The sequence below is a fragment of the Sylvia atricapilla genome, chromosome 12 (assembly GCF_009819655.1).
Source record: "Sylvia atricapilla isolate bSylAtr1 chromosome 12, bSylAtr1.pri, whole genome shotgun sequence".
NCBI classification, from domain to species: domain Eukaryota; kingdom Metazoa; phylum Chordata; class Aves; order Passeriformes; family Sylviidae; genus Sylvia; species Sylvia atricapilla.
The window spans coordinates 9,761,451-9,825,736 of record NC_089151.1 but is presented as its reverse complement, the minus strand read 5'-3'; the positions used below and the strand labels follow the sequence as shown (position 1 = coordinate 9,825,736).

Here is a 64,286-nt window from a genome sequence, read left to right as displayed (position 1 = left end):
TTCTGTCCCTCGCACAACTTCCTGTCCCCTCTTCCTCACAGCACAGCCAGCAGACTCCAGCTCACTCTCTACCAGCTAACTCACTCTTTATGACACTCAGAACTGTGAGGGCAAGGCTGTTCCACTCTTTGGTAATTAACAGAGCTGCAAATATCAGGGGCAAGGCTGCATTCAGCACTACCTCTATCTGTCTTCCCACATTCTGACTTTGTGCAAAATTGTGTTTCAGGAAAACAAAGGCCACTCTTAGTGGAGTGCAGGTATTAGTGGAAATATTGGATATATTAGAGGAAAGATAAAGGGGAGGGAAAATGTGAGGACATAAATACAATGCTTTAGAGTGCATATGGTCTAGAACTTATGACTTGGTATTCTTATATCACGTACCTGTCATTCCTCCGCTTTCTTTCCATAACTACTCATCTTCACAGACACATTTCAGGTAACTAGATCTGTCTGACAGTTTTCAACTGCAATGAAATTTATTTATGCACAATTAGAAGCTGACATGTGCTTTAGATCACAGTCTGTATTTGGAATTAATCACCCTGAATTGGCCTTAGTCACTTCAGGCTGTACTGAGCTCCGAGACAATGTTATCCACTCTCAGTGTGCTTTCTTAGGATGTATGGCCTAACTGCACAGACACTGAAGTAAAATGCTTCTAGTTTGTCCAATGATGTGGGGCTTATGCCAGTTTTCATCAATTACTGACACAACAGGTGGCAAAAAGAATAAAGTAGATGAAGGGTGGGTTCTGTCTCCAAACACAAGAAGCAAATCAGGCCAATTTGAAGTAGCTGATTTTAAAGTCTGAAAACAAAACAAAAGAAACGAACAAACAAAACAAACAAACAAAAACCAAAACAAAAAAAAAAACCCTACCACCAGTTTTACAGAAATGATGCAGTAGTCTGGTACTAACATACCTGCTAAGCTTTGCTCACAGCAGAGTCTTACACAGCTTTAACTTTAGTGTGGTAAAAACTGGGCATGAGGGTTGAACTGAATCACCTAAGAGACAGGCTGGAGGAAAGCCGGTCTCCCTCTCTATCTCTCTTTCTCTCCGCTTTTTATTTTCAGTATGTTCATTTTAGTTCACTGGCCTGGCTGACACTTCAATAGGCTCTTATGAGGAGAGAAATATCACCATAAATGCAAGCAATTTGTTGAAAATGGTAATGAGTAGAGCCCAACTAAACACACTGTTATGAAAAACAGAGCTGAAGCCACTCTGACAAGAGTTGTGCTAGTTTAAAGTCCATAAACAATAAGCAGGACCATGCTTCACCCCTGGAACAGCTGGCCTCTGAGGCTGATTGTACTTGTCCTTGAAAGAGAAAAAAGCAGATAAGCCACAAACAGTTATATTGTGGGGACAGATTGTGTGGACCCTGGTGAAGGACATGAAAGGAGCTAAATAAAAATATATTCAGTCCTGATTACAGCCAGCTTATTTTGATGGGAATTATTTACATATTCAACTTAGATCTATAATGCTCCTGTAGTGAATGTGCTTTTTTTTTTTTTTTTTTTTTTTTAAGCCTCAGCAATTAATTCCTTATTAAGCAGTTTGAGGAGAGGGGAGTGTTTGTCTAAGAGAAAGCAAATCAAAATTTTAGTCCTAACTGTAAATTTACACAACAGCTCCTGTTGCCACTCAGCCCTACCCAGGGATGCCTTTACTTTTGAGACTCTCCCATTTTTAGGCTTTCACCCAAGTCTCATCTGAGCTGCAGCCCATCACACACAGTGACTGCTCTGGCTGGTACTTCTTGAAGCACTCAGGAGAGGAAAGAACGTGAGGCCTGCCAGGAGTAAGCAGCGTCTGCCCAGCTGGCAGGCACCTTCCCTGGCTAGAGGAGGAGATGTACCCCTAATGATGCTGTTCCCAACAGCAAGAGCCCTACCTGCATTATTTCAAGAATGGAGACAGGATTTTGTACAGATGCTGTCGACCACAGACTCCGTTTTAGTCAACTGTCCACTAGCAGGGTGTGTTCTGCTCAGGGAGCTTGGAATAAACTGTGACTCCGATGGGAATGTTCTTCCACAAGCCTCCACCTGCTGTGGGTCTGACTACGCTGTCTGACACGGCAAACCCAGAGCAATGGGGAGCCATTCCTCAGGGAAAAGCAGCACTTCGGATTGGCAGCATCTGCCTATAGCTGCCTTGTTCGCCAGCGTCTGTGCCGAGGGATAATTACTCCAGAACGGAATGAGAACGGCCTCCCGAGCACAGCATGAAGCAGTTCCTCCCTTCCCAGGGGAACTACTGAAGAAGCAAGCATTATTACGGATGACGCAGATGAGAAAACGAGAAACGGGGACGGGGTGGCAGGGAAGTGGAAGAGGAAACCTTTTAATTCAGCGCGTGTTGGGCTGTGGGCCCGGCCGAGCGCGGGGCAGCGCTCCCGGGGCGGCGGCACGATGGCGGCCGGATGGCGGCCGGCGCCCCCTGCTGGTGAGCGGCGGGCAGGGCGGCGCGGGGGAGCCGTGCGCAGGGAGCCGGGAGCTGAGGGAGCTCCTTGGTGTTATAGGAGTGTTTACCGGGCACTGAGGGCTCCGTGATCCCACCGGAGTGTTTACCGGGCACTGAGGGCTCCCCCTGCTCCCACCGGAGTGTTTACCGGGCACTGAGGGCTCCCCGCTCCCACCGGAGTGTTTACCGGGCACTGAGGGCTCCCCGCTCCCACCGGAGTGTTTACCGGGCACTGAGGGATCCCCCTGCTCCCACCGGAGTGTTTACCGGGCACTGAGGGCTCCCCCCGCTCCCACCGGAGTGTTTACCGGGCACTGAGGGCTCCCCGCTCCCACCGGAGTGTTTACCGGGCACTGAGGGAGCCCCGCTCCCACCGGAGTGTTTACCGGGCACTGAGGGATCCCCGCTCCCACCGGAGTGTTTACCGGGCACTGAGGGCTCCCCGCTCCCACCGGAGTGTTTACCGGGCACTGAGGGATCCCCGCTCCCACCGGAGTGTTTACCGGGCACTGAGGGATCCCCGCTCCCACCGGAGTGTTTACCGGGCACTGAGGGCTCCCCGCTCCCACCGGAGTGTTTACCGGGCCCTGAGGGCTCCCCCTGCTCCCACCGGAGTGTTTACCGGGCACTGAGGGCTCCCCCCGCTCCCACCGGAGTGTTTACCGGGCACTGAGGGCTCCCCGCTCCCACCGGAGTGTTTACCGGGCACTGAGGGAGCCCCGCTCCCACCGGAGTGTTTACCGGGCACTGAGGGATCCCCGCTCCCACCGGAGTGTTTACCGGGCACTGAGGGATCCTGCTCCCACCGGAGTGTTTACCGGGCACTGAGGGAGCCCTGCTCCCACAGGAATGGTTAACTTACACCAAAGTGAGCTCCCTGCTTCCACAGGAATAGTTAACGTACAGCAAAGTGAGCTTCCTGCTCCCATAGGAACGTTTTTAAAGAACTAACTGTTAAAAGTGGACCGTTGATGTTTTAAGTGTCATTCCCCATACCAATGGGTGAAGCGTTTAAATGAACACTGTCACACTGTTTTAGTTGCTGTGCTCTCGTCTCCTTACCAAAAAAGGTGCTAGCTTAGGAACAAGAGTGGAAGATGACCATTCAGGTACCCTCACAGAAGATGACTCGGAGAGAAGATAGAAATTACCTTTTTTTCTTCAGTGATCTTTTCTTACACCACCTTTTCCAAGCTGTGAACAAAGTCTCAGAGGAACTTATTATAAACCTTCTTCTGGATGTAATGAAGTCTCATATAATTGGAATCTATAAAATCCTCAGGGTCCCCACAATGCTGAACTAATGTGGAGGTTTTTAGTCTCCACGGTCTATAATCACGTCTGAAAACCCAATCTACTGTATTTGTAAAGACAGTCATTTGGTTGCTTTGATGTTAAAACACAATAAGCCACAAACAGGTTACTTGGGTCAGATAACAGCACTGAAATCCTTTTGTGAGGTGGAGTCAGGTGTATGTATTTCTCAGAATGCTTGAATGAGATCACATTTGGTAAAAGTCTGAGGAACAAAGGATTCCATAGTATTACTCCTATAAAAGAATGTTTGCAAATAAGTATTAACTATCAAAATTGCTGTACACTTGCACTCCATTACTCAGTGCTCTGAAGATGTAAAAATAATCTGTGTAAATAGCACAGTATTTGCAAATAAGAAAACTTTGTTCTTTCCAGTGGTTTGAAAGCATGACATTAATTTTGGCTTTCAAAATCAAAGCAGCAAAGTCTTGTTAAAATAAAAAAATACCCAATAGAGAGCACACCCCAGAGGTATTTCCTGGCTGTTGTCTCAAAGGGATCTTGACACAGATGAATACCATCCTGTTCCCATCAGGTATGTCCTCTACGGAGAGAACAAACAGGCTTTAACTATAGAACTCCCACGAAAAGCCTTTTTAAGTTATTCAAGATAGAAGCCCAGATAGTTTCTCAGATTTGCATCTTTCAGACAAATTGGTCATGCTGTGATCAATGAAACACCCCAGAGTACCACCAGAGCAGAACTAGCACATGAGCTAGCAAGAGCCCATGAGACAGAAATGTGTCAATGTCCACCTTTCTTCCAGTTCCCTGGGATGTTAGTTCACACCTGTCCCTGGCATGGGATCACCACTCTCCAGACAGAGAGAAATCTTGAGGGGGTACCAGCCTGTGTGTGTTCAGTAGTCCACAGGTGCAGAGTTCTGTGTGGCTGTGGGTTCTGGCAGTGCCCCCAGAGGTTTTACCCCTCAGCACACACCCAGCTGCTCTCAAGTCTAAGCTGGCAGCTCCCCTGTGCAGGACTTGTGCCATGTGGGTGAGCACCCAGCCCCTTGGCCCTCACCTGGTGGCTCCAGCAGTGCCAATGTTGGAGCAGGGCAGGGAGAGGCCCCTCCTGCACAATCCACCCTCACACACAGAGCAGAGAGCAGGTTCAAAGTGTATGCAACATTTTATTGAAAAAATACGAATGTTCTGTACATAAAGTACAACTTAATGGGCTTGATAAAATCTCCAGAGACTTATTGGTTAATATAGGTCTTCTTTTCTTCTTGTCCCTCTAAGGGCATAAAGCACACAATGAAGCAGCAGGTCCCCTGTACTTGTGCAAGTGCAATCCCATCGCTGTGCGTGCAGCTTAGCACCTGGCTCTACATGGGACTCCAGCATGCTCAATGTACTTCTGATGGATGGTCTGCAAATTTAAAGCATGGAAGAACTGCACAGGACTTGTCCTTCAGTCCACTGGTGATTCAGAATTTATTGTGAGATCTCTGTTCTGCTAAACAGTCTGCATCTGCATATCCAATATTTCTGACAAATAAATACAAAAATAAATAGGGATCTGGCCTCACAGAACCTGAAGTCTCAGAAGCAACAAAACTTATAGCAAGCTACATACATAATTTCAACTATATCAACATAATTTATTTAAATCTCTATCAATAAATGTATTAAAAGTATAAATTCTTACCCAATACTGAGAGTTTAATTCTGGAAATAAACCCAGAAAAGGAAAGCTTTTTCAGTCCTCTCTTACAATTTAGTGTGCTCTTAGAAAATGCTTTATAGCTGAACTTCAGCAGAAACTAGCTGCTATATAATGCACTTCTATCCCCCAAACCTAATATAAAAAGCTTTTTAAATCTTTTTACAGTAACTGGCTTTCATGTCCTAACTTTACATACAGTTACTAAAAATACTGCCCGTAGCAGTGCTGACTAAAAATAGGTTTAGTGTTAAAACTACATGCACAAAGGCCGGGGTACCAAAGCAGAAACTGAATAATGTGGCAGCTTCACAATTCATGTTGCTAATTGGATGGTGTAACAAATACTGCAATCCCAAAAGATATGTATGTTGCAAATGGAAAAACAATGAACAGGACTGGATGAGGAGGAAAGTTAGGCAAAAAACCTTTTTTTTCTTCTCCATTTAAAACTGGAATGTCCATAATAGCCAAGAAGATAAATGTAGACCAGGGTTAGAAGCTTCTAAATCAGGAGTAAATGGTGATGACTTCTCTGCCGCCACCTCTAACAAGTAATACCCTCTCCAGACCCTCAGTCAAGACTTCCAGAAACTCCATGTCTGTGTCAGTGAAGTTAAGGACAATAAGTATCAAAACCAAAATACAAAGACATTAGACCAGGCCTGCTCACAGCCCTCAGCTCTGGTCTCACTTAGTGCAAGTACTCCTCTAAGTATCAAAATAATGTGAGTTTAAATAAAGTTATATTGAACTTACAGCCACAAGCCAGTACCCTCCACTCAGGGGACACTTTATCACATATTACAGCTCAACAGCACTGGTGACCAAACCAATTCAAGAGAACGGATTAAAGAAAAACCTTCAGTGTGGCCCAGGCCTTGCCTGAAAGGATACAGTTTTCATCTCCATCAGTATTCTTTGGAGGACCAGGCATGTTGAGGAGCACAAGTCTGGCATCATGGGATCTATTTACAATGACTTCATTTAGCTTCACTGCTGTGTGCATCCTTCGGACATTAGACTGGTTCCTGCAGAAGAAGCACATTCAGACCTACTGTTAGAAACACACCTCTGAACACTGAATTATTAAAAAGGTCCTGTAAAGGCATACTAAAATCTCCTAAATACTCTTAAATGTCAAGTCAACACAGTGATTTTCTTCACTGATGAAGATACAAAAGCCTTTTCCCAGACTTACTCAGGTACAGTTAGTCCACTGGCTTTAAGATCTCTGGAGTCAAGTCTCCAGCTTAGAAAGTTACACTGCTCTTCAAAAAGCATACTTGATAAAGATGATTTAGTGTTGCATAAGTAATTATAACACAGCTGGCACGAGGGTATGTGCTCTTCCAGCAGGCACAGTGGTGACTGCAGGGCCTTTCCCCAGGGCAGCCCTGCCCTGGCACCTCTCCAGACTCAGCACCACCCAACTCCCCGGTGGCCTGGGAGCCACACAGAGCCTGGCACCATCGTGCTCAGCCCAGCCTCCCAGGAGCACATTTCCCTCTTGGTGTTCAACAGCAGTTGGCATCTCCAGAGAAAGGCTGGGCTGCTTCAGAGTGCAGTCACACAATGGGGAAATGCAGGACGGCAGCCTAGAACAGGCTGGATGGAAGGGGCTGCTCTGCAGTGTTAAAAGGATGTTAAGCTCTCCTTCAGGACACTAATCAACCTCTCTGCCTGGCTGTTTACAAGAAACACTTTTACCCAGGTGTCTTTAAAATCTCAATCACGCTTTCAAACTTGAGTAGCCACTTAGTTCAAAAGTAAGGGGAGAAAAGGGAAAGAGGTGCAGCATAATCTCATATGCCTCTGCTCCATAAGAATCCGGGCTAAGAGAGGTAAAAGCATTAATTATTTGGGATATATTAACACAAAATAACATCAATTCATGCAGGAACAAAACTCAAAAGTAACCTTTTGGGGATTTCAAGCCAGGAAATATTTTCTTCTTAAAGGAAATCATCCATTATTTTGGTAACAAAAAAGGAAATACAATACAGAAATAAACTTATCAAAAGAAGAAAGACTATATTTATACTTCTGAGGCTTTTTCACTTGAGTTTTTGTCTTCATTTTAATATAGTAAAAATAAGTATTAGTAGAAACAAATGAAATGTGAATCTGTGGTTTCATTGACTCAACTTTGCATGATGAGTGAAACTCTTTAGTAACCTTGCTGCTCTTCTGAATATTCACATTTGCAAAGAAATAACTTATATACCCAGAAAGAAGAAGATGGAGTGGGAAGAACCGTGTTTATTATGCTAACAGAATATTTTACCCAATGTGAATTACCTCTTTATTACTTCATGTTCTATTTAATTTGGAGCAAGGACACCCTTTGTCTTCACCACATCAGCTTCAGAAAGCCAGGAACAACACTGAGGCCAGATTATGTTTACAGGAAGTGAGGAAAAAGCCAGCAGCAGGAACATGACAGTTGTTAGTGATGCATAGTTTTGGAAAGGGAGTTGAAAACTAAAGGTTTGGTTTTCCCTGAAGTGATATTTAAAACTGGCCTCTCTCCAGTGAGTTGAAGGTGTAGGCTACAAGAAAGGGGTTGTTTAGTGCCCAGAAACTGCCAGAAGTAACATCCTAGCAGTGTTGTGGAATGAGAGCTCCTCTAAATGAGTAATGTCTCCTCCTGCTTGTGTCATACTCTGCTTAGGAAAATAGGTTCAGACTGGAATTGTTTTCTATCCTTAGTTCTCCTCAGCACAACTCTTACAGTTTGTTAGATCCTATTTATAATGATACTTAGCTTAAGCAGCTAATCCTGCTCCCTTTAAAACATTGTTAAGACTGCTCAACTCTAGTGCCTTTTCTTTTATCAGTACACATAATTTTCCTGCTTTTAGCTGAGAAAATTAAGTCTTTCCTCTCAATCATCTTAATGTACTTCTAATTTAAATAACAAACTTACAAGTTTTCCCACCCTCTGAAAGCATGGAAGAGGAAAAAGTACAGGCAGTTAACACCAAATTCAGCAGAATTTCTACAGTATGATTCAGCCTAAAACAGATTTGAATTCTGATCTATGAGGAAGAAAAATCTGGAACTTTGCCAAGTATGCAAAACTGACTGAACTCTTCATGTGAGATGTAGGACATCAAAGTCGTCACAGGAGATTCACACAGCTTTACATAAAGCCAAAACAGACCTTTACTTCTCACTCTTCAGGGGGCACACACAGTACCACAGCTGTTGTTACATGTCAGTGATCCTGCAGCAGCAAGTCTCAGAGGGTTTACCAAACACAGATGCTATTCTAAGTCATTCATCACCATCTCCACAGCTTCTTCCTTTATGCATTAAACATCCACACTACACACTAGACAGTAAAATTATCATCTTTTTTAAAAAATTCTGATTAGAGCAGTGAAATTATCAACATGTTTTATTGAGCTATTTGGGAGATAGGAGAGAAGCTGTAACAGGATTTAACAGTTCCAATTCAGAATTTGGCTATATCGAGTGAAATATTGAGGGATATGTGCACATTTGATTGGTTAGAGATTTCTGGGGAGTCTTTTCATAGCCAGGTCTCAATGTTTATAGCACAAGTCCAAACCAAGGATTAGGAAACAGAAGATAATTAAAGGACAGCACATGTAGAGATTCAAGAGATGCCAAGTGTAGACTTAGACAAGACTCACGGCTTTATGGTGATGAGATCTCTAAAGCTTCCCACAGCACTGCCTCGGTTCCGCTTCTCAGCATCACATTTCTCTTTTGTCCAGGTCATCTGGATATTCTCAGGAACAGGGTCTCCCTCATCTTCCTCATCTGAGTAGAGGCTCTCCAGACGTGCTATTGAATGTCTGTCCTTTACAAGCTGAGCCTGGAGGGCACATGAGTGACAAGGTGAACTGAAGAGACTTTATTTTATGCTCCCTTCAAATAATTATAGACTTTTTGTTCCATTGTATCTTTTATTTTGCTCACTCAATTTGGCCTTCAGGAGAGTTCTGATACCAGGCATCTGCCCTAACTGAAAGTCTTACATACCAAACTGACTGTTAACAGTTTTGAAGGGTGTAAGCCAAGCAGAATTTGGACTGACAGAAGCCTGTATCTGTACAAGAAAAAATATCTAGCTCACATCACGACATAGTCAGAACAGACAAGACCAAAATTGACAACTAAAAAAAAAAAAAAGCTTAAACACATGCAGAAAAGATGGTTCATCTCCCATAGCTACATGTCATAGACATCACAGTCACGTGTCCTGTAAGTCCAAACTGGAAAGACATCTTCAGCAGGAAAACAGGATATGATATAAATTGAGACAAATACCGGATATCCCATATAAAGAAGAAAACAACAACTACATGCAATTTTGGGAAACAAAAAAAGCTACACTAAAAGCATTTCCTTACATCTTTAGAGCACAGGAGTTAATTTTAAGCAGCAGTTACGTAACACACTACTAGGAAGGCACTTTGTGTCATCCCCCTCAGCAGCCCATAGAGAACAAGCAAAATGACATACCTCCCTTTCTCTCTCAGTTTTTGTCAGCCTCATTTGCCTCAGCATCTGAGATCTCTGCTCCATCATAAGAGTTCTCTCATAAGTATATGCTGAGATATCGCTATTATGCTGCAGGAATAAGGACAAATATTTTGCTTGTAATCAAGTCATAACCAATCATCACCATGTGCATAATAAAGTGAAAAATGGATTCAATTCCCTTACCATTTCTACGACTTCTACCTCTGCCTCTATTCGGAGTTGATAGAGGAAAGTAGCCAGATCCTTCTTCATCTGGATGCTGTTATCATCCATCTGAGCAACAGTAAAAATTCTCATTTTGCATTTTCTCCAAACCTGATGAGGGAACACACACTCTCGGTTATTTGAACCAATATTTTCCTCTACAAAACAGAAACTTAGCAACACTTCCACTCTCATTTATCAAAACAGGCCCTACAACTGGACCACATTTCTTTAAACTAAAGAATGCAGAAATAGTTGGGGGACATTCTCTGTGTAGCTGCTTACTTTGTGCTGTTTGAGAAGGAAAGGAAGCAACATCAACATGCCTCCATCATGCACAATCCACCACACATCAATGTTGCCTTCGTTGTAACGCTCATGGTTACTGGGGTAGAAAGACACATTTTTGGGAACCAGCAGAGCCAGATGAGCTGCAGTTGTGCAGCGAACAGTACCTGCCCAGGAGGGGAAGAGCACAGTTACTTCCAATTCTGCAAGAGTCATTTGTGGTTAGAGAAACACTACTCACTGTCAGCAAACTGTAAAAGTCATCACTTAAATAAAGAAAAGTATGTACAGCAAAGCTTGAACAGACAGGTCAGTCCAAGTGACAAATAAAGCAGACTCACAGGAACACAAGCCTTACTTCACAGTCCAAAGAAAAACCTTCAAAGCTAAGTATGAGGAGACAGCATCTGCTCTGTTCTGATTTGATTAAGTAACTGAACCACAGTAGAAGGAGAGAAAGGCAAGGGGAGTGTTATCCAATAGTGAAGGATAGGATAGTGAAGTGAACCAGTGACCAGAGATTAGCTAAGAAACAAATTATAGTTTGCCCCAAAACCAGCATGTCTCAGGTCCATAATTTTTTAACCATTCACTAGATACATGAATTTCAGCTGCTAGAATAATCTTTGAAGATCTTTCTTAGGTCTTTTACCTACAGGAACTGGTATTTCAAACAGAGCAGTTTTGCAAGAAAATACCTGCTTCTCCATCAATTAAAAAAAAGACAAACTCAAACCCAATCTTACCAGGATTCTGTTAAAATCCCTTGTGCGTAATAAACATCTCTGTTCACACCAAACCTTTAAAGCTCACCTATAAATGTCTTCCAAGACCTTGGATCCTCACTCTGTCTCCAGCCATAGGGCCACCCCAAAACCACCGTGTTGTGCTTCATGCCACCAAGGCCACAGGACTGGATCAAGTGAGCAATTCCTTCTCGAACTTTATTGGCTACAACTACTTGACAAAATCCTTTAACCTTCTCAATTTCCATCATGTTCTTAATAGTCTGCAAGACAGAAAAGGAAAAATCTCAGTTTTCCTTTACAAAAGGAACTCCCAATATTTCTCTGTCACGAGATTACAATGTAAATTCTTGGTTCACATGTCCATAGGTAAAACATATTACAATGCAAAGTTCTGCTCATCAGGTTTCCTTAATAAAACAAAAGAGAAAATACTCAGTTGTTTGAAACACAGTTTCTTTCCAAACATAATCATTTCTAACAGATCAACCTAAGGATTTTTTGGTTTGTGTCATCATCTCTTATTCATATTAGTAGATAGTGATATTTGTGTTACTATTTCGCTTTCCATTTTCAGTTACCCTTTTAAACCCAAGGCTAATTGACTTCATTTGAATTTCCAGTTTCAGATTCCCATGTAACATACTGTGTTATATTACATTTACAAATATAAGCACCAAATCCCACACACTAACAAGTGTATCTTTTATTTGTTTAAAAACTAAATAAACTTGATAAACAAATAGCCCATTATTTAATTTTCCTTTTGTAACAATTTTCCTACAGAAAAAGCCTCTGGGGAAGAAAACAAATATGCTGATGCTATGCAGATGTAAACAGGGCTATGATGTCATGTTTACACAATGAGAAAGATGAAGTAATTTCTTAAAAAATTTTGAGGCCCCTCCTTCAATGCCTTTTATAATAAATTTATCAACACACAAAAAGAACACATTTGCTAAGTTTAACAGTTAGTGAAATCACAGAATCACCAGGCTGACCTTTGAGATCATTGAGTCCAGCCCAGCCTTAACACCTCAACTAAACCACAGCACTAAGTGTCACATCCAATCTTTTTTTAAACACATCCAGGGATGGTGACTCCACCACCTCCCCACGCAGACCATTCCAGTACTTTATCACTCTTTTAGTAAAAAAGTTTTATTTGGAGTACTCAGAAAACTAAATAGTCCTCTTCCCTCCATTAACCAGCATTCAGAAACTTCTACAGTAATTATTTCCTATAAATGAAGACAGTTTTATGCAGTAAGGCTGTTTACAAACATTGTGAGCAGTGATCTTACACTCCCAAAGGCACAACTGGCAGCTGAAAGATGTATGCAAGTCCTTTACTGAATAGCTGTAATACTGCTCAACTTGTTCTGTGTTTCATGGAAGCCTGATTAAAATCCTTTATTCCATGTATAATTAGGAAACAAAATTTTGCATGCCCACTCACCCCTTTCTACCTCAGGATTTAGGACACTGACCTGCTCAGCAGCCTGGGCTTCTCCATAAGTTTCCAAGAAATTCCCTTGGATGACTGATCCTATGATAGTCAAACCTTTACCAGCCTTCAGCTGGGATGCAAATGTTAACAGTCTAGGGTATTTCACATGCAAATCTTCATCAAGTTTTAGAAGCACCAGTAACTGAGGCCTGGAGAAAAAAAAAAAAAGACAACATATTTTTAAATGAAAGCTTTAACAATAACACACATAAAAAACTGCCTCTCATCACTTACGTTGTGCTTGAATATTAACTCTGAAACATTCTTTCTGTATCTCACACATTTGAGAGGTTTTACAAATATTTTGTTTCTCAGGGGTAAAAGCAGATGTGAAACTGGGAATTCTGCTGCTGCATTGTGCTGACAGCAATAAAACCTGCTGATATACTCAGCTTTAGAAGCTTGCATTGGTGTTTTATTTACAGGCATGTTTTTCAAGACTCTTTTAAGTACTATTGGAGTACACATAGTGTTCATGTAGGGCTGTTTGCCCAGATTTATCTGGATACTTGTGCCAAGAAAATATCTGTATTCTGTATTCAGAAACCTGGCACATTGAAAACACAAATATTTTCACCTAAACAGAGATCCCACCTGCCTTCTGTTCCTTAAGGTATTGCTACACAATCAAGCGGCTTTCTGTCTGGGTGAGCAAGCATTAAAAGATTTATAAAACTCTGTCTTCAATAGATTCCTATTGCTCTTCTTCAGAGCCCAAGGCTGTGCAATGCCCAACCAAGAGGAGAGTTCTTGCCCACTTAATCTGCTTTCAACACCAAGGAGGGGTGACATCAGAAGGAATAATGTTGGCCCCTGTTCATTTCCTGGCATCTACATCTGTACTCACAGACCTCCAGTTTCCCCTGGTTCCACTTCTGAATTCATCAATTTGGAGTTAAAGATCCAAAGGGCACTAAAGGTCTGTCCATACAGAGTCTAAACAACAAGGCTTGGCAGCGACAGGACAGCTTACAGCAGACTCAACACTTTTTTTTATATTCTGGGCATCTAAATTCATTCACACATCTTGTTAAGAGTCCAGTTTAATTCCTTTAGTGCAAGTGGACCCCCATGACAGCCATTTCATCAGCCCAAGGTGAGTACCTCCAGTTCTTGGTGTGTGGAGGGCCCTCCTCCAGCCTGAGCAAGGCGTATCTCGCTGCACTGAGCGACAGCCCCCGGATGCCATCACCCCACTCCTTCTCTGCTCTGTGAAGGACAAACACATGGCTCCACTCAACTGAACGCTTACAGCCAGGATATAGAGATCTGAGCACCCTACAGCGAGTTTAATAATGTGACACAGCATGTATTGCATCTACATTTATCATTTGTACGTGAATGTCTGCTATATCACATATCACATGAGGAAAGTGAGAATGTTTCAGTAAAATATATATGATGAACCACCATTCTGGGCTTGATTTGTAATCAACACAACAGAGAAGGCTCCCCAAGCATATACAAACATCTGGCATTTCAACACCCAATTAAGTTATTAGGGCAAATTAAGTTATAGATCCACATTACAGCCTGACTCCATCCAATGCTCCTCTCTAGCAACCCAAGCAGCAGATTCAACTTTTCAAGGACTGTTCTAGACAGACCTTTGGACCAGATAAATTGGAATATAATGGTTGGCATCAGCTGTTCTGGGCCTGAAGTAATCACATGCAGTACACAGCTGATAGATCCCAACCAGTTTTCTGCTTCCTGGGATTCATGTTTCACCTAACACCTTCAGAGGCTTAACAACAAAGTACTTCAAGGGCTTTTGCTTAGCAATGACATTAGTAAAATAATGAAAACAAAAATTAACTAATAAGGAAAGCTCTGCACAGTTCCTTTTCCAAATGTGAAGACTAGAGATAATTCATTAAAGAAATCCAGCCTCCTTCTTACCCTTTCTTATCCAGTTAATACTTACCCCTGGTATTCAATGTACTTGTAAATCATGCCTGCAATAAGCATAGCTACCAAAGCATAATACCAAGATGAAATGAACATCAGTGCCAGGCAAATACTCATGCCTAAAAATGAGAGGGCCCTAAAACAAAAAGAAAAGATATTAATAAGTAGTGGAGCAGAAAAACTTAAAAAATAAGTCAATTACATTCTTGCTCTTTTTTTCTTTAAACTGCCTATGCTGAACTGGCAGTGAAAGTAAAGCCTCCAGTGGATCTCCCCAGTCCCACCAGTTTCAGTATCCTGTTGTTAAAATGAAACTCTCGTGCCATGACATATCTGAGTCTGGCTCTAGTGTACAACTGATAACCAGAGAAATAAAAGATGCTCCCTGCCCTCCTGAGAAGGTTCTCAGGTGCAGACTGCAGGCTCAGTGAGGTGCCAGCCCCGCACTCACCAGTGGTAGTACTTAAAGCGGGGCCGCCAGTTCGGGGTTCGCAGAAGGGTCTGGACTGCACATGCAAGATTAACAAAGAGGTAACACATCAGGAAGAACCTGCAAAACCAAAGTGCAAAACCTTTTAGCATGCACATTTACAGATCCTGGCATATATTATAACTACATGATTGATTTCAAGTCAAAATCCTGCTGCTCGCTCACATGCCCTGCCACCCCCTACCCCTCTGATTTTTATTAGCCTGAACTATCAGTATAAAGTAGCTAGAACAAGTTTTTAATTGGAACAAGTTAGATCTGTTCACAACATAATGCTGTCTTTGTTCTGTGATTAAAATGTTTTTCCAAACCAAATAAATATATAATAAAAACTTGCTTATTCACAGAATACTCCAGAGCAGAAATAAATAGATTTATATGTAGAGCCTGAAGTCAGAGGATTCGTTGAAATTACAGAAGTGGAACTCAGCTAATTTGCTTTACTGGTTTAAGACACAGTTCTGAAAGACAATCAAACTAGCAAAACTCAAGTGTATTTCTATTCCCCCACCCCCAAGATAGAAACCAGGCTGTTCCTTACATTGATAGAATTGGAGCCACCATGTCAAGTGAGGCAATAAGGATTCCCAACTCAGCAATTAATGCTGTTAACAGAAGAGCCCACGTTGGTTCACCATTCGCTTTTCCATGACCAAAGATCTGAAGAAACAGAAACATTAAGCATATCTTCCAGGTATTTCATAAGGTTGTAGTGGGAAAAAAGCCAATTACATTTTTTAAAATCAACAGTAACTCTCCTACATAGTTCCTTCTCTAGAGCAAGGAGTTCAAATTATCCTAATGGCTTGCCATGCTTCACAGAATTAGATGTATGACTTCTTGATAAAATTATCCCCTAAGTATTAAAAGTATATATAATTAGAAGTATTTAGTATTCAAGGAAAAGGAAAAAAAAACCATCAAAATGAAGAATATTGCCCCTCACTTCAGCGCTGGGCAAACTGGGGAGGACAAATCTGATTTTAAGAGCATGAAGTCAGAGAGCGGGTGAGGCAGGACGAGCAGAAAGCACTTTAAGGCGTACAAACCCAGAGGAAGGGGATGATGTTGTCCTTGGCTATGGCCTGCAGCAGGCGGGGGGCCCCGGTGAGGCTCTGCAGCCCTGCCCCACAGGTGGAGAAGAAGGAGCCGATGACGATGACCCAGGGCGAGGGCCACGACAGGGTGCCCACCACCAGGTTCTTGTTCACCGCGTCCCCGAACCTGCAGGCAGGAAACACTCAGCACCCGAGTCCTAAGGACTGTTTGTGACTCATGTTTGTGGGGGTTTGGGTCAATTTTAACATGTCATTTAAACACTATTATTAATAATACCATGTTTTAATGTGCTATACTGTATTATTAATTATAATCACAGAAAGTAGCAAATAATCTGAGTTACTTCTGATACACAGATTGCAAAGTGTCTGCAGCTTGATTTCAGCAATTCATTATGCATATTTTGAAATCCTTGTATTATTATCACAACATTATTTTTTTACTATCATCAAAAAAATGCTAAGACACAGGATGGAAAATCTGAGGGTGCCAGGCCAGAAAATACCAAATGGTATACAAGAAGATTCCAAAAGCAGTGTTTACAATTTACATACAAATACGGTTTAAAAGGCACCCAGAAGCAAAAAATTAAAAAGGAGAGGAATGGGGTATATAGGCAAGAACAGACATTGCAAAAAGGGAGAAAAACAAAGAGCATTAAAGCAGTAACACTTACTTATCTCTCAGGACAACACCTTCTATGCAGGCTCCAAATAATAAGACACAACTGAAGTCTGGAGGACAGTGTGCTAAGGAAATAGAATTTATTTAGACAGGGCAGATGAAAGTATTGTGGAAAGGACAGTAAGTGCCTCCATCCTGTGGCATTTGCACTCCAGCTTCTCCACAGGTATGTGGTAAAGCTGGCAAGGAAATAAGTGTCTCACTGCTCACATATACCTTCTAATGTTACAGAGAAAGGTTTTTCAAAGTTTCAGCTTTTAAAAAGGACAGGTTTAAATGTTATGATAAAGGAGACAAAATCAAATGAAGCATTTTTATTTTTAAAATGTCAATTTAATCTTCTGCTAGTACAGAAGCTGATATTAAAAATCTCTCCTCTCTCCTTCTCCTGTGTCTGAAGATATTTTGAACATAGAGCAAACCACTACCTTGCAAATTCTTTTTTTGTATCTCTGCTGGCATTCACATCACCAATAAGTCTTTGACTATCAGGTTTGTCATTAACTGTACTGCTGCATTGGGGATGCAGCCTTTTTGGATCTGGCATTCCAGTAAAGTTTTTGATCTTGTGAATTAAGTTCACAAAAATGATTAAATCTTGAATTCTACCCCTGAAATGCAATTTTAAGTTACAAACTGCACTAAAAGGAGAAACGTTGCTCCTGAAAGTGACAGCATCAGTGTCCCCCAGGGTGGCACAAGAACGTGGACACATCCAGTTACCCACTGGGAGACGCCTGAACTGCCAGCAGAGCTGGGGGTGAAGGCTGTGACCTGCTTTAATATTCATTATGTCCACAGCAAATGCTGACTTCTTGGTACAGGGTCAGTTCCCAAAGTGACAGCAGGAAAAGGCTGTGCTCCTAAAGAGCTGGGACAAGCAAGCTGGATCCTTATTTACAGCTTGGCAAGTTTTGGCAAAAAAACAGGAATGAAACAGCAGAATTTCCAGGAGAGTCACCATCTTGGCCAGCTGCCCTTTGGGTGAGACTGGAAAGCTCTTCTGACTATTTTTTTTTTTCTTTTTTTCTTTTTTTTCCTGTGTTTATAAATTGTCCTTTAGGACACCAAGAGCTAGATAAAGCTGAAAGATCTTGGCTCATCTCTTCTTAAGCAGGAGAGCAGAGATGAAGACAGTTTGTCCTAAGCAAATCTCCTGAAGACCTGAAAAGACACTTGGGAACATTTAATCCACTTTCTAACTAATTTATCTTGTTCTAAAATGTTCAAGAAAACCTAAACTCCTTAAAGTCACTCCAAAGTAAAGGCTTTTTTTTTTAAAAAAAAGGAACTTAAATTTATGAACTCTCCTGTTAAAGCCTCCCCTCATCCTAATGTTTCACAAAAGTAAAAAAAATCTGCAAGTACACCAGCAGCCTGAAAAGCTACAGATGACTGTGTAGCAAAGAACAGCCAGAAGAATGCAAAAGAAAAGAACTCCCCACAAAAAGGGGGATGGAAAGTTACAGGATAATAACTATAATTTTTTCAGCTTAAGGATTAATATTCTGTTGTTGTTTTGGGGCTTTTTCCCTCTGGGCAATCATACTTGCACTGACAATTTGGTGAGCTGAAAGCAGTTCCAGAAATCAGACACAACACACCAGCCCTCTGGCAATTTTAAAAGGATACAGACTAGTGATGTGGTGACAATGGCAAGAATTGTTCCAACAGGGATGGATTTCTGTGCATCTTTGAGGTCCCCTGATCTGTTTGAACCAGCCATGATACCTGAAAGTACATTTTGATAAGGTCACAGGGTGGGAGGGATCTCAGAGCCCCAGGAAGGCCCCTCAGGGCAGCATTCTCACCTGTTACTGAAGGGAAGAAGATGCCAACCAGCACCATGAAAGACGTGGTGATATCCGAAAGCACGTACAGGTGCAGGTTGTTCTTCTGGCCTGCTACATCCACAGAGGGCTGATGTGCTCTCTCCAGGATCTCCCCTTTCTCCAAATAATTGCTCCATAAGTTGTCTTCAAGGTTATCATCGCACCACAGAAAAGAAAAGCATGTTTCAGTTCAAACCTGTTCTCATTATCATGGGTTTACAACTGAGGATTACAAATGCCACTCAGTGATCAACACGGGAAACCACAAACACGTATCAATAGTCTATGGAAGCCTAAGCAGTTTAAACTTTATTATTACCAAATGTAACATTCTTTTAATCCCATACCTATTTCAACCCAAGGAAATACACTGAATATTTTTATGAGCCATCACACCACAGATTAGCTCAGAGAATGCAAAGCAGTAATATCAACCAGTTTTCTAGACAGAAATGGGTTTGTTCTTCAGCCACTGGAAGAATTACAGAATTATATGTTTAGCATTTGAAATTTCCCTAACAAATGCTGAGTCTTCTTGTAATCTTAGAAACTACACTGCTGGTTTCTGTGAAAATGGGAGCCTCCAGCACTCAGCACCTGCACAAAGCAGCTGCTCTCTGGTGTTCAATAATGAACACTTTTCAATTACACTTCATTCAGAAGTGGGCAAAGGAGACACACTATTTCTATACAAGTACTCTTATCTTTCAGGGCACAATCTTAACCAGTATAAAGTAGAGAGCTGCCACTACAGAGTTCTGAAAAATTTTAATAGCTTATTCATGTTAGTATAACTTAAAATTACAGCTGACTTCATGCTGATATTATGAGATGAACAAGGGAAATCTAATCAATTTTACAGGAGACAAGTACTGTATCAGGACAAAAGTTTCATCTACTCTTTTTAAAGGTAATAAGACTGGACTTTCTTTATTGAAGATAACTTTCTTCACTGTAATTACATTTCTTCTTTCCTTTTTTCTTAACCAGCAGGGAAGAGTTTGACCCATTTCAGCTGCACAGCATGCCTCCTTTTAAGGGAAAAAAAATGTTCTACCATACCTATTAAAATGCCACTAGCAGCTCCTGGAATTCCTGCTATCTCTGAGACATTGTTCATTAGGAAATATTCATCACAGTGCTCGGTGGTTAAGTTTGTGCTGTGGCAGAAGAGCTCCCAAAGCTTAGAGGCCACAGTTATGTTATCCTTAACTACAGTTTTGGCACAAACATCAAAATGATCTCTTGACAGAGTCCTGTTGCCCAACATGCAAATCCTGGAAGGGAAACATGAACACCAGAGTTATTGGACGGGAAAATGAAATCCACACTTGCCCATATTTATTCTTTTATATCATGTGGAAACTTCAAGCTGCTCTATTGTGCTACATGATTTCTCTCCTTCAAAAGGATGGCTGTAGCATGACAAAGACTATCTGTTCCCAATAAGGGCCAGAAGTATAAATCTTTTTGATTTATAGAATTTGATTGATTTATCTTAAACAATAAAAGAGAAAAATCAGCACAGTTTTGGAGGGGTTTTTTGTTGTTGTTTGGGGTTGGTTCCTTCTTTTTTATTAAACAGAACTACTGGAGTGGAAGAAACGTGAAGAGTACTAGAATTCAAATTACCAGATATTTAGAGCATCTAAAGATATTTGGATCTCTTTAACCCAGTTTCTATATTGCAACACTTGAATTGCAATATAGACATTTTTGATTCAGAATTAGGAACATATATTAAAATCATAATAAGCAAAGGTTCTTCTTGTCAGCAGATATTGTGCTTAATTGCTAAAATCCTCCACTGCCTGTTGTGTTTCATCTAACCACAAACATTTATTTCAGCACTGAAAAATTTTTAATCCACTTGTCCAAAGACAATTCCACAAGACAGTGATGTAATGTAACAGATTCCTGCTACTAAAAGCTCATTCAGCTTTTCTTCCCCCTGTCAGGAAACACCCATAGGAAAATAAAGTTTCTTCCATTTTAATTTTAATTCCATTTTAATTGTTTCACAGGTCATTGATCACTGAAGACAGGAAAATGGAAAACACAGGGTTGTTTTTGCATGATTTGCAAGCCTGAGAACTGTAACCTCCAAGAAGCCTTCCCCTACAAAATTAAAAATAAATACACTGTCTTGCTACTTAAGAAAAAAAAAAAAAAAAAAAAAAAAAAAAAAAAAAAAAAAAAAAAAAAGAGGAATACAGTCCAGGAAGAGAGGGAAAACATTCAAAAACAATCTAAGAGATAATGAGGGGGATGTAGAGCCATTGTTTTACTTTTACTGCTGTAAACCTTTCATGTTGTAAAACACTATAATCACTGGGCCTTAAATACCCAAAGGGAACACTTGAGGGCTGCAAGTACTCAGTTATGGTCAAAGAATTTCAAGATGTGAATAATTATGCAGATCCAACTCCTCTATTTCCATTCCATTCATCTCTTGTCAGCAGGATCAGCAAATACAGTTTGCATTCCTGGTAAAACATACATCCACATTATTGCTGCTCCAGCTGCAAGTTCAAGGAGCTGATTCCACGTTTATCTGCCAACATGCCAAGGAGCTCACGCTGGGGCCAGGGCAGGCTCCTCACAGAGCAGGGATGGTTTTTCTGGAGCCTCACACAGCCCCACACCACACTCCCAAGGGATGCCCAGTTTCTCAGCAAGGAGTTGACCACACCAGAATTTCCAGCCACAAAGGCAGCGTGCGGTGTCTGACTGGCCTGGGGAAAAGGGACCTGCCAAACTTCTCCCTAAGGACTACACAAATCACCCAGCAACACCATCACTCAAAGCCCAACAGCTGCAGGCCAAGAGGCTGGATTGGCTTTGCAGGAAGCAGAGCACTGTCAGCCTCCATCAGCCTCACCACAGGACTTCCTTCTACCAAAATAGTTTTTAAAGTGCATTAATATGTTCATTTTAGCCTAAGAAACTTCAGTTCCAACAGCTCTACACACTGTCATTATACACAGCTAAGAATATTGGTAGAAATTCCCAAAAAAAGGTATTTTCAGTAACCTATCAGGCACAAGCTTTAAGTAACCTACATTAAAGCCCAACTTCCAGACCCACAGGCAAAGCTGCCAGCCCCATCCAGAAACGTTACTCACGGAAATTCAGGTGGCTCAAAGATGGACTTGATGGCTCCAGCATAAATGGACAGGATGGATATTACTACACAGGCCAAGAAGAGGGAAGCAAATTTGTTCACATACTTCACACCCACGAACACCACCACTGCCATCAGGATGAGGAAGACTGTGCCATACACCCTCATGTTGTTCAGCATGGCACTGGATGCATCGTGGGCACCAGATGGATGAAAAATCGCTGCTTGTGGCACAATATATGTCTGAAACAAGAAAGCAAAAGTGAGCTGGAGGAACACCAGCACAGAACTCTGTTTGGGATTGTGTACCTGTACTAGAAATGTAAATCTGCAGACTCTGCACTGGGAATCTTTTACAGGAGAAGTCAAGAGGTAACAGCCCTTTCTGTGTCAGCAGCACAACTGAGCCAACTTTATCAAAGATGAGCACAAGTCTTGGATTAAGTCACACTTTCATCTGTTGTCAGAAGAGCTCCCAGGCTGCATACTCAGAGTGTGCAGCTTGCAGAGGGAAGTACTAAAGGCAAAGAACTGGACACCAAAGAACTGGAGACCTTCCAGTCTTTTCCTGTAAATGTGTATGCAAATATGGGACAAGAATACTGGGGCACTTTCTATATTTTATTTGTCTTTAAAGCAGGATCATTCTGGTACTACTCACCAATAGAATCTCAATGGCACCGAGGATATACATGGCTCCTGCAAATGTTGTTCCCAAATAAAAACACAACCCTACAGCTCCACCAAACTCCGGGCCCAATGACCTGGATATCATGAAATAGGAGCCACCAGCTGTGAAACAAGAATAGTGAGAGTCAAATTATAACTTATAGCAAGAAATGTTTAAATATTCACAAAAAGAATGTAACAGAATTATACAGTGTATCTGCTAATTTGAGGTTCAACTGAAGTATCATTTTGCTAGCACGTGGGTAGAAACCAAATAAATTGATCTTTAGCCTGACTGATAATAAGAAGAGATACTAGATTTGAATTCAGGATTTGTATTCTGGATTAAGCAAATTTCTCTACTACTCTTACCTGGAACAACACCGTTTGTGGCAATTGCACTCATTGATATGGTTGTCAACATAGTCTGGGGAAAACAAGGAAAAGGAAGCAATTGTGTCAATGACGTTTTTTAAAACATAACTTATTTCTTGATAAAATAAAGCTGCCACTGCATGTACAATACAGCATTTCTATTTATTCTGCCCATCATTATCTAAAAGAAAACAAGGGCAGCAGGAATTTAATCACTGAGCTGTTGAGACTTCTGTTTGAGAGATGGCCCCTGCTTTATCAGGTCAAACAGTGGGTGTCTGCAGACAAAGCAAGATAAGAGAATGCAGGTGTTCCTCCATCTGCAGAGCTGTGATTCCAACCAAGGCTGGTCCAGCAAGGCAGGCAAGCCCTCACCTGGGCCAGGCATGGAAAACAGCTATTTGCTGAACAAACACTATTTATAAGACTGTATTTACACTGCAGTTTGCCAGTTTAGAAGTAACAGTAAAAAAAAAAATTAAAAAACCCTGCAGCTATGAATATGGCAAAAGTGCCTGGTTTAAATCTGACTTGTCTTTACACAAGCACCTACAATGCTGCCTCCCCAAGTCTCAGTTGTTTCAATGGGGTTATGTCACATGCATTACTGTACCTAAGTACTTACACAACAGCAGCAAAGCAATACAATCAGGAAGGACTGAAGAACTCCAGCCATTCCCACCATCCAAGTCAGCCGGAGGAAGAGAATTACCCCGAAGATATTCTGCATGCATGGCAAATACACCCCCATCAGGGTGCCCATGCTGGGTGACTGTGGAAAAAAAGAGTTGATATTCATTAGCTGAAATTATTCAAGGATAACCAAATAGTTTCTTTGAAGTTCAGTTTTCCGAAGGGTAGAAACCCAGGAAACTTAAGGTAGACACACTCAAATATTGTTGTGCAAGACTCCCACAAAACGCAACATAAACTCCAAAATCATGAATTTCTGAACAAAATGCTGACCCTGTCACATACTGAAGTAACTATCCCCACTATTTAATGCTGACTAGTAACAACAGGAGATATATTTATTTGGTTTTTTGTAGATCCATAGAATTCTTTAGTATGAAACATGTCGAGTGCTGCAGACCCTGAGTAAGACAGAGCCTTACCCTACTGCCCAGAGTTCACAGATTAGTTTCAAGGAAAATATACTTTTGTCATGTTACAACTAGGAAAGATTTAGAAGCAATCTGGAGACATGGATAATGTATTTTCTTCCATTTTAAATGTTCCATAAAAAAAACTAATGGTTCTACCCTTTCTTAAGTTCAATGTCAGCATCAGACTCTGAAATACTTTTCACAGTGACTGAGAAAACACAAGCTCCTGACTTCACAGGAACTGCAGATGACTGGCCCACCACAAAGCATCCTGCAGAATAGGCATCCAAAAAAATGGCATCAAAGTGCCACTGGTAGGGGCTTTATTCCAAGGAATATAAAAATGTTTGTTGCATTTGCACACCTGGCACCAGCAGCATTTCAGAGTCCTAAATCTCTGTGGTTTCCTGCCAAGACATTTCATTGCTTCTGCTTTTTAAGGTTTCTTTTTGCATTTAAAATGATACTGAATTCTAAAACACAGGGGAAATAGAGCGTCAGTTCTGAAAGGTTCATCCCTTTTCATACTCCCTTCCATAAATAAACATGAATTCCAAAAGACATTAGATAGACAGCATTTAAAGAAGCCCTTGAACGATCATTCAAATGAGAAAGATATTAAAGGGAGATGACAAAACTTGCTCAAATTTGATTTCACACAGCATTAACTAGATGCAAAAATAAATAGCACCTTTATAGACAAAGTCATGAACCCACAACAACAGTATATAAGACAGGCAATAAAACGTGTGCCAAAAACTTTACATAAAGTAATTCAAGAGTATATTTCACCACACAAAGCAAAACCCTTAAAGAATGACATGCTCATAAGATCACCAGGTCAAAAGCAATAAGGAATCTTGTGCTTCAACCTGCAATTACATGTTACAATCCAGAATTTCCTCCTCTGCACTAGAAACCTGCCCTGCCAGACATGAAACAAAACTGTGCCCAAGAACATGATCTGAGCCATTCTTCGTTAGGAGTGCCAGGAGCTGCTGACTGAATTTTTGGAAGTCAGCTTTGAATTCCTTGTGTGACTAAAGCTAAAACAGATCACCCAGACTTTTCTCATGCACACTACGGCTCAGGTGAACTTCCTGAAGGAAAGTGGGCACAGAATGACGTGCTGAGGGTTTGCAGTGGAGTTACCCTATGAGACCTGCAAGCGTGGGGTCAGAGCTGCTCCTCAGCTGTTCTAGTACCACAGTACCAGAAAAGAAAAAAAATTCCCAACACCATCACCTGCCATTTTATAAAAATTACCATCCTAAACATCTAACCTGATCAGCTTCGCCAGGATTATGCATGAGAACAAAATGAATTGTTGTCTGATAGTAACAAAAATGACACTCGTTACATAAGTGTCCTGATCAGGGCAAGGTAAGGATTTTTACTGAGTTATTCCAGTGCTATACTTGAGGAGAATCTTCATGGAGTACTATTTACAGTGTACTTGTTTCCTCAAGGAAGGGAAAGTGTAGATAGTTTTGATTCCAACACTTTTATCCAATTCACACCGTGTCTTTAACACCTTAAACGTAAACTGAGAAAGGTCTAAATATTGTTGGCAGGCACTGGGCAGATATTGCCCAGCACAGGGGCTTCCCATTGTCACATTAATGCACTTTACCTCTCAAGTGTTCCACATAGATGATGATAAAATTATCTGACAATTCATCCATCAGTCCCTCCCTCCCAAGATCTCTGAACCCATCAAGTGAATTTATCAGATATTTGGGTATCTCAGGATAAAAGAGTTGGAAAGTTTGTCAAAACTGGCACCTGGGAAAAGGAAAGAAGCCCACCCTCTTGCTCCTACACAGGAGAAGTAAATGGAGCATGGGTATTGTGTTTTCTGTGTGACAGTCCTCCACACACTGTGAAAGCAGGTGAGATTTCAGCCTGCCCTTTACACGCCTCCCATTCCCTGCTTCCTTTCTAAGAATCCACTTCAGCTCAGCTCTTTCCTATCTTCTGCCCTGTGTGGTCCCTGCAGCTTTGCTCCACTGTTCCATCATCTTCTCCCCCTCCCTGCCAAGTGACCTCCTAAGCCTATCGAGTTACAAGCTCACTTCCACCACAGAGAAAGGGAACTTGTGCATTAGTTGGACACTTGTGAGACCACTATGGAGCAGAGCAACCTAGGAAATGCCCAAGTGTCTGCCCAAGCAAGAATTACTAAGATTATCTCAGGCATAAGAGTTTAGCCTGGATTATCTTACCATGCGGAAAAAAATACTAATAAGAAAGAACGATTTACAAATATTACTTGAACCAACTTGTTCACAGAAATATTTAACACCAGTAATCTGCAGTGACTTGATCCTTTTTTATAGCATCTAATCATCACTAAGTGATACTAAACCAGTGCTGAACTTTCAACAGAATGTGACCTGAAACAAGGGTATTATTATGTTCAACCTCAACATCAACCACATGAAAAAATGTAACATCCCGTGCTGCGTAAAGGAAATAGAAGAGAGACATTTTGAAGAACTCAGTTTTAGAACAACCAAGAAGGGACAGAAAAATCTCGAAAACAGTCTCAATTTCAGTGATGCAGATCATGTTTCTGTTCACTCTCATCAGCTGCAGACACATAATTTATGTAAATATTGATCTGAGTCTGAAGGACACTATTTCCATTGTGCCAGTGTGATGGGTTATTAAAGCACTTGGCTGCAGGGCTGAGGGACATTGATCAGCAGTGACAGCTCTCACAGTTGCTGTGTAGCATGAGGACAGACAGCAGCACAGAAATGAACTGCACTGTTGAAGACACATGAACTAAAACAGTTTATCTAATTTTTTCCATCATGAGAAGGGAATATTTCTATAGCCCTGTGACTGTTAAGTGTTTTATTGCAAGACTGTATTCAGAAAAGAAAAAGCAACTCAATTTCCACCTTATTACATCAGAGTTGTGCCAATGTTACCTGATGTGTACCTAACAGAAAATGCTACTACCAAAAGTATTTAGTGGGGTTGCTGAAACAAGATAGTATGTTCATATTAAGATGTCTTGCACTGAAATGAAATTTATCTGAAAGGATATGATTTGGCAGACAGGACTGTGCTACATCCAAAAAGGTCCTCACTGAGAGACCTGTATTACCTGCTCAGAGGATTACAGTCACTTACTGAAAGGATTGCTTTCCTCAGTTCATTTTCAAATATCAGATCTAGAGCCTGCTCATCTGCCTTGCTCCAGCTCTTGCCTATGAGATGCCAATTCCAGCAAGTGACAGGCAGGTCACTCTGTCACACCAGCTGAGCACACCCAGTGCAGCACTCACCAATGGGTGGGTTAACAGTGTTTTATCCACTTAAAACAGACCTGCTGCTGCCAGAATGGACTGCCAGGCTTCTGTTCTCATGCTCAAATGGGAAGGATAAGATAATAGCAGCACAGTGATTTATACTTCGAAGATGATCAAAAAGAAGTATGTAGAAGAACCCCATTTGCACAGTTTATGAATACCTTCAATCCATACCCTTGTCCAGTTACTGCTTTTAAATTTCCTGGGTTTAATGGTGATAATTACTGGCCAAGGTTTTCAGTCGTCTTATATTCTGCATGATGTTTAAAATTTTATATTGCTCATGGCAAGAGAGGGAGAAGAAATTCAACCTGCAGTTATGATATTGCAGCTGATGTAATTTATCCCAGAGACAGACATGCAGACAAAGGTTTGCCTAAGGAAACTGCAGTGTTTACACAGAAAACACTGAGATATTAATACAGCATGATACTGTCACTTTTGGAAAGGTCACCAAACCCTTTCTACAAAAAACATCTGAGAAGTCTGTGAACACACATTTTTGGGACATGGGAAAGTATAATTCAGGAAATTATACAGTTATTAAACCTGAACTCCATTTTGCCATAGAAGCAAAGCTTTAATAAAGATAATAGTCCTTTTTAATGGCAGTAAACAGCTTGAAAATATACAAGCATGAATCACATCTAAATGTAGAAATATTAACATTACACCATGTACGGTACTCTATCAGGGATTGAAAACAAGTTTTCAGCTTTCTGGTATTTGCCCCTTTTTACCTTGTGAAGTTTTATATACATTAGCTTTAACCAACTGTATACTACAGTCCCATTGCCAAATTCTCCCAATTCTTTTTACATCAGAGAAGCAAGGGAGTAGCTTCCAGATTACTCTGCATCTTACCCTGGTATTCTGGTCAGGCAATTAAAAAGGAAATAAGGACCTAAAGTGATCAAAACTTCCTCAAAATCACAAGAACTCTATCTATTGTATCCTCCACTGTTCAACTTTTGTAAGGGAAATAATCAATCTGCTTCTGATAGCAAGGGGATGAAAATTATTTTACATTATGCAATAATACCATATTAGATCTGATGCCTGACATTATTCCCAGTAAAAGCAAGCTAAAACAGAGATGCAGCTGACATTCCTTATTAGTAATGTGAATGTAAAAGCTTTGGACAAGACTCAGCCATTAGTATAATGCCAAATACCACACAGAAGAAAATCATAATTAAAATGTTTAAATTACTTTTTTAATGTCAGCTTATAGGACCAGAATGCAGCTACTGCACCCAGATGACCTTAGCTCAGTCCTGTCATGATGTCAAATTAACCACAATATTGCAGCACTTTTAGTGCATGTGGTCTCAAATAAAATTGAATTTTAAGCTTCACAGTGACCAAACAACTTTGTTATGCCCAGTGTAAAACTGCAGAGTAAGGAACTGGAGTGTGAGTAAGGGCACTCAGCATGGGGTAACATGCGTGCTCCTTGAGAGCACTATTGGTTTGCAACATTATCACTGCCATTCACTCTTTCTGAAATGGCTCAAACTTTGCAGGGCAGTGCTATAAAACCTGCAGAATTCAAGTGCTATATCAGCTTTTTTTGAAACCTTTCTTTTGACAGAACTTGCAAACAAACTGACAGGCCTGCAAGCCATAAAATGCGACCGCAGCATTTGCAGGTGCAGCAGTAACCAAAGCACCTGCGGCTCTGCCAGAGGAGAGAGGAGCAGTTAAACACTGCCCTCCTGATAGAAATCAACGACCAGTGCTCAAACCTCACCTGCCACAGTCATTCCAGGGACAGCCATCTGAATGCAGATGCTTGGGGGCAGAATTCAGTGGCCTAAGTGCCTGACACCAGAATGACTCCTGAGCTGCCCCAGGGTGTCCAATCTGACCTCCACCCAGCGCTCTAGACGGGTGCTGTCTCCTGCAAACCCTGTGTCATTACCTACCAGGCTGGTAGAGGTGTGTCAGACACCACTGGGCAGCTAAAACAGCGCTGGGGAAAAGCTGGGGGGTGGTTTGGTTGTTATTGGTATCCCACTAAAAGCCTCTCCCCTTCTTACCTAAATCAACACCAAGCATAAGGAACTGCACTGCAGTGCACATCTGCCCCAATTCTCTGGTAACAGCTGGTTCCCTACAGCTTCCATGCCATTGCTTTGTAACATTGTCATGGCTCCTGAGGGAGGGTAAGGAAAAGCAGAAGAGAAGCCAGCTCCCCAGAAATCACACAGGGAATCAACCTATTGATCAGTTTTGGCCATGGAGAGAATCTTTACGTACTTTTGATACTTTCTTCTTCGATCCATCGGTACTTTCTGCTTCTTCATGTTCCTTGACACCTTGAGTAAGATTTGTGTAGTTGACCAACTTGCCAAGCAGAGATGACACTTTTGGTCGTATGTCAAGTTCTTCCTGAGGAAGAAGACAACAAGTCAACTTCTGCAGTTCACAGCATTTGTGAAGAGAGGCTGGATCACGCCTTCCTGGGCGTGCCTGAGGCTACCAGGGAACACACCAGGAAAATTATCCAGAGAATGACAGAGTATTTCAGTATGGTTTAACCATTGATGAGATGTCTTAATTTTCTGAAAGGAGGGCAACTCTGATAGGAAAAGGCCATGCCAAAAAGTCTGCACCATGTGAAACATTCTCCTTAGGTGCTGAAAAGCATAACTACAGCAATGAAGAAATCTGAGCCTTAGAACTGAGAGAAAATGAATGTGTACCTTGCATGCATCTCTAATGTCAACTCACATCAACAGATACACATTTAAAAAGGTCAAGCTGCCAAACAAATCAGAGATTTAGTGATTAAACTCTGCTCATTGTAGACATGTACACACACTGATGATTTTATTACATTTTCCAAACTATGTTTTCTAATTCATGTGGATCTGGACAAAATTCCCAAAAGCCACATGCATGGAGGGCCTCCTACCTTTATACTCATCCCATTCAATTCCTGTTTCTGGTTTGGGGGCAGAGGGGACAAAAAAGTCCCAGAACAAGATCATTCCCTTTCTCTTTGAAATTAAAGTCTTGCATGTCTGATAGCATAATAAGAAATGCATAAGAAATATAAGAAATATAAGAAATAACTTTTCACACAGGAAATAAAAACCAATTGAGAAAGATTTCACTGCCTGCAGTTTTATCATGGCTTTAGGTATAACCTTGAACAGTTTCTGGTGGGATCAGTAGCATTACATGCTCTGTACATGATGCAGAAACTAACCCCAAATGGGGTCATCCCTAAATGGATGACATGAGCCAAGCACCCTTTTCTTATTGCTTCCTGTGATCTGACCTGCAGCTCACATGTTTAAAAACCTGATTACAATTCCTTCCAGAAAGGGGTTGAGACAACACATACCTCCTGCTCAGCAGAGGAGCATGGCCTTTGGGATCCTGATGGATCCTTCCTGTACTTAGTCCCACAGAGGAGCCTGCACACCTGGTGTGCTCCTGTGCTTGTGGAAAAGGCCTCCTGCAGGTGTCTGCCCCTCCTCACTCCCAGATGGATGCAGTTATACAGAGTTATAACTGTGCCTCACAGACCCAGCTGGCACCACACCTGAGCTCTGTCACCACACAGCAGCTCTCTGCCTACTGGTACCCCTGACAACAGATGGACACCCACAAAAAGGCAGGTGGGGGAGAAAGATGTGCTCAATCCCTCCCACCGTGGAAGATCATAAATCACATTAGAAGCACAAAAAGCAGCTAGAAATTACCTCAAACAAGGCCAGATTTCTGTCATAGTAATCACCTCCCTTGCCAGCCTCTGAACTGTTTAGGAAAGGACTGTTTTCTTTATGGTTGCCATGACCTGTGAAGAAAAAAATAAGCAGTTTTTGATAAGCAGAGAATGAGACTGTAACCTTGACAAATCCATAGGGAACAAACTCATTTTGTTAATTGATTATGTTTCTTTTTAGTATCTCAACTCATACAATGTTAGCAATTATCAAAGGTGTTACTCTCAAGGTAGAGTCATTTCTATTTCTACTCCTCTGTTTCATTCTCTAGTGCTCACTTCTGTAACTGTTTCTTATTTAGAACAGTGACAAGCACTAGGACAGCTCCTGTGCTTTTAGAAATCACTGCTAATGATAACAGCAGCCTTTGAGATGGATGTCCAACCCAGTTAGATAGAGTTGGTAAGACTGAACCAACCTTTTCAGTTCTTAAATGCTGTTTGTTATTCACTATGCCCATTAATCCCACGGTTTTACTCTCACTGTGTTTTGAACATTTAAGCTGTGCATTCTTCAGGCTCCTCTTATACTTCTAAATTAAAACCTAATATCAGGTACATTAAAACCAAAGCATTCCCATGTGCAATGGACAATGTTTTTAAAAAAAGAGCATGGAAGATCAGCAGAGCTTTCTGTAACAAGCAGTTGGGGGGAGAAAAAAAAAAAAAAAAAAAGGGCACTATAGTTTAAAACAACCTCTGAGGGGAAAAAAATTTATATTGATTTCCATTTTCAAAAGAAGTTCTTGGACCTATGTCTCCCATCACCCTCTGCTCAACAAACAAAAATTCTTTTCTTTTGTCTGTACCTCTTCACTCCCTGCTCTTTGAGCCAATACAAATGAATGATTTCCAAGAGCATCTCCTTTAGAAAAGACTAATCCAAGGAATACCTTTTTCTATTTACAAAAGATGTAACCACTACAGAAATTAAAAACTAAAGAAAAAGACATTCTTATCTCAAATGAAAATAATGCAAATTAAAATACTGTACACTGAATAAACCAAAAGCAAGAGAATAAACAGCTGGATTTTTGTGTGCATCTTTTCAATGAGTACTCTAATCAATTCAACAAGGTTACACCGAATTATTTTAATATAATTCAAGTGAAAATCTCTCTGCATTTCAAAATTTGAATCAACTTACAAAATTAAGCTAACAGGCAAAGAGAAGAGTCCTCCTCTACTCACAGTGATCAGCACAAACTGCAGTGTTACAAAAGTAATTGTTATAAGCCAAAAAATTAGAACATTCAGTCCTACCCTTACTGAGGGGAAAGCATGCACGGAAAGCAACTCAATTTTCTGGAAATTGCTGACAGGTGCTTTGAACAAAACTGTTGGGAAAACAATATTCACAAAGAATAGAGGAATTTTTAACCGTCTGTAAGTAAATACTTAGCTGACCAAAAATACATGAGAAGAGCAGCCTGTTGTGTTTATGTGCCTACTGCCTTCCTCACAGCTCTGACAACTAACCCCAAAATGTTAAGGAGCAGCTGCCCTGAACAAGGGGGTCAGCAGATTTGCTGACCCCACCTACATATAAGAGATGCTCACTTTGCTGCAATTGTAGAATTTCTTACACTACTAGAAAAACATCAGTAAGCTTAACAACACAGCATCAAAATCAAACGGTCATCAACTTTAGCAAAGGTAAAAATCTGCAAAAACTGCTTGCTTGCTGTATTTGTTATGCCTATACTGGAATGTACCAGATCAATTTTGCTGCAGTGTGTGCTGCAGTTCCCCCATCCTGTTGTGGTTAAAGTACATTTCTAGTTTTTGCTGAGGAAATGGGGTCATCTGCCATATACCTTTTACTCATTAAATTTGACACAAATGATGGTGCAAATTATGAGATCAACAGAAATACTGTCTGCCTGATTCTTCAAGACTCTGGTCTCTGCAGTACCTTCTCCATTACACTTATCAAACACAGCAAGGTCATGAGCAACTTTGGTTTGTTTCCTCCATTGCTATATACACTGTACAGGAAATCCTATATACTGGCTCTGGTGACTGAATGTTTGAAATATCAGCCTAGGTTTTGTTTTTTTTAATCACAGAGTGATTGTTAAAGCAATTCTTTGCTGCCTTAGCTTTCCTTCTTCCATCAGGAACCCTACCTTATCATCGTCTCAAGTCAGTATTATGGGTGTTCTTTTATTTGTAACACTTAAGAGAAACTCTCAACCTTTTTATGTTCAAAATCCTGCTGTTGCCAAGATACATTCATACATTCAATCTCAGTTTTTCAAACAGGATGGTAATTCTTTCACTCTTTCAAAATTCCCTCATTACCATGATCCACATAACCTCTCCTTAGTTCAGAAAGATTACTTCATACTATCTCCCTGAGCCTGAGAAAGATCAGTGATTTAAGATGAATCTTCAACTTAATTGATAGTAATTTTTTAGATGCATCTACATTTTACCACCAGTAATTTTTTCTTAATTGATCTGTTCAGAGGACCTCTCTCTCTATAAAAAGCTTCCATCTTCTCTCTTATTCTCCATTTATATGTTCAAGCATCACTCAGACCCTTCCTATTAGACTTTCATTCCAAATTTGACCCCTTGGCATGCTGGCTTTATACACCATCCTGTACACAGGAAGCCCTGAATAGAAAATTCAGTAGAACTAGTGACTGGAAATATAGTATTGATTTTGCAATTGCTGGGGCACATTTTCTTCTTGATGGTTCAGATGATAGAGAGGTACAACTGGCTTTTTACCACATTTACAGCACTAGCTCCATTGTCCTGAAATAACATACATATGAATCACGGCAGACAATGCAAAACTAGAAGTGAACTTTCCTGCTGATCTAATGATGTGCCACTTTAAAGTCCCTCTCAAGCACTGTACATTTTCAACAGGAAGTGAAGGAGTGTAGGTTTACATGCAAGTTCTTTACAATGACATCCTAGTTCCACATCACCCCTAAGAAGAACTGGTGCTGCAGAGATGTGTGCTAATTCAAGACCACGACATTGCTAACTTAAATACAGCTAATCAAATGACAGCCAAAAATCATCACAGCTGCATGTTCAATGCAATCTCTTCTTTAAAGACATGTCCTAAATCAAATCCTCTCACTGCCTCTCTTTTCACGTTGTGTTTCCATTTCAGAGAAAAACCTCCAGCAAACGACCATTTCCTGACAACAATCACAACTGCACTTTGACGAGACAGACCGGGCTGCAGCACAGGCCAGAAACCAGACTGCAAGAAAAAAACAACTTGTGCAGTAAATTCTCTCTGCCAATGAGCAGCAGCAGCAGCTTCAAAGAGACTTACTTGCATGGGAAGAGCGGGTCGGGTCCATCAGCTTGGGAAGGGAGCGGATGTGACCCCGGAAAGCGACTCTGGGGAATTCTTGCCCCAGCTTCACCCGAGGAGGGTTTACATCCTGGAGCACGAAGTCTCCTGGGCAAGCACCATCCCGTGACATGCGCACACATTTCCACATTCTTAGTTATTATCAAGTCTTTGGTCCCGGCCAGTAGCTATGTGGTGTTAGTTCTCATCATGCAAGATTGATTCGCAAGGAACATTTCTCAAAGAGGGAGCTAAATACTCTGCAACAGAGAATAATTTATTTGCCTTAGTCCCTAATTAATCTCAAATTTTGAGGTATTCAAGCTGTATTCCAAGTAGGCTAATGTTTCCTCTTCACTTGTTTCATTGCTTCTCAGTCTTCATTATCTTTCAATAACTAAGGCATTTTATTTCTGAAGGCTACCAGTTCTCTCCCAAACCAGGTAATTCTATTTGCAGCTATCACTTCAACTATACAGATTATCTAAACATCTCCAGCACAGTTCCCTGAACATTCTACTCCCCTACTCAGATATGGGCACACATCCAGAGAACAAGTTCCTCATCGTGTGGATCACCTGAGTTCCTTAAAACATCAGATTGATTCATGGAACAAAACCTAAAACGCTCAAGTGTGCATGCTCCCACACATACAAACACACAAGCTCAGGAAACAGAACAAAAGCAATAAATGGATGTCCAAACTTTTGCATCGCAGCCAAGAAAAAACACTGTGAGTAAACTGCAGCAGATATTCTATTGACTGGTTTTATTTTGTTCTTCTCCAAAAGGTTAATGTTGTCTTTACTAAAAAAAAAAAAAAAAATTAAAAAAATTAACAAGCATTAAGGACACGGAGGACACTATTCATGTTACTGCTTTCCTTCTGGAAGAGGATTAGGCCAGACACAGTTTCACTGCTTGAGCATGCTGAATGCAAGTCTTTTGTTCAAGTCATTGTGTTTTCTTAAGTAACTTAGGGATGAAAACCAGAATTTAGAGAGAATTACAAACTAAAGACATATATGAAAGTAACTAAAAGACAGGTTAGTGAGGATAAATGAAAGCTGAACAATTAGGCACAGTGAGACTATTGCAAAGAAAAGACCAGGAAGCTTCACAACAATCAGGTCTACTCTGCCACACTAAAATAACAAGGTGGCAAGAGCAGTAGCAAGACTTAACTTGTCAAGGTTTTACTTTTCTCTACTGTCAGTTTCTAAACTCCCTTACAAAAAAACACCACTCCCCTACTTGATTCAGGTAAAGAAGCGGAAATTAGTACATCTTAAAAAGGCTACAGATTGTTTCACCAGGACATGACTAACCCAGAGAAGCTCTACCTGGCAAGTTAAGATGTGCTGAAGACAGACTGACAGAGCCTGACCAGCTTTAGTCTGGCCCACACAGATAACAAAGTGAACACAGCAATGCCAATTAAACTACAGTAAGGTTAAAACACTGAAGAAAAGGCAAATTCTGAAGAGGGCTGAACTTCGATAAGAAACTTCTGCCACTTTGCTCGTACAGGCACATCATAGCTGAGCTAATGCCAGCTGGCAGAGGCACACACCCTGCTCACAGATCTCAGGAGAACACAGCCTCCAACACGCTCTGCAGGCAGGAAAGCTGGACAAAGCCCCAGACACTGCTGTGACCCATGAGGATGGCGTGTAGGGCTGCCAGAATCCTCCCTGCCTGAAGTACCAAGTCTTAAGTGAGGGAGTAAATGTCTTCAAATAACTTCAGTGCAAATCAGAGTTCGAGTCGGAGTTGGAACTGAAAGGCTCAGCTTTGACCAAGAAACACATTGGTTTATTTACCTCTTGATAACTAACAAACAGCAGGTATTTCCTAGAAAACCAGCTCAAAGGACAGCCCAACACTCCTCCCCTCAATGTAATTAAATTATTGGAGCAGTGCAAGAGTTAGTATCTCAATGGTACTGTGCATGTACAGACTCCTTTGTGTGCACCCCAGTAACAAACACTGTGATGACACAGCCTGTCTAGCAGCTAACACCACATCTTGCTGTTATCCAGACACTATTTCACAAGTATCACTGGCCACAACACCCGTGATAGTTAAAGGCACAAACTGAGCCATTTTCATGCACAGGGAACACTACTTGATCTGACTTTTTTTTATTACAATAAAAAAATATTCATACTTATAATATTTTATTTACCAGTAACACTAGAATCTAAGATTAGAAATCAGAGTTGATACCCAAGTAGTTGCTGTGGGTTTCCCTTAATATCAGCAATCTAAACAGCAGGCTGTTACAGCCAACTAATCACACAGGCTCACTTCTCACTCAGAAAGAGATGGTTTAATTAGCTGACCCCTGGAGTGTCTCTCCTGTGCATGCACCTTGACATGCTGCAAATACCTCTAAAGAGAGCCTAACCTAAATAAAACACTAATTTATAGATGTTTTAAGGAAGGCAAAATTTATCCCACTTTGGAAAGCAAGTTAGTTCTGTTCTGAGTTATTTGTGCTTTCTTAGATTTTTTGATGTCAGTATGTTCTGCAAATTTCTACACAAGTGGTAATTAAGGCGCAATTTACTTTGATTTTTGTCCACAAAATCAAAATATATTTGCTACACTTAACTGTTGTCGCAAGACCTAGAAGCAAATGAATATGCCCAAGGTGGGTATTCTACTGGGAAAAAAAAAAAAAAAAAAGAGAGAGAGAGAAACAATGGGATTGCTGCTAACAGAAATTATTGCACAATCAGGTTTTATTAGCCAGATTATTTTGAGGACATTTGTTCACAGCCTTACGGATAAAATTTTAATATAAAAAGCTGTCCACGTCCATTTTTATCACACTTTGGGGGTTTGGTTTGTTTTTACCAGTTCTTGAGACACTGTTTCCCAGATGTCAATAAGGATAATGCTCATTCTGTTCCTCCCAAAGGCTGTGTGATGTTCAGAGTGTTCTGCTCATCACTCACACCCCATTAAGACCTGCAGGTCTGAGTATTGCTGAGAAACAGAAAAACCTCAACAGACTTCCCAGACTTTGCCAGCAGTCCTGGGATCTCCACATTTCAGCAGTCAAGTACTCAAGAAATAAATCTGAAGTAATTCAAGTACTGCTCAAGTAAATCAAGACACTGTCATTTTTAGGATAACCTAAGAAACATGCAGACAACAATTTGATTTCAAATACATTCCAAGTCTGCTTCTATTCATGTGGTTCCTCACATGTGGCTGGACTAAACAAAACTCTTATTCATTCTCAGAACTGTTATGGAACATTTTTCTTGGTTCATTCATAGGACTATACCAAATAACTCAGTGCACAATTATGCTTTTGGAGCTATCACTACCTTGACATTTCATTAACGGAAATCAGACATTGCTTCTTTTCTTAAATTGCTCACTTCCAACAATTCAGCAAAAATCCTAATCCAATATCAGCAGCAGTCCAAAATAAAGATAACTTGGAGCAAAAACAAAAAAAGACGGCCTATTAGAAATACTTGTTTCTCCATGGACAACATACAACCAGCCAGAAACACAAAGCATAAATGTACCCAAAAATAAAACAAAAAGCTGTATTATTGATAATATAGCCATTCCTCTGAACCAGTTCAGAGTTCAAAAGATGTTTAAAAGACACAGCCAAAACTTTCCCAGACAACACCCTATGCAACAGACAGGCTGGAGCAGTGTACAAAATTAAGTATAGAATTGGGCACAGATCTTGGATTTATCCCCAAATAAACATGTGTGAAGACTTCCACCATACTTTGCAAAACGAGATTAGAGAGCAGCCCTACCCATCAAGCTGTCTACCCCTACACAACTTGAAGGATTTAACAATTTAATAATCCTGTGTTTCAGAAAGCACCATGACTATTTTTCAGTTAAGATACACTGATAGTTTCAGAACACTACAGTTCTTTGTAGGTGCTAATATCAACATAAAGTACTTACCCTTTAGCAATAGCTCTTTGACATTTTCAGTAACTTGGTTTACCATTATTCCTCTTCCAGCTCTTAGCACATGCTTTAGTAAATGCTTCCTCTGGGATGTCCTGAGGATTGCACAATTTTAGTACTATTGTATTTCCAGAAGAACTTTTTCTACCTGCTCTGACAAAGTGCTGGCTGCAGTGTTGAATTAGACTGATCTCTCCCAGGAAGCAAGAATTCCTTACAGATATTTAAGCCAACACTGATATAATCCCGGCATTATAATCCCTTCAACACGGAGAAAATACACAAATATCAGGATCTCACAGAAAATGCTACTTGTCGAATCCAAGCCCAGCCACATTTAAGAGGCACTGCAGTTGTTTGCACACTTACTCAGAAAAGGGTGCCACAAATCTGCCGCTTGCTGGGAGTGGGATCAGAGAGGGTTTTAAACCTGCGAGTGCCAGCGCAGCTCTGTGGCATTAGCCCTGCAGGCATTTCAGCTCTCAAGTGAAAACAGTGATCTGTTTCTTTCCATCTTCAATACATTAGAATATGATGACCCATTAACGGATGAACCACATGCAAGATCACAAAAAAGACCTAGCAAAAGCAGGATGAAATGGGAGGTTTATGTAAGAGACATAAGAAATGCTAACTTAAAGATTCTAAGCACTTCATAATTACCAGAGCCCCCACTATCCTGCCCATTCACAAGGAGTCCTCTGGATACCAGCACACACCTCACCAGGACTTATCTACATGATGAGGTAGGTGCAGTCACCAGGAATACCTGTGTAATTAAAGATGCCAAGTCACTTTGAGAAATTGGATTTAGGAACTCACATCACTTGGGAGCTTTAATAATATAACCTGTCACTGCCAGATGAAAAAAAAAATCACTATAAAAACAACCTTTATTTCACTGTAATCCACTTCAGCGGTTCTTTCATGTGGAACAACTCCAAAACTATTTCTCACGATTATCCTCCCTGAAACTCCATCCCTTCACAGGCATGAGGGCACCTCAGATACAGCACACCTTCTATCAAAATATAGGGAGCAGCATTCTGGTATTTTCCCTGTCTCAGGAAAAGCCTCTTTCGTTGCTATAAAATGTTCCCACTTTCTCTGAAAGATTGTAACATACATCTATGAGACCAGTATGCAGATTCCATGCAACATTCAATTCAAATTCACCTTTCTTTCTGATACCAAATACAGAAAATAATTTTCAGCCCTATACCTGTTCAACTGACCATGGCTTCACAGTACAGAAGAGAGAACAACAACAAAAAAAGTCCAAAAAACACACACCACAATTATGGACATACCTATTCTCTCCTCCACCTCAACACAGGCCAAAGAAACAATTATAAAACAGGCACAAACCTTGGAGTGAGAGAAAACACATGAGAACAGGGACCATTAAAAACCAGTCTGCCACCAGCTCAAAAACTTCCTACAGGGAGCAAGTGCAAAGAAATAAGAGCCAGGACACTAAATATGCTCCACACATGCAGAAAATAACAGCAGAAGAGAAATTAAATTACTCTGAACATTTCAATGTATGTACATTTCAATGTATGTAGCATTGCATACTACACAATGTACATTTACAGACATCTGTCTACTATCCATTCCTGGAAGACTGCAGAAAGACATTGGAAACCACTTACAAGCTGATTGTGAAAGCCCGAATTGTCATTAGTTAACTCATACAGAAAGTGCTGAACATCAGAATATTTCTTACATTTGAGAAGTACTGAGTTCCATGTAAAAACAAAGTTCATGAGAGATTTTTTTTTTTTTAAGCCAAGGAGAAAGGAAAGCTGGGAGGGCGTTTTGAGGAGAAACAAAATAAAAACAAAATAAAATAAAATTAAAAAAAAAAAAAAAAAAAAAAAAAAAAAAAAAAAAAAAAAAAAAAAAAAAAGTTAAGCCTCTGTAGAGTTCAAGGCTGAAATCCAAGGATGACCTTTCAGTGTGAAGTGCTACAAACAGCCAAAACTCACTCTAACTCTGGTCATAATACTTACAGAAAGTACAAGTCAGCATGAGACTTCTCCAAGCAAAGGGAGTCGCTCCTTCCTCCTTCCCACTGAACATTTTAGAGGGTGGAGAGAGCTCTGACATTGCAGATGATAAAAAGCCAACCACCCTTCTTCTAAAACACAAATATTTTGACACACATTTACAAAGAGCCCACAAGTCTCCCAAAACAGCACAACACAGTTCACACAGTGCTACACAGCACAGACCAAGACAAAGTCAGATATCTGGAGAAGCCAGTGGCTTTTACCATGATTTTGCAAGAAGTTCATCTGTTTGCAAGAGCATTAGAGAAACTTTTCAAGGAGCAATTGGTAACATTAGATCACTTTTCTGCTTCACCAGTCAGGAGTTCGGCAGCTGGAGCACAATGTAAGTCAGAAAACACTCCAAGATGTATCATAGTGAGTTTGCACCTACTAAATATATCCTTCTACCACAAAGTCTACAATACAGTGTCTTCAAAGGGAAACGGCAAAATACTGCAATTAAAAAATTCTCTCTGTATTGCCTTGAGTTACAGCTTTAAAGCTCCTTGCATGTGTGCTAAAAGGCATCTTAGCACAAGGCAGATAATCATCCCACTGTCTGGTTACACAGAACTGGGATTTACCAACAAGGCTCAACTATACCTGACTGATACAGCTGATGGTATACCTGATTGGTACACATGATACCACGATTGGCAGAAATGACATTGTCACCACATTTCCTGGAACACAGAAACATGTCAAGAGTGAGTGGTTTGTGTTGGCCTAAACAAAGAAGTCAAGATAAAAGCTCCATGAAGGAGCTGAAGCAAGGGTCGGGCTTGTGGCGCTCCCATGCCCCAGCACAGGGTGCAGAACACTAACAGAAATCAAGGGAAAGGAAGGGATGCTCTTGAGGTGGCATGATGGGATGGGAGGTGGTCAAGAGGTATTACTGCCAAACACTTCACATTGGGAAATCACAAACTGGACAGTTAAAACTTTAGCAGAACAAAGCCAAAAATACACGGATATAGTAGGTTCTAAAATCAGACCTGCCAGACAATTAACCAACTTCTACCTTTGTGTCAGCTCTGGACACAAATATATGGGCAAGTAGTAGAAAAAGATCAATTATACTACTTAGAAGAGGATCAGCAAGACAAAGCTCCTGAATGCAAAGGTAGAAAGCAGAGGGGAAACAGTAATGTGCTGTCCTCCATCAGAAACAGCAGCAGCTATGCCATCCTCTTGAATTACTCCTAGTCCTACTCAGATCTGACTTCCTTCATGAAAATCCAGAGGTGGACTTTGCACACAGTAACTAAGCTCAGGGCTACCTAGCTTGCAAGCAGAGACTGGGCCATAAAACAAAACAGCATTGCTATAGATAATTTTATGGAAAATATTTATACTCCAGGGCATAAAAACAGTGTTTACTGCAGCAATCAGCAATTTAAAGTACACAAGAGCAGGTCTCAACAAGTTTGCCCTTCTTAACTCAGCAAATGAGCAGCTTCTAATGGCATACCATAAAAACCCTTTTCTCCCTTTGACATGGAAGTGAAAGTGCGTATGGTCTGCTCCAAGATAAGAATGCAGTGACTGAATGATGCTCTAAATCCCTCAGCTAAACAGAAGAAATTTCTGGGTACTGGTAGGAGATGAAACTGAAGGCTGGTAATTAGACTGCAGGGAAAAAATACCCGTGTAGTTTAGTTGAGGCATAATTACCTTGAACCTATGCACAGCACAGCGTGCCTCTGCCCTACGCACAGCTCTGCGTCATCGCTCCTCTGCCAGCATCTGGTTATACAATCCCTGCCACACAGCCCTGCCAGCCAGCCCCCAACAGCAGCTCACAGCCTGGATTCTCATTTTCAAACTAATCAATGGATTGCATCCTCATGACAGCACCGACCATGTGCCAATCGATGCAAGAGCTGGGCTTCTAGGACAATGCAGGTCACTTGGCTGGAGAGAAAGGGGCAAATTAAGCACTCTGCGTTCAAGAGGATGGACCTGTGGGCTAAAAATCCAGGAGACCTTAGGCAAACCCAAAATGTGGAAATGCTGGCACATCACCGCTTACACAAAGGAGCTTCCTGGAGCAGCACTGTGACCATCAGCACAGAGGTGGGATGAGGACATCTCTTCACCAGTACCAGCCTCCTCCTCCCTCAGCCCTTGCCCAGCCCTGCCTGGCACTGGCCTCTCATCTTCAGCTCAGCAAAATGCCATTTCATTTGCATTTCCAACAAGTCTAAAGCTGCCTCCAGTCAGCAAAGCACAACTGCCAACTTATCAAACTTCCCCATTCATCCATAAGCTAATTGAGTAAAAGCGTTTTGGGGGCAATTAGCACTTTATTCTGCATGTCAAATCCCATCTCTCTGTCCTACAGAGCACAAAGAAGATCAAAAGACGATTAAGAAAGAACTCCACCAGGTACCTTTAACAGCAACAAAAATTCGAAAAAATGTGTCCCCAGAAGTGTTCTGACCTGTACCTCTGCTGCTCAGACATGATTTAAGACTGCTGGAAAGCAACCAACCTTCTTTTCCAAGCCATACCTAGAACCCACCACAAAATCTAAAGCCCTATTAAAAGCCTGTTAGGAAAAAAATGTTACTCCATCCACTCCAGGAACTCCTTTTTATGGCTCAGAAGCGACAGTTTTAAACTTGTGAAACAGTGTTTAAAATAAAAGTTATAGGGGAAAAACAGGCAGTAAACAAGCTACAAAATAACCTTCTGACACAGATACATATATATACATGTAGTTACAGTATACAAAATGTTGTCATATTCAAATTGCAGAGAGGTTTACCCTACACGCATTGTAAGGTCTGTATTTTTGTGCAGACCTTTTAAATTTAAAGACAGACCTATTAACTGTCATGTATTTGAGTCTGTGAAAAGACTAATATTTTATGTGTGTGCATTTTGTTATTTTGCTTGCTGAAAACAAAGATATTATTTGCTTGGCAATCGCTACAGCAGCCACTGGGAAAGATGCTCAGTCCTCCACGCATGACAAAATCCAAGTGTGCTGAAAGAAATCATCCAAAGCAGCTCAACTGAAAGAACAAGAACAGTACTACTCATTGCTAAGGGATCACTTGGCAGCATTTAAACAGTTGCCTACTGAAATCTAATAATTAAGAAAGAGGTTTTACTAAATAAAAAAAAAATAAAAAAAAATAAAAAACGCCCGAAACTTTATTATCTGGGAATAAAAATTAGCTTAGTACAATTAAGAGATGCAAAATTTCTGATTCAGAGGTTACTGAAGACAGAGGAAACACTCCTAAAATGTAATTCAAATAGGCTTTAAACCCTGTCTGAAAATGGTGCATTTTTTTTCTCTGTAATTCAGGTTGCAGAACAAAGTATTTAAGGAGCAACCTTGAACCAACAAGTTGAAGACATGACCCTTTGATCAAAGAAATCTTGTTCTATGTATTTGCACTAATAGCAATTTTTCTGTTATTTAACCTGCACGTTATTCGCTGCATCACAATCAAAATCAGCTGTAAATCCCTAACTTGGTCTTGGAAGGGAAAACTCACCAAATGCAGCTTTCCTCTCCCTGTGGCACTGGGTATCCCCCATCCTGCTTCATGCACTTCAAAACAAGGCAGTGATCACTAACTCTGATCGTTCTCAAGGTGGTTGTTGCCAGCCTCAGCCAACAGCATTTATTGTGTTTGGCTAGTCAATGAGACTGCAAACGACCTTAGTCTTCATTCTACACAGAACTTCAGAGCACAATCCAAAATTAAATTCTACATTGAGAAGCATGCAAAAAACGTACGCTTTAATTTTGTTGCAGGAGGGAAAAGAAAGCAGATGTCCCTATGATCTTTGAGGAAGTGAAACACTGAAGAAATTTGTAAAGGGAAATTGAATAACACACAGAGATCAATTTTATACATGAGAGAGAGGGAGATGTAATACAAACACAAGACACCCAAAAAATGTACTTAAAATTCTTCAGAAAAGTTCAGAGACTGTATAGAAGATATAACCTCAGCGCTATTAAAATATTCCCAAACCTAGTCTCAACTCAAGTCTGAAATGGCCACTTAGCAAGCACAGGCAGAATTAGGTAGAAAATCCATGTCTTTTCATGTACAACTGCTTAGCCTTCTAGTGCAGGTGTTCTCCAAAACACAGAAACTCTGCAGCTGCAAAAAACCAACAGAGGGGTGTTTGGGTTTTTACAACAACCTTCTGTTAGTTTTTTGCAACGGGCAGCCCCACGCACACGCGGGTACGGGAGCTGCTTTCACATCACTTAGACATATCACAAAGATTCTTCCCAGAGCTTTTTCAAATAGCTGAAATACCAGAGAACCCACAAAAAGGCCCATGTTTTCCTATATTTAGCTATATTAGCTGTTCACCAGCAGCTGGCACCACGATCCCCTTGGTACTGGACAGCTGCAGCCTCTCCAGCTCGGTCCTAATCACTGCACAAATTAGAAGAAATACAAGATATGCTTAGCAAAATTAGCAGTTTATGCAGCAACAAAAACTTTTTTGTTTTTCTAGACAAGCATTTTAACAAGTTAAACCTTACCACACTACAAGCCAATAAAAGAAACTATAGGTATCGACCACGGGCTCCAGGAAAATGAGCTCTTCAGAAAAATTCCTCTGATTACAGAGTATAAAGAAAGTATACACCACCTCCTTCACCCACCCAGCTATTATAAACAGCTAATTATGTCACAAAGCACTTTTCCACTCTCATTTTTCACATGCCGAACTCTTATCTCTCCTTGTCTGAAGCAAAAGTCCACTTCTCTATGCATCTGTATTGTTGAGAAAAGCATTCTGGAATTTAGCACTGCAATCAGTGCTGTGCTAATGGCTGATTGCTCAAACAGAAAGAAAAAAAAATTTAAAAAATTAAAAAAAATAATTTTAAAAAGTAAAGAAAATTATTAAAAAGCCCTAACAATAAAAAAATGCCCAGGACTTCTAAAGTATGACCCTGCTGCTAAGACCCCTTTTCAGGATCTGCACTGAAAACCATAACAATTGCTGTGGATCCCAGACGTACCCTTTCTGAAAAGAAATTAATGTTGATATATTTAGCACTGACAGGACACCTTTAATATCTCCAAATTTACGCATCATACTTTTCAGAGAGGGGAAACCAGATGCCAGCAGAACAGCAGAACAGAAAAAAAACCCAACAAAAACCCTTCCCAATCAAAATGTAACTACATTGCAGATGACATGGTCTCCATCCCATTTTCAGTAAGAGAATAGTTAACAAATCACCAGAAAACAGTTCGCTGACATCAGTACTGCTATTCTCAGGTTACTTTCTTTTTCTCTGAAACAATTCAGGGGTTCTGCCTCAACTCCACCCAAGGCTGCCTCCTCTGTGACTTCTTTCTGTGGTTTTTAGGCAACACAAAAAATGCTGAAGATCTTTGTGCTACACAGGTTATGCAAAAATATTCCACTAGGACCACCACAACAGTGCCATTTAGCCACACAGCTACCAGCAGAAGTTCTTAAAGACAACTTAAATGCTATTTGGACACATTTGTGTCATCCTATTTAGCCCCAGTGTCTAATTTATTACGTGACTAATTTTATCTTATCTCTGGACTTTGCCAAAACACCTACATGTAAGAATTAGGCACTTTGAAGAAGAATTTTTGAATGATTTATGTTTCCCCATTAAAACGTGAACTTAGTTTCAAGTCTTGCAAAAGACTGAAAATCTTTACTAGTAAATTACCACATATTAAAGCAGTGAACCAGGAAGTTGAAAGTAAAAGCACACTGCTATCACACCAGAACTTTACCCACATTTTCCAAACAGCTCACTGCAAATGAGCAGCACAATCTGCTGCTGCACAAGAACAGTGAACACTCTGACACAGAATGCTCGAGGTAAAGGTCTCTAGTCTAGTTAGAGAACTCAGAGCTTGGAGGCAGCCATGTGATAAATGGAACATAAGCAGAGGATTCTTGGCAAAAACCAAGGGTGGCAGCTGACCAAAGCTAGTTAGTGACACCAAGCTGATCAGTGTCTCATTTCCACACAAAAGTCAAGGGAAGATAAGTAACTTCCCACAGGACACATGACATTGCCACACTTTGGTTAACTGGGTGCACAATGACTGTGGAGCTGAGATTCCTATTAAAGCAAAGTGTATTTGGTTTTTTAAACACTATTCAGACCCCACTGTTCCTTTTTTTGCCCTGTGTACCCAACCTAATATGCTGGCTTTATTTCAAAGACAGAGGGGATGCCAAATTCACATTTCTCATCCCTGACGAGCCATAAAGAAGAGCTCAAGTGTTTATCATAGGATCACAGGATAATTCTTTGTACTTCTTTTACTAAATGAAAGATGTCAAAATCTATTACAAGCAGTGGCAGTCAGTGGAACCTACTTTGAAATAAAAGGCTGATTTTATTCACAAGCAAGCACTGGAACTATCTGACAAGGCTAAATTATTGCACACTGACTAATGTCTTCTTATGGAAACGGTTGACAAGAAATTCTGTTGCAGAGCAGTTTCACATCTGTAGAGTTTAGATGACACCCTATCACTTGATGTCCTAAAAAAAGCAAATTCAGGAAAAAAAAAAAAACAAACCTCTTCAAAAATAGATATGACAAATAAAGGCAGTGGTAAAAAGATGAAAAAAAAAAAAAAACGAATCCATCAGAATCATAAGGAACAGCCTAAGATATTGTGCAAGGAGTACTGGACAACACAGCCACTGCTTTGCAGACTGTTACAGGCAGCCACAGTGGCAGTGCCATGGCCACACTCTGCAAGGGCCATACCCTTACTGAGTCACCTCAAGCAATCCAATCAAACTGAGCAATCCAAACAAGTCTTGAAATCAGGTTCTCAACAGCAAGCTGACAATACAAAATCTTCCCAGCAGAAGGTTCACCAGAACCACTGCAACCAGTTTCTCACAGTGCCTGTGGTGGAGGCACAGAAAGCCTGGACCACGGGCAGTGCTTAGGCAGCTCTGTGTGCATCCCTGGATCAGTATCAACTGTGTGCACTCCCAGAAGGCCACAACCTAAAACTTGAACTCTGCACTCAAGTCAAACAGTTTATCTTATCTCGAATCAGGGGCATCCCCAACACCAACAAATCCCTCCCTGAGCCCGGTAATCAGCTGCCACAGGAGGCTCTGCAGGGTCACTCTCTTGCCTCCAGCCTGCAGCCAGTGCTAAACAGCTCTGGGACACTCTGCCTTCAACGGGAGCTTCCACCTCTGCTGTGTCATGTCACCAACACCCACTGTGTGAGAGGCCAGGGGAACCACACAGGATGTAGAAACCAGCACCAAAACCAAAAGGAATAACACAAGATTGAGTTCAGGTTCTCTACAGAGCTACAACCCAAGAAACCTAGGAAAAGACAGAAAAGGCTGGTGGGGAAGAGCATGCTTGTCAGTACAGGTAGGCAAGACACGTATCTTTATAGGCAAACCCCGAGGATATGAAACAATACTTAATTACTGTGAAAGTAAATTAAAAAATGGAAGGCAGTTAGAGTTCAAACAGAAACAGAACTAGCTACCGTATATTAGTAGAGAAATTACTAGATATTTATCAGCTTTAAAACAGAAAGACTCAGCCAGCTTCCAGCAGCATGGCTGTGCACTGCATTTGGGACAGCAGCACGTTAGAGGCCACAGCTTGCTGGTGACTGATGGAGTGTGTGGGTACCCTGAAGTGTGTTGGTTGCACACATCCTACAGGCAGCCTCATACCCAAATAAGAGTTGGCTTGAGTCGATCTTCCTTTATCCACCATGGCAGCAGCTTCCACAAGCCACACTTACCAACCCATGGCCAAAGCTAGCTACTGGAAAAAGCATTCCACGAGGTGTCCACCTCGACCTGCCGAGACGGGTAAAAAACACCTGTTACTTTCATACACACAGGGATTATATATATGGTAAGCAGCCTGAGAATAAAACAGTCCTATTTTACAAAACAAATTAAAGGCCCTGCACAGCCCTTAGGGCTAGTGCCTCAAATTGTCTGTGGTAATAGACAGCTTGGGAAAAGCACCTCCCTTTCATCATCCTAAAACACCCACACTAGGGCACGGAAAGAACGGGCACGGGGGCTATGTAAGCTACTTGGTATTGGAAATCTAAAATTTCTGTGAAAGTGATACAAAGAATAAAAGAAATTTGCAATGCACACATACTGGAGATTGAAACGCATATTCTCAGAGAAATGAGCAAATTAACAAGGCAGGAACTGAACTTTGTTCTTATGACAGTTCAGTATCACGCAGCAAAATGACCCTGTTGCCTTCCTTAAGCACAGGCCTGAGCAGTGCAGGCTCCCTTCAGGGATTACTGTACATTCAATAACATTTGCAGTCCGAAAAGTTTGACTGCACGGGCAAGGAAGAACAGGTCAGGTGTTTACTGCTTTTTCTTTTGTTGCCTAGAGTCACGCATGATTCACAGAGGGTAAGCCAGATTCATCAGATGAGCCCATGGGAAGATCCTCTTCCTAAAGGTTACAGAAAGCTAAACATAACCAGTGCAGGAAAAAAAAAAAAAAAAAAGAACAGATTGCACAAAGAGCTAAAACAACCTTGTACCAGAACTACACTACTGCCCAAATCCAAGCGTCCTTCACATTCCCACTAGAAACACTCACTATATTTAAAGTGATTTATACCTAAAAGTCACGGCAAAACACCAAGGCTAAGCACTGATATCAGCTATCTAGTTAAAGAATGTACTTCTCACCACCCAAAATCCCCTCCTACTTACGTGATCTTCTTCTGTAATTGGAATAAATTAACCCCTAAGAAAAAGCAGCTCTGCCTGGCAGGAGCAGTTGTGAGAGCCACACAGGCACAAAGCGCTTGCTGTTGTATTCGAGGGCCCAGTTTGCAGGAGAGACCTTGCCGGGCAGCCGCGTTTTTCAAGATGATATAAACAAGTAAAGCAGACACCGTTAAATTCGGTTAATTTAACTGAATTCTCTGTATCACCCGGTTATTTTGGCAGTGGACCGCTGAAAACATCTGAGCCTATCTCCACTTACTCTTATCACCTCTGGAGACGGCAGCTTGTGGGAGCACCGATAAGAGCTATACCCGGGCCAGCCCCGCTGCACCCCCGGGCTATCACCAAGCGCCTGGGGGGCGGGGGGAACCCCGGGCTGGCTCCTGTGCGCTCCGGGGAACCCCGCGTCCAGGGCATCCCCCGGCGCTCCGGGCGGGCGGCGCTGCCCCCGCTCGGCCCGGCCCGGCCCGGCCCGGCGGGCTGACACCGGCGGCAGCGCTGCCCGGCGCTCCGGGCTCTCCCGCATCCCGGCCGCGGCACCGGCGGAGCCGCCGCCCGCCCGGCGCCCCCGGGGGGCTCCTCCTCCCGCGGGCGCGGCGCCCCGAGCGGCCCGGAGCCCCCGCCTTTGTCTGTGCCGCGGCCGGCGGCAGCGGGGCCGGGAGCCGGGCTCGCCCGAGCCCCGGAGCGTGGGCACCGCCGCCCCCCGCCCCGGCCGTGCCCGCTCACCGTCCGAGCTGACGGTGTCGTAGGAGTCGCCGGGGGCGGGCGCCGCGGCCGGCTCCCGGTAGTCCACCCAGCTGAGCCCTTCTACGCTGTCGTACTCGGCGCGGGGCTTGTCCTCCACCGGCACCACGGTGAAGTGCGGCATGGCTGGCGGGGCGGAGAGGGCTCCCCGCGGCACCGCGGCGAGGCAGGCGGGACGCGGCGCGGAGCCGCCGGCGCATTCCTGCCCCGTGCGGTCACTTCCTCTCAGGAAACCGCGCTCCTCAACTCCACCCATTCCAGCGCGAGCGCCGGGGCGGCGCGGATCCCGGGGCGGTGCGGATCCCGCCGCCCCCGGGGCCGCCGCGCCAGCACCGGGCGCGGGGGCGGGGGTCGCTCCGCCGGGCGGCCGCGCTCAGCAGCGGGGGCGCGGAGGAGGGGCCGGAGGCGGCGAGGCCAGCGAGGAGAAGGGGGAGCCTTCCTCCCGCATTCATCGTGACAGGAGCCGGGCCCGGGGGCGGCGGGAGCGGGGCGGGGCGGGGCGGGCGCCCTCCGCCCTCCCCTGCGGGCGCTGCCGGGCCGCCTCGGGGAGGAAATTTCCCCTCCGCCGTGCCCGGGGCTCCCTCCCCCGCCGCCGCCATTTGCTAGGCGGGAGCGATGCGCGGGGAGCCGTGGCGGGGATGTGGGGCGAGCCCCGGGAATGGGGCCGGGTGGTCCCGGAACGCCCGGAGGGACGGGGCGGTGCGGGCAGGGGACCCGAGAGCCCCGCCGGGCCCGGCAGCCAGAGTACCAGTTCGGGACATCACGGCTCCCGCAGCCGGCCCCAGCCCGGCGTGCGGCTGGCGGAGCGGGCGGAAAGCGCAGTGGGGCACCCCAGAGCCGGGTGTGCGCATGGTGCCGCCGGTACCGGGCCATGTGCAGGATGCCGGTACCGGGCCATGTGCATGGTGCCGCCGGTACCGGGCCATGTGCAGCTGTCTCCGCTTCCTGTGCCTGCGGTGACAGCGCCGTGGTTCCCTGTGTGCTCGCTCTGGGCTCCGGCGGCACGGACCCCGGCAGGGACGTGGGCAGCCCAGGGGAAAGGGGGATCGTGGCAGCGCTGAAGGCGGGCGGGGGGCGCGGGCAGGGCGCTGCCGGCGGAGATTTGCATGCGGGCCGGGCCCGAGGTGTCGGTAGCTGTATGCAAAGCAGCCGGTTGCTAAGGCAGCAGACGGATGGACTGTGTGCCTGCCGCTCAGGCAGGGGCTGCGGAGCCGGGGAACACCATTGTTCGGTCCCACTCTGGAGGCAGAGCGGTGACATCCCCTCCGTAAAGCTCGGGGCACGCCCGGCCACCCAACCTCTTCCCCCCGAGTGAGCAAAATTAGATTTTGCCTTCACATTTGTAGAAGCTGGCGCCAGCAGCGGGTATCTTGGCCTTCGTTTTTATTTATGGTAGCCTTCACATGGAGTTTAAACGTGAATTAGTAGTTGATAATGCCATTTATTGTCTGCATTTGAAAGCTGGCCTTGACAGTAGAAGGATCTCTTTTTAATGTGTTGTGTAATCATCAGAAAAAACCTAGAAAACAGTTTGTATTTTACTGTGGACTGTCAATTCAAACTAGTTCTGTAGATTTCTGTAGACTAAGGTATTCCCTAGTCAAGAAATGGGTGTACAGTGACAAGACATTCCAGCACAGATGTAAGATCTGCTTTCAGACCACACAGGAGTCTACAGGAGGATAGAAAGCTTAGAGCAGAGGACGAGGCCAAGGCTGAGCCTTTCCTGTGCTCAGAACTACCTTACCCCAGCTTTCTATGTCCTGCCTTTTTGACAGAGCAGCCCCCAGGTCACTGAGAGGAGGAAAGCTTTCTAATGAGCAGGAGAGAGACAAACATGAGGGAGAATGCTTTGTTCAGGAGAACTGACTAATAAGTCTACTTTTAATTAGTTGGGGTTTGAAATAAACCTGAAGGATCCATGCTGTGGAGCAGCTGCTGCCAGGGGGGTACAGGTCTCTCAGTTCACTTCACACAAGGTTGCTGGTGGGCCACCTCTGGGGCGAGTCAGAGTAATTACACCTCTCACTATTGATCAGACAGGTGGAAAGACTTCTAAGACTCCCATGCTTTCATATAACCTACATTTTACTATTGACGCTTTGCTCTGTTGGAGGAAACAACAAGGATCTTCATGTGGCCATGTGTGTCCCATAAACAGCCTTATCAGTTTGGGAAGAGATTGGGAAGAAACAACTGATTTGCTCTATTGAAAGCTCCTAGTTTCTTGAAGATCTTGGGAGAGATTTTTTTTTCCCCAGTAACCCTAAAATGAACATGTTTGTAAATGGGGTCCCCTGAGATCTATAAAATTTTACTTGCAATTTCTCTGGGCAAGCAATAATTTTTCCCTCCAGAGGAAAGTAGAACAAGCCAGAAATTAGCGTTTTCTGGTTTACCCTTGGAATTAAGTTTCCTTGGTTTTCATGGAAGGCTTTACCTAATAAGCCAAACTCCACCAAGAAAACAGGAAAATTAATTGATAAGGGACAAACAAATAATTTTATGTAGAAAAGGGGCAAGATGCTAAATCACCATTAAGCACGTTTGTTCATGTTCAGTCTTCTTTCCTCTTTTCTGTTTTATAAAGCTTTTGAATGAAAGTGTCTAGTCTAAATAAGCTGGCCTAGAAAAAGGAGACAGGGACTGTAAGAAATAAGTATCCAAAGTTAATGTTTTTGAAGTCATGCTTATTCAGGAAGAAGTATTAAACTGGGCTCTTCCCCCTCATGGCACTTTTGACAGCAGATGTGGCAAGGAGACACCACTCTTTAGGCACCAAAACTTCATCTATGCCATCACAAAACATTTTAGTACCATAAAATCAGTGGTACTAAAATTGTAACCCATAAGCAGAAAAAGCTTTTAAAAACTGAGGCTCATGCACATGTACCAGCAATTCCCTTCTCTGGAATGGAAGTTATCCAAATGTCCTAGGAGAGAACCGAGCCCTAGGAAACCATTCAAGTCTATTGAAGCAAAAATATTTCTTTTGTCTAAGGACAAGGGTTCTTTACTGACTTGCAGAAAGATCATATTTAGAGCTGAGAAGTTATCTACCCATATCAGCTTTGTTTAGCATCTGGTTTGTAAGAGAACACAATTTTAACCTGCATGATTAACTTTTTTTTTTTTTTTCTGATGATAATAAGTGACTGTTAAAATGGTATGAGTGGCCATCATAAGCTCAAAAGTTGTCTGATATGAATATGATGCTGGAATGAAACTGGATGATCTACAGTACTACAGTATTTTCCTGAAACAGCACTGCTATTTTCTCATTAAATAAAAGGGATGAAAATAACCTGTGTTTTACAAAGCTAAATAGAATTTGGGATTAGGGTTTCATATTTTTTCACAGACTGGGCAGTGAAAACAGAAAGCAAAGACAATAATTTTAATTTCTTCTTTTTCTTTTTTTTTTTTTTTTCCATCTTTCTGCACACCTCACTCCAGTATCAACAGAGAAAAACTGCACTTTTAAGAAAAAAGCCTGGTGTTTTCACAGCAAAAAAGAATGAGTTCAGCTCTGCAGAATCTTATTAGCTTATTGGAAGGCTTATTAGAAGAGAAAAGGTCTGTATTTTCAATACTCTAGTGTACATTTACAGCATCAGTGAAATCAGCAGCCTGAAGATCAGTAAATCCATCATCTCCCCTCTGATACACAACCAGGAACTGCTTTTAAATCAGTGCTAACTACAAATCATGTAATCAAAGACACAGTTCAGTTCTTCGTTAGTAAGCCACTGGATGTCTGTGAACTGCCTTAAGCAGGTAAAGATTCCAGCTGAAAGGTCAGCTCCCTTCCACAGCAGACAACTGCTGTTCAACTCAAAGGCTGTGTGAGAAACTCTGAGTCTTCCAGAGGGGTATTTTAGTAAACTGCTGTGGAGCCTGATATAAATCCTCAGGGCAGGCAAGTGAGGTCAAGTTTGCCTTGAACACTTTTTACTGCAGGTGCCCACCTCTGAAGGATTAAAAAAGGAGCTTGGCTTTTACAGCCCAGCGTGAGACAGTGACTGCACACATCCTCAGCTGTCAGACAGGCTTGGCTCACATGTGCAGGGAGTTTCATCCCTTCCCTGGCAGGCAGGGCTCAGAGGTTCCCCTGTGCTGCTCATGCAGCCATCCTAGGAGAGTGAGCACAGAATTACCGGCAGTGTTAGCAGTGTTGGTTCAGCCCTCATGAGGGATGTGGTGCACACGTTGGAAGGCCCTGGTACACAACTCTGGAGTGTTGTTAACTTCCAGACTTGCAACGTGTGATGTTAACCTCAATCAAACAACAAAAAGCATCATCATTTCAGTTCCTTCTCCAAGCAAGTGATTTCCCATCTGTTTAAAGGATAGATGCAGCACCTGAAACTCTGTTCGAGGACAGTTTTTCTTATCTTCCTTTCTTCCTGAATTTCATGGAGAGATTTCTAATCTGAAATAGTTTTGTTTTTTCTAACTAGGAGCATCAAGACCAAATGAAAAGTATCATCTGTAGAAATAAGTCATAACATTGCAATTCAGATATATTTTTTTAATTCATCTCTAAAGTTATGTTGCCCCTAACACAACAGGGAATCTATAACCATTACTGTTTTGAAAGATTTTTCCCACTAGAGTGGAACTTGGGTGACAAATAACCAAGGGCTGATCATCAGAAATAAAATAACAAAACAAAATTCACCACTGCCAAGGTACAGTTTCCCAGGACATCAGGCTTGGCAGGAATTCTGCCAGTTCATGGCCAGCATTTCACCACAGTGAACTTTGGTTTTCAGCACATTCCTGCTTCTCCACATGTAGGATCACACCAGCCTTGTGGACAAAGCAGGCTGGAACTGGCAACCTGGCTGTAAACATTTCTCACTCTTAGAGACCAGGATCCAGTTGCCATGACAAGGACAGGCAGTGGCTGGAAAAGATCCTTTGGAGAGGACCACGACGTGACCATCCATGTAATTAATGCTTGTTGGAGATGCAATGTGCAGTCCTCCACAGGCCATTTCCAGGAGAAAAGGCCACATCCTAGCAAGATGGGAGCTCTTCTAAACACAACTGAAAATGTTGCTGTTTTGCTCAAAAACATCACAGTTTAAACATTAAAAGACCACAAGAGGACACTATGGTGCCACTTACTTTCAAAGTTTATTTACTTTAAGGAACTTCTGCTTAATTTGTAAAATTATTTATGACTGTATTTGATACACAGAATAGCCATTTCTACAAAGAAACCTTAATCTCATTTTTAGAAACTGGAAAGTTGCTTTGTCTTTGAGATAACATTTCTTCCCTATTCACCCAGGTTCTACACATTCAAATAAGAACCGTATCAAGGTTTTCTATAACAAACCTGTAAAACATGGCAGTAATTTTTAGTGTAGAATTAAGATGCTGGAAAAAATACTACTTGATCAATATTCAGATCAGTTACATTTTTAGCATGGGTAGATTCGTTATGGTCTATTTATTTTTAATGAAGGGTTCAGAGAAGAAACTGAGCACAGGCCTAGACAAGATTCTTGAGATGCTGTGTTTACACGAGGAAACTTGGGAATATTAATCCAAATCCAAAGCTGTATTCAACTTCTTACAAATATTTGTATTCCGGTCTAACATAACCTTCCTTTGAATTGTGTGATGAAACTTGTATTAGCTTCCGTTTTAATTTCACTTAGTTAGATCTTTATTTCTCAGCAACAACCCTCAGGGGAACTTGAATTCTTGTTTCCCGGGCTTTATTTTTTCCTTTAAATGCAGAATTGACAAAATGAATGTTTTATGAAAACAGACCAGGTGCTGAGAAAGAGCTTCAGAGGAAACCCATTATGCAGAGGAAAGAATCATCTTAATGGAGTTTATAAAACAATCTGGGGACAAGCCACAGCAAAAGAGCAAAATTAAGTGCCCTCTCATTTGAGTTTGGACCAGAGCCTTAGTTAGAAGCAGCAACAATTTTCTGTTGTAAGATAAATGTTGAACTTTGTTTACTTAGCTTGTTTCTTTTTTCCCCTTCTAGAATTTGTTATCTTGTGACAGAAGCAACTGAACCAAGTCCAATACCTCTCTGAGGTCACAGCTTTTGGAAGGAGGGATTTGTTGTTGCTTTTGTTTTGGGGGGAAAAAAAAAGTCATAATGAAGTTATAAATAAATGTGAAGTTTAGTGAGGAACTTTTTAATTTCTTTGGTGTCAGAAGATTTTAAAAAAGATAATTATAAGATCAGCAAATAACCATTCCCATGTCAAGCTGTTCTATGTAGATGTAAGGCTTTTAGATAAGACAGTGAGACAAAAAAATCAAGGTCAGATTTTTAAAAAAGGAAGGAAAAAAAAAAAGGAAAAAGATAATTCTTGAACCACTGAATCAAGCCTCCCAGAACAGTCCAACTAGGGTCATCCAGAATCACTGTCCTGAAAATGGTTCAGCAGAACAACTGAAATACTACTCTGGGTCTGCAAATTAAATCCAAAAATCTTAAGAGCAAATGGAAGCCGCTATTAGTGGGAAGAATCTTCTGGTTATTTAATTCTTTTGTGATTCAAACATGTTTGATCATTTCCATATGTATAAATCCGGAGAAGAGCAAACAGAGCTGCTGCTTTCAATAGCGAATGGAAGACATCCAAAGTGCTGCAGTCTCACTCTGCTTTTTCACCCCACCCCTAACAATGAGCACTGTTAACCCAGTCACTGACACCATCCGCAGGAAACTCATCCCTTGAAGCGGGGAAAGTTTCCTGCAAGACCAGCTGGCTGAACCAGCTTGTACAAACACCAGTGCTGTCTGATGGAACAGGGGAGACAACGCGGAGCCAGGGGCAGAGCAGAGCAGCAGCCAGAGCTGACTGTGGCACCAACTGCTGGGACACTGCTCACCCCTCACTCCAGAACGGGACGGGGATGCCACGCCTGGCTTTGCCAAGCTGACTCTGGGGTGGATATGTCCACTGAGCCTTAGGTGTAAAATCAAACACAGTTAATAAACTCAAATTCATGTAGGTGATTAGACTTGATGCACAATGTTTGCTGACCTTGAAACAGAGAAATGTGCTGGCGTGTTGCTTGAGCAACTCAATGATGCGCAAGAAGGGATGTTGATGTTAAGCACAGTTGAGCAGTTTCCAATGTAAAGCATGCAGGAGTCCTTCCATGGCCCAGACAGGTCACCTGCTGGGTGGAAGTTTGATGCAGGAACTGAACGACTCAGATTCTAGGTGACAGAATTGTCACGTGTGTCAGAGCAGCAGCAGACTTTGGAGGTTTGGTTTCTAGCATCACCATTTGCCCAGATGAGACAACTCAGAACTGAAGTTATTTATTTCTGAGGATGCTACTGTCTATTAGTCAGGAAAAGGTTAGTACTAGGGAAAGGGCCCTGGCGCCAGCCTTTTAGAACCAAATCAATAGTCTGCATCAATAATATGCCTGTAGTTCTTGGCTGTTCATATCACATATGCAAAAGCATGAGCCTTCAATTGCTTAAGATGCCTTCAATTTTGGGTCTTTTGAAAATCAGCCTAAGGTGCTTCATAGTACATAGACTTTGAGATTTACAGAAATAGTAATAAATATTTTCAGAATTCATGTTAGTACAACTCATTATTTAGAAGAGGTAAGTCATGACTTGTATTCTTTCATTTGGCAGCCAACAAAGGTTATTTCAAAGTTTCTATCTCAGTTATATCTGGTGCTTCACTGATACCAGCAGCCATAATAGAATCTGTCAGCTGAACTTGAATGCCTTCGAATTACCAATGCAAATGGCTGTTATTAATTGGGGCAGGGCAAAGGCATTCAATTGCAGCATGAATCATCTTCCCATTGGGAGGCAGAAAACAGAGTACAATCATTTTATGCTTGAGTTGTTACAAATGCAGTGTTGTGAGTACTACAAGTTGCTGTCAGGGCTGGAGACACCAGCACCAGAGTGAAGGGTCACTAGTTTTTCTGAGAGTGGTCACAGCTGTAAGTTACATGATTTTACTTTTGAAATTAATTTCTATTAAGATGCCTTTCTACCATGTTTCAAGTTGTGTGATTTTGATAGTTTAAGAAAAATAAATTAGCTGCATCTATTGAATAAGCTAGAGATCATGGATAATCAGTGTGCGAGATTTCATCTGTTGGTTGTCCCTTCTGATTTTGTTTCACACAAGCAGCTCATTTGAAGCATTCTGAATTAACATTGTAGCTGGGAAAGGATCTTCTAGATCATGACACATCGGTGAGAAATGCTGTGAGGCAGAGGTTGTCCTAACCCTGATGCAGGCAGCCCGCCTGGTTCCCTGTGTGCCTTGTTCTCCATGCCCTGACAGCTTGAGCAGGGATTTGCTGCAGGTAACTGTCCTCATGGGCTCACTGCAGTGGCTGATCCCTTCCCATGGGCACTTGCTGGGATGGGTTTGGCAGTATCTGAATTTAGATGAGGCTGACTGGCTTCATCCAGGATTAAATCCACCTGAATTTCCCCTTTCTGCCATGGAAGGGGCAACACTTCTGTTATCAACCCAGAGCCCTCGTGACACTCTGGCCTTTCTGCCACAGGGGTGCATGGTTCTTTCAGGGTTTCATGGGCCTCTGAACATCTATACTCTTTTGTGAGCTTACACCAGTATCCTTACACAACTTTAAACAATATTTTATTGAAATTTCATGGCTGTGTTTTGCCACAAGGTTACAAGTTACTCATTGCACAAGCAGTCAACAAATAAGTGCAATACATTATAGATAAGACAAGTCATATAAAACTCACATGTAAAGTTTTATGTATCTTTATGTAAAGGAATATATATTTTTAGTCCATGCTGTAGTATGGGAAGGTAAAAAAAGTAAAAATTAGCAGGCGGTAAAGTGACAACACCATATAAAGAAAACAGCTGGAAGGAATAAAGGTGCTTCTTTACCTTTTGTGTAAGGAAAGAAATACCAGAGTACTAGTTCAAAGAAAAGAGACCATGGATGGCAGTTTATTAGAAGAAGTACTGATGGGAATTAAACATTTGCCCTATTGAATTCATCAATTTACCAGCAAAATATGTTCTGATGACAGTCAAGCAATATCAAGACAGCCAGACTTCTGAATCAGTTATTCCCTTTTCTACATGCATATCCAGGATCAGTATTTATTGAGAAACTATTCTCTGAAAGTTGGCTTATATACAACTAGATCATTGTACACATGATTTCTAAAGATTTTGGTAACATAAAATTTGGTATAATTAGAATATATTTATCAAGGAGACCATCTTATCAAAAGAATTAATGAAGGTTAATTTTGAAGCCATAAAAGAACAGGGTCCTTCCAGAAACCCTCCTTGTACACAGAGTGCAGAAATGGATGGTAGGAACGATCTCAAATTCCTCTAGAGAAAAACTAATGTGCTGATTTTTTTCATCCTGTTGATGCTCAGCTTTCTCTTTCAGTTGTTAGATACTTTGTGTGTTTACAAATGCTTTCCTTAGATCAATTACAGGGCTTTTATTCTACACTAAGGCTAAATTCTGTAGATGTCATGTCAGTAAATAAAAATTGGTGTCATAAAATCACAATTAAGAGCAAGTATTGTGGGAAAGCATTTACCAGCAAGCTCTGGAAACTGACCATACAAAGATGTGGTGCTGCCATCTTATAATTTCATAATGAATCTCAGTTTATGTGACTAAAATGTCAGTTTTGAGACTACAAAGAAGGGTCAAAATATGCTCTTCTCTGCAACAGGAGCTTCTAACCTCGCAAACCTTGTGTATTTCAAAACATTTTCCAAAGGCCAAAGCAGCAGATTTATAATAAAAATATCTCTGTCTAGTCTCATGTCTATGAATCCACTGGCCATGGTCTGATTTTAGCCAGCTAGAATAGAAATGAAATAATAAAACATGTTATTGATAAGGATAATTGTTTAAATGTCAAAAAGATTTCCACAACCCTCTTACTAACTAGAATTCCTGAGTTGTTCTAGCGCCCATCATCATGAAAATGCTGCAAACAGGCTGTCCTAAAATTAGAGAAAAGTATTTATAATACTGCCTGCACCTGCATGTAAGAGATCTGTGTCCACCCTTCCATAACTGTCCAGTTGCCAACTGTCCTGGTCAGGGTTCAAAAACTAGAGTTTAGTACTGAAGGATGGGTCTCTAAAGCTAGTTGTAGGCATGAAGTTTGGACTGGAATAGGCTTGTCACTCATCTTGGCATCTTAAAAAACAAAACCCCAAGCAAACCAAAAAAAGCACTCTTCTCCATATGGCAGGGGATGGTCTTCTCCGAGTATTGATGGAGGTTGTATGATTTAACAGGAAGTAATATTTGAAAACATTGTGGCATAGATATCTTAATCGTAATCTCTAGTTCCTGTGTGGAGCTGCTGGTTTTGGACTCCAGTATTTATTCCACAATATGGGTACCAAAACCATGCATCAAGTATAACAGAATTTATTCTTAAATGTGAATATTTTCCATTAACAATGTTGTTCCTGGTCTAGCTGAGATGATATAGAATTTATCACTTCGAATTTTACAGGCTTTTGCTACATAATTTATAATTTACATTATTTTTCAAGTATGCAGATGATTTTATAGAAATTATTATTTTAAATTATTATAGTTTTCCATTAACAAATCACAGAAAGATAAGTAGTTGCATTGCAGAGTACTCCATAAATCTCTCCCTGGACTCCACAGATCTTATGATACATAATACAGCATTAAGCATGATACAAGTGTCAGACTAAAATGTTGTGCCACAGAAGGAAATCCAAAGGACCTGGATGGCTGAGGCTGAGGCTGAGCCTTACGTAGGTCTAGGCGACAGGGATTTTGTACTTCTTGTAGAATTTCACTTTCACCTACGTCCATTTCTGCAAAAGTGTTTCTCACCTACAAAAATTCAAAAGGTTGTCCTTGAAAGCCGGACTGGCACAAGAGCAAAAATCTTTATGCAGCTAGCAAATTCAATTCTATTTCAAGTTACCCAACCCAAAGAGTATTGCAAAACCACATCTATATGTGAGGAAATCAACATTATTCTGCTGTTTGCATTCCTATGAAACACTTCCCAGAAGTCATCACAGATTCATTACAGGCAAGAGTCACTGGTCTGGCTGTTCTTTGTCTTGATTCTCTCCACATAAGGGGCAAACAAACTTATGAGCTTTCTTCCCTGAAGCAAGCTCACACTCTCAAGACATCTCTACAAGCTTCAGCATCTCTGATTTAGAAGGGAGGAAACATTCCACAGATTGGTTGGGTGTGATGAATTTGACCCTCTTCATAATGTCAGTCTGCCACATGATGAAGTCAGCATTATGTAGATATTTTGGCAGGTTGACTGGAATAGCACAAATTTCCCCGATTTCTGTTCATCCAACATGCCCAAAAAAGACAAGTGGAAGAAAGGTCACTGAAATATCTGTTTTCTTTAAGGCTTTGTGTGTAATATCTACTTACTTAGCCCTGAAAATAAAAGCAGTAGGAGGCAAGCAGTCTGGAAGTTTGAGCAGAGGCATTTGTAAAAGTTACTGTTGAGGAGGCCCCAGCCTTATCCCATCTCCTTCCCTCCTCTCCTCCTTCATCCTTCTGGATTAACTTCTACCATTTATACTTCAAGCTGGTTGTGATCTAGTTGTTATGTTTATGGCTTGTTAGTGACCTGGTCATGGCAGAAGCCTTTTGAACAGCAGCCCAATCCCATGACAAGAATTAAATTGATTTGCAGGAGTCAACATTCCTTCCTGCCCCAGCGAACACAGCCAGACTGCGATGCTGGTACATCCGCAGTTTCTCCAAACCATGAAGTGATTCCATTTAGAAGTCACTGATGTGTGCTTATCAGATTACTGCAGAGAGAAAAACTTCCAAAGAGCTTTGTCTGCTCTCTCTCATTTTCCTTTATGCTGCTAACACTCTCTTGCCATCTTGGTTTCTTTCCCAGCATTTGGATTTACTGAATTAGGTGCTTACATTCCCTCATATCTCTCTCGTTGAACAAAAAAGCCCTCCAAAACAAAACACATTAAAAAAAAAAAAAAAAAAGAAAGAAAAAGAAAAAGAAAAAAGGAAAAAAAAACCCACCCAAAAATAAACAACGGAACACCAACAGTTCCTCTTTCCCTCTTAGTGAGAATCAAGGTTCAGTTTGGATTTTAATCTTACATTTTCTACTTCCCTGAAGACACGAAGAAAGTTCTCCCTTAAGACTCCTTTCAGTTCAGTTTCATTCCATCCTCTTCTAAGAAGTTCCTCTATCAAAGAAGGATATTTAGAGACATCTTCCAATCCCTCGGGAAAGCTGTTGGCAAGAGTCACACAAGAGCATTCAGCACACATCACTGACAAATTGGAGAGAAAGGTTTTAAAATAGTCTTTTGCACATATTGACTTTTGATGTGAGCTCACTTTGAACCCAGTTCTTCCTCTGAGAATTCAGCTGACAAACGGATACAGGACTGAGACACAGCAAAAGGGGTTTTCTTCATGTGGTACCAAATAAACAGAACACAACTGGAATGAAGATGCACTTCTACAGAGGCAAAACAACAGCATAGGAGGATAATAGAACAAAATGGGGAAAAAAAAAAAACCCAGAAATTCATGTATGCATTAATTCACACTTTCTATCTGGCTTTAGAATAAGAGGAAACAGCTCCATCATAGATGAAGTTGGGGCAATCCACTTATGTGGATTTCCTTTTCACAAAAGGAAACATACAACACATGATGAGCTCTGGAGCTGCAGGTGATTTTGTGAACTCTATTGTTTACAAAGTATTTTTAAAAAATTAGAATAATAATATTGATTTGAATTAAGCCAATTTTTTAGGCAGTGGAAAGAAACCTATTCAGAGCCCTGTACTGAAGAAATAACAAAAAGCAAAACTGATCTATGCCATATGCTAATACTTGTCAGAATAAAAAGAATTTTGAAATAAAAAGCTGCAAAACTTGCATTAAACAGCGGTTTTAAGTAGCATTTCATGAGACTTTGACATTGTTTTGAGATAACCAATATTTTTGTTATTTTTCTGCTCCATGAGGATCCATTTCTACTTTTATAGCACTGCTTCATGCAGTTCTAAAAAAGAATCACTGTGCCCCTCTTTCATAGAACTTGATTTAGTGCTCATTACAAGATAATATGATACCAGTTTTTTTAGTCTGCCTTCTTTTTTTTCATTAAATGAATCAAAACCCACATAATTTAAGGAGCAGATGTCAATGTGTGCACAACTTTACTAACCGTTCCACTCCATCATAGTCACCACCAATTCCTATCGATTCTGAACCTGCAATTTCCTTTATATGGTCAAAATGATCTGAAAGAAAATATCAAGAAAACAACATCTCAGCATCTAGAAAAACCAAAATTCACACATATTGGCACTGGGTAACAGCTCTCCTTAATCGTGGGTTCTTGATCAAATGCCTTTTAAAAGAGCCAAAAGACACCCCATCAGGCAGCAACATTCAAAATAACAACTACACTGATGAAATGCAAATGAGGAAAGAGACATCATCATCACAGCACATTCATTCCTAACAAGCAGCCCAATTATACCAACAGGATTTTCATTATCCATTACACAAGTATGTTTCCCACTCTTAATTACATAAGCTTAAGGTGATTTCCAGAAAGTAACAGCTACTTTGGGATTAATGGTTGTTGGCTCTGTTTGTGAGCGTCATGTCCTTCAGCTACACACACATCTTGTCCCTCTTCTTATTATTTAATGAGTATTAGCTCAAAAAGTAGCTAGAGCTGGGCTAAGGTGTGGATGGAATAAACAAGCGGAGTATTTTACATGACCTTGAAAATGATGCATGCACCAGGATATTCATAGAATTCATAAAAATTCCTAGAACCCACAAAAACTCCAGTGTATCAAATCAAACCTGCAAGGGTAGAAATATTAACAACTTTTCTGCCACAGGCCAGTACATCTGCATTGAAATTCACCATGATAATTCCCTTGTTCTTTTTCTGAAAGAGATGAAGAGACAACAGGTGATGAGTGAACACTCATGCCCTGCAAACTTCATGGCCGTCTCACGTAGAATCTTCTACACTCACCCACTCAGCAACACTAAGTCAAAGTTCAGATGGCAACACAAGGCTTTGTCTCCTTGTCCTTTTCCCTGGGCTCATTTTGCTTTTATGTAAATTTACATTCTGAATCAGCTGAAGTGCAGTGACTACATCAAACAAACTCAACCAGAATTTCAAAGTATTTGCAAACACTTCATATTTGTAGTCAAAGGCTAAACACAACCCAAAGAAAATGTCTCAGAAGAAATTGTAAGCTCCTGCTCAAGGATCTGCTTCTAAATCAAATTTGGGGATGAGGACATGGAAAGTAAACATCATGATTGAATGCACATTTCTGTAGCTCACGCAAATGTTGCAATTAA

General features: G+C 41.6%; 2 protein-coding genes across 13 annotated transcripts in view; both read right to left on the bottom strand.

Annotated features, from left to right (window-relative positions):
* Positions 1–4,912: 4,912 nt before the first annotated feature.
* SLC12A4 (solute carrier family 12 member 4) lies at positions 4,913–50,158 on the bottom strand. Of its 11 annotated transcripts, XM_066327847.1 has the most exons (27): positions 49,125–49,359; positions 48,171–48,228; positions 43,898–44,086; positions 38,323–38,423; positions 31,024–31,118; positions 29,570–29,701; positions 23,504–23,650; positions 22,876–22,930; positions 22,496–22,626; positions 21,836–22,077; positions 19,773–19,987; positions 18,690–18,854; positions 18,511–18,609; positions 16,871–16,928; positions 16,185–16,359; positions 15,677–15,795; positions 15,097–15,195; positions 14,662–14,781; positions 13,839–13,943; positions 12,715–12,883; positions 11,292–11,487; positions 10,476–10,645; positions 10,170–10,301; positions 9,966–10,073; positions 9,131–9,315; positions 6,366–6,499; positions 4,913–6,070 (listed from the first exon to the last, which is right to left on the bottom strand). In XM_066327847.1, exons 3-27 carry the CDS (start codon positions 43,948–43,950, stop codon positions 5,979–5,981), a joined length of 3,297 nt encoding a protein of 1,098 aa, XP_066183944.1. In that variant the 5' UTR covers positions 43,951–44,086; positions 48,171–48,228; positions 49,125–49,359; the 3' UTR covers positions 4,913–5,978. The 11 variants fall into 11 exon arrangements, with proteins under 11 accessions (XP_066183944.1, XP_066183938.1, XP_066183945.1 ...); XM_066327841.1 differs by lacking the exons at positions 38,323–38,423; positions 43,898–44,086 and adding an exon at positions 34,351–34,631 and having other exon boundaries at positions 48,100–48,228; XM_066327848.1 differs by lacking the exon at positions 43,898–44,086.
* Positions 50,159–58,504: 8,346 nt separating this feature from the next.
* Positions 58,505–64,286, bottom strand: part of LOC136366629 (dipeptidase 2-like) — an 11,232-nt gene continuing 5,450 nt past the window's right edge. For both annotated transcript variants that reach the window (XM_066327839.1, XM_066327838.1), the window contains 4 exons: positions 63,771–63,858; positions 63,118–63,193; positions 62,034–62,169; positions 58,505–60,758 (listed from right to left, as the gene is read on the bottom strand). In XM_066327839.1, coding sequence (XP_066183936.1) covers positions 60,567–60,758; positions 62,034–62,169; positions 63,118–63,193; positions 63,771–63,858 — 492 coding nt within the window. In that variant the 3' untranslated portion in view covers positions 58,505–60,566. The remainder of the gene's footprint in view (positions 60,759–62,033; positions 62,170–63,117; positions 63,194–63,770; positions 63,859–64,286) is intronic.

What these genes read in the sequence shown, in the direction of transcription:
- SLC12A4 (XM_066327840.1), bottom strand. Translation starts at nt 50,142, where the DNA reads ATGGGTGGAGTTGAGGAGCGCGGTTTCCTGAGAGGAAGTGACCGCACG. An exon ending in GTGGCTCCAATTCTATCAAT is followed by an intron (nt 15,196 to 15,676) that starts GTAAGGAACAGC and finishes TTGGTTTTGCAG; the next exon opens with GTTCTTCCTGATGTGTTACC. An exon ending in AAGCCCAGGCTGCTGAGCAG is followed by an intron (nt 11,488 to 12,714) that starts GTCAGTGTCCTA and finishes TCTGTCTTGCAG; the next exon opens with ACTATTAAGAACATGATGGA.